The 72,089-nt window shown below is 46.5% G+C and overlaps 2 protein-coding genes across 2 annotated transcripts; one reads left to right on the top strand and one right to left on the bottom strand.

Annotated features, from left to right (window-relative positions):
- Positions 1–33,268: 33,268 nt before the first annotated feature.
- sec61b (SEC61 translocon subunit beta) lies at positions 33,269–42,711 on the bottom strand. Its single transcript, XM_065027696.1, has 4 exons — positions 42,585–42,711; positions 40,403–40,500; positions 38,174–38,281; positions 33,269–33,819 (listed from the first exon to the last, which is right to left on the bottom strand). Exons 1-4 carry the CDS (start codon positions 42,585–42,587, stop codon positions 33,732–33,734), a joined length of 297 nt encoding a protein of 98 aa, XP_064883768.1. The 5' UTR covers positions 42,588–42,711; the 3' UTR covers positions 33,269–33,731.
- Positions 42,712–42,979: 268 nt separating this feature from the next.
- Positions 42,980–48,940, top strand: alg2 (ALG2 alpha-1,3/1,6-mannosyltransferase). Its single transcript, XM_029644389.2, has 5 exons — positions 42,980–43,166; positions 43,566–43,737; positions 43,834–43,971; positions 46,354–46,521; positions 46,719–48,940. The coding sequence occupies exons 2-5, from the start codon at positions 43,567–43,569 to the stop codon at positions 47,463–47,465; spliced, it is 1,224 nt and encodes a 407-aa protein (XP_029500249.1). The 5' UTR covers positions 42,980–43,166; position 43,566; the 3' UTR covers positions 47,466–48,940.
- Positions 48,941–72,089: the final 23,149 nt, after the last annotated feature.

The raw sequence follows: 72,089 nt of genomic DNA, 5'->3' as shown, positions 1-72,089 counted from the left end.
TCTCCCAAGCTGTCCCCATCCCTGGCATCTCAACGCTCCTGTTTCAACATTCCCATCTCACTTTCTCTCCCTCTCTCCCAAGCTGTCCCCATCCCTGGCATCTCAACGCTCCTGTTTCAACATTCCCATCAGTCTTCACCAGCTACTTGCCTCTGTGAAAGTTCCAGAACATTTGTTAGGTCGCTACAAATGTTCTAATAACACAAAAACTATCCAGTCATGCTGAAGATTGTAGAATGTTTGTATAAAACATTCACCTGATGTTACAAGAACTATTCCAGACACATTTCATCTGTTCCTTAAAGGCTCCCAGAATGTTTCTTTAGGTTCGGGGAACATTATGGTGATGTGCCAGGAGATTCCCAAAACACTAAACCTGTCCAGTTGTGCTGACATTTAGAAAACATTTGTATCAGGGAGCACAAAGCATTCCTTTGATGTTGCAAGAATGTTGACAGAACATACTTTTTTGAGGACTTTAAAAGGTTCCCAGAACATTTAATTAGGTTGTGGGAACAGTGTGGGTACATTACAAGACATAGGTTCCCAAAACACAAAATATGCTCAGTTGTGATGACATTCATACAATGTTTAAGTTAGGTTGCACAGGACATTCCTATAATGTTGTAATAATGTTGGCAAAACACCTGGTCTAAGTTCTTTAAAGGTTTCCAGAACTTTTCATTAAGTTATGGGAGTTGTAAGAATATTCTTACGACATTCACATAGGTTGCAGAGAGCATTCCCACAATGTTGCACATTTTCCAAATAAGTCTGTTTTTAGGACGTTCATAGCAAATTTGTTTAGGTTCAACATAATATTCCATTGATGTTCACACAATATACATTTTACCTTGTCTTGGAAGTCCACAGAAGACTTCAAGAACATTTCGATTTAAGTTTGACCTAATATTACCACAACAGTCTCAGCATGAACATTTGTAGCTCCTTAATTACCGCAGTGGGCTAAATCAGGGTCACACAGAGTGTTTCTTGTTAGTCTTAAACAAATATGCTTTGAAACAAAAGTATACACCTCACACACATGGTTATGGGCTTAAAAAAAGAAGACACCTGTACCATGTCAGATATAGAGTTGAAATGTATTACATTTTGAGTTTTCATCCCAATATTACACTTTATATACATCACAGAAGACCGAAATATAACAAACAAAAAATTGACAGAAACACAGGTGTCACGGCTTTCTTCTGTTGAAGGAGAGGCGGACCAAAACGCAGCGTTGTTATTTAAATACATCTTTAATAAAGATGAAAATAGAACAATATACAAAACCAAGAAACGTGAAAAACCAAAAACAGCCCTATCTGGTGTAACAAACACAAAGACAGGAACAATCACCCACCAAAACCCAACACCAAACAGGCTACCTGAATATGGTTCCCAATCAGAGACAATGACTAACACCTGCCTCTGATTGAGAACCATATCAGGCCAAACACAGAAATAGACAAACTAGACACACAACATAGAATACCCACTCAGATCACACCCTGACCAAACAAAACATAGAAACATACAAAGCAAACTATGGTCAGGATGTGACAACAGGATTTTCATCTGGATTTTTCTGTAATATGTGTGATTGAATGTGTAGTTTCCAGCTCTGCAGCCAGATCAGTAACCCTCTGTGACAACAGGTGATAGCTGTGCTATTGTGTTTTGTTCTTCTAATATAGTTCATCAGAACACAGAACACAATTTCACAGTTATTCAAATGTTTCCATCCTATTCTTATGCTGTGTACTTGTAACACGGTGTTTGATCCTTTTCTTTCTACATCACGTGTTCAGTGAGCATCTTAAATACAGACTCAGAACCTTCAAACTAAATAAGAAAACATTTGTACATTTTCTCAATTTCAATCAAAACATACAAATAAATGCATGCAATATCCATTCTGAAAAATGAAGATAGTAGTAAATGTAGTAAATAGTAAATGTACAAAAACAATTTCTGGTTCAATGCAATAATCTTGAAATTATTTGATATTGCAGTTTTTGGTTCAATATCAAATAATTTATGTGTAACAATTGAGTACCTTACTGTTATGTTTTTCAATTAAAATGGTCACACAAGACAGAAGGAAAGAGGAAAAGGATAAAACCCAGTGTTACAAAGAGCATATGAAGAGGATGGGAACATTTGAATCACTCTGAAATTGTGTTCGGTGTCCTGATTGACCGTATTAGACTGAGAAAAAACCACAAGGCCACAGTTATCTCCTGGTAGCACAGAGAGTTACTGATCTGGATGCAGAGCTGAAGGTGTCAGGTTCAATTCCACATATTCTTTAACCATGTGTCTTTTAAATACACTGTGCAATTGAGGCTCAGCTAACCTTTAAAGAACAGACTAAATGTTTGGTGATTGTTTTATACAAACATTGTATAATCATCAGCACGACTGGACAGTTTTTGTGTTATGAGAAAATTGGCTGCAACCTAACGAATGTTCTGGGAACTTTCACAGAACCAATTTTGGTTTGCTGGGAAAACATTACTGGGACATTATTATTGTTATTACACTGCCTGGAAACCTAATGAGAACTTTTGGGGAATGTTCTGTGGTGGTTGTTACAATGTGAGAACCACATTCCAAGGATATTTCAGAAAAAAAAGATGTTATGAAATACATTCTTTGACTGTTTTTGGAATGTTATCCTAATGTTCGATAAAACCCTATCTAAACAGGAATGGGAATCTTAGCTACTGTTCTGGGAATGTTATCCTAATGTTCGATAAAACCCTATCTAAACAGGAATGGGAATCTTAGCTACTGTTCTGGGAATGTTATCCTAATGTTCGATAAAACCCTATCTAAACAGGAATGGGAATCTTAGCTACTGTTCTGGGAATGTTATCCTAATGTTCGATAAAACCCTATCTAAACAGGAATGGGAATCTTAGCTACTGTTCTGGGAATGTTATCCTAATGTTCGATAAAACCCTATCTAAACAGGAATGGGAATCTTAGCTACTGTTCTGGGAATGTTATCCTAATGTTCGATAAAACCCTATCTAAACAGGAATGGGAATCTTAGCTACTGTTCTGGGAATGTTATCCTAATGTTCGATAAAACCCTATCTAAACAGGAATGGGAATCTTAGCTACTGTTCTGGGAATGTTATCCTAATGTTCGATAAAACCCTATCTAAACAGGAATGGGAATCTTAGCTACTGTTCTGGGAATGTTATCCTAATGTTCGATAAAACCCTATCTAAACAGGAATGGGAATCTTAGCTACTGTTCTGGGAATGTTATCCTAATGTTCGATAAAACCCTATCTAAACAGGAATGGGAATCTTAGCTACTGTTCTGGGAATGTTCCCGGTTTGCTGGGTATGTTTCACACTGAATTAATGTTACTGCTACACTATAAACACTGCCATCAATAAAACTCATGTCAGTGATGTTTAACTGCCACCAGACACAGTGTCTGTCCTCCTAACCTCGTCCCCAGGCCAACCTGCTGGATCTCATCCAACTGTTATCAACTACAAAGAGCTTACACTAAGAAACAGAGAGTACATTCTGTAGTAAACAGATACGGAGTTCCATTGGAATTTCAAAAGAGACCGTGCAAGTTCTGTGAAAAACAAAGAGTGAGTTAAGTGCTCACTGTCTCAGTGTAAGGTCTTTGTAGTTGATAATAAAAATGTGGTCCAGCAGGTTGGCCTCATAAAATGGCAACAAGTTCATCAGTCTTCCAAAAATGACAGTAATAATATCCTGTAGAACATGACAATCATCATACAACCAGCCTGGACCAACTCTGTCTAACCCAGTCTAACAGTAGTGGAATAGCACTTTACTGGACCAACCTGAAGGGATGGATGGATGGATGGAGGGAGGGAGGGATGGATGGAGGGATGGATGGATGAAGGGATGGAGGGATGGATGAAGGGATGGAGGGATAGATGGAGGGATAGATGGATGGAGGGATGGATGGGGGATGGATGGATGGAGGGATGGATGGATGGGGGATGGATGGATGGATGGATGGAGGGATAGATGGATGGAGGGATGGAGGGATAGATGGATGGAGGGATGGATGGATGGAGGGATGAAGGGAGGGAGGGAAGGATGGAGGGATGAAGGGAGGGAGGGATAGATGGAGGGATGGAGGGATAGATGGAGGGATGGATGGAGGGATGGAGGGATGGATGGATGGAGGGATGGATGAAGGGATGGAGGGATGGATGAAGGGAGGGATGGATAGATGGAGGATAGAAACACAGTGCCAGAGGAGGACAGGTTATATCAGGGCTGGTTGAATCTCAGCATTGATCTCATGAATAATAGAGTCTCAGTCGTGTTGTGATGTTATGAGAAGTGACATCTACCCCGTACTACCCATCCCCAACACACACACACACTTAAATGCATGAGTGCATGCATGTGTGTTCCTAACTTCAGGCAACTTAACTCAAACCTACACACACACAAACACACACACACAAACTTCCTGGTTCGTTAAAGTAAACATGCTGTTTAAAAATCAAAGCATTTAAAAGACGATCCTATGCTCTGTGTTCCTGTTTAGTCAAAACAAAGTTATTTCTGTTCGACAGCAAATCACAGAGAAGCACAGCAACTAACTTATGAATATGCAACAGGGTCATTCATTTATAATGAGCTGCCTGCTAAACAGAAGAGTTCCTCTGTTTCCCTCTGTTTCATAGCCTCTCAATAATACATTCACAGAGACAAGAGTGTGTGTGTGTGTGTGTGTGTGTGTACTGTGTGTCCACTACTCACAGAATCACGGTGTCTCTTCTCTCTCTCTCTCTCTCTCTCTCTCTCTCTCTCTCTCTCTCTCTCTCTCTCTCTCTCTCTCTCTCTCTCTCTCTCTCTCTCTCTCTCTCTCTCTCTCTCTCTCTCTCTCTCTTTCTCTGTCTCTCTCTCACTCACACATCTCATGTCTCTCCCCATTCATCAATCATTCACTGAGACAAATCTCAGAGAGAGAAATCTGCAAGTCAGCACTTTTCTCCCCCTGCAGTCACTCTCTCACTTGTTTGTTTTACTCCTTTATTTATTCATGTCTGAGTGTGTAAGGAGCAGCGAGAGAAAACAGATGACGAGAAAACAGGTGAGGCTTCTCCTCCTATTCACTTTTCCTCACCTCACTCCCAAAATAATGATCAGATTTGAGGGTCAGCTAGTTCATTGTCAGTGTTGGTGTTTGAGGTAGGGCAGGATGCCTTGCATGGGGGAGAACATGTATGTCCTAAAAGCTATTTGAGTAGAAGCACAAGGCTTCAGGCCAGAGGACAAAGATTCCTGGAGAACCAAGACGTCATTACAACATCACGCACGTGCGTGCGTGCGCACACACACACACACACACACACACACACACACACACACACACACACACACACACACACTGCGCACACATCTGCAAACCAGACCTGAGTACTTTTTTTGTTGTTGAGTATTTGAATGCTTGAATACTATTTTCTGTGTATTTTTGTATTTTCAAATAATGTGGCTCGAAACAACTACTTATAATTGTATTTAGTATTTTAAAATAATTTCCTAATACTTACTTTGAAATGTATATCAAATTAATTTATATATTTGTTTAAAGTATTTGAACCCAGGCCTGGTGCACACACACACACAGAGACATGAACCCACATACACAGGTACGCGCAACACACATTTACAATACACATATTTGCACTTATACGACAACATGCATGGATTCAAGCCCCTCTCGTCACACACATCGGCTTAGAACAGATCTTTACCACTACAAAGGCCTCCGTCAAAGTACTCAAATCAGCCCAATATAGGCAAATCTGCTGCTAGCTGTTTGTCTGGGAGAGGAGGTTCTGAAATACCACTGGAGGATGTGTGAACTGTATGGTAGTGTGTTATCTGTTATCTGTTGGTCACACACAGCTAAACACTGCTGCTGCAGGCTGAAACACTGGTTGGAGCCATACCCTCTTAGAAAAAAGGGTTCCAAAAGGGTTCTTTGGCTGTTTCCATAGGAGAACCCATTTGGTTCCAGGTAGAACCCTTTTGTGTTCTATATAGAACCCTCTGTGAAACGGGTTCTATATAGAACCAAAAAGGGTTCTCCAAAGGATTCTCCTATGTGGACAGTCAAATAACCCTTTTAGGTTCTAGACAGCACCTTTTTTTCTCAGAGTGTATGAAGTACCCTACACGTGACCTAGAGCCAAGTGGCTTTTTGACTAGGCACCATGTCAGTGCTGCAATAGCTAATGCTCAAGTCTTCTAATGGGTCAAATCACAAGTGTTTTACACAGGGGTTTAAAGTGATAGTTTACTCAAATGAACCTATTGTTGTTTTCCTACCTTGGAAATGTTTATAAGCATTCCAGGAGCGTTTACAACAGTTACTGTAAGGGATTTCCTCCTCTTCTTCCGAAGAGGAGAGGCGAAAAGGATCAGAGGACCAATGTGCGGCGTGGTTCATGGTTCTTTTAATACGTAAATGTACACATGAACAACTGAATACAAAAACAAGAAACATGAAAACCCCAAACAGTCCTATCTGGTGCAAACACAGAGACAGGAACAATCACCCACAAACACACAGTGAAACCCAGGCTACCTAAGTATGATTCTCAATCAGAGACAACTAATGACACCTGCCTCTGATTGAGAACCATACTAGGCCGAAACATAGAAATACCCAAATCATAGAAAAACAAACATAGACTGCCCACCCCAACTCACGCCCTGACCATACTAAATAATGACAAAACAAAGGAAATAAACGTGACAGTTACAGTAATGTATAAAGAATGTATAAGCATTTATATAGCCTTATTCATGAATGTTATTATAATATTAATTTTTTTGCATTGGGCATAAAAAATGGGGTTCAGTAGAATCATCTGTTTTGCGTGCCTCATGGTTTGTATGCTCAAAGTATCTTTACACCAAGTCTAACACATGCATGCATGCATACAGACCCACTCACAGATCATACCTGCCTTCGTGCCCCACCTCCAGTGGACTGCAATATGCAAATCAGCTCCAAAATTCAAATCTACAGTTGTGGTGGGTGATGTAACACTTAAAGAGCTCAGCCAATCACTAGGCAGCCAGACAAAATTGAAATATTCAGTCACGGCACATACATGTATGCGTATGCTTCTTTGTCCAGGGGCGTAACTTTGGTTTTAGAAGTGGGGGGGACATAATTATTATCATTTATTTTTTATCCAGTCGGATAAACTCTCCAAACAGCTTACACCACCGCTTGGAGGCAACCACATGGCCCTAAAGCACAACGTTGTCTCGTTTTGTATCACATTCCAATGAAAAACTGAGGGGGGAATACAATTTCAGAATGTGTGTGTCACGATACATGGCCCCATAATTTCATAAGAAACCAACCTGCTGGATCTCGTCCAACTATTGTTAACTACAAAGACCTTACATGACCTTCCTACAACATCCTGGCACCCGATTAAAGACGCTCCTCTAACTGGTTCTGTGAGAATGCAGAGAAAGAGAGAGAGATGCAGTAATATAAAGAGAATGAGAGAAAGGGGGAGTAGAAAATAGAGAGTGAGGCCTAGAATTGACCCGTATCGTGAAAGATCTGCCCTATATCGGATTGAAATTTAAAGGCAATGTTCCCGCATTCACTAAGACTGCATTCACGGTAAACACTATATGTCGGCTCAAGCAGAAATTACCTTTAAATTTCGAACGTGGCTTCCGAGTGGCGCAGCGTTCTAAGGCACTGCATCTCAGTGCAAGAGGCGTCACTACAGTCCCTGATTCGAATCCAGGCGCACAATTGGCCCAGCGTTGTCTGGGTTTGGCTGGGGTAGGCTGTCTTGTAAATAAGAATTTGTTCTTAACTGACTTGCCTAGTTAAATTTAAAAAATATATGTATATATTTATTCGATATGGTTGAATCAAGCGTTCTTTGGAAACAGCGATTGAATTACGAGCTCTGTTTCATTGACAGAAAATGGTTTGGTAACCTTCCTAAAACGACAGTTATGATATGCTGCAGGACATGACAATCAACCAGCCTGGATAAACCCTGTGTAACCCAGTCCAACCCTGGATAAACCAAGTCTAACTCTGGACAATCCCTGTCTAACCCTGGATAAACCAAGTCTAACCCTGGATAAACCCTGTGTAACCCAGTCCAACCCTGGATAAACCCTGTGTAACCCAGTCCAACCCTGGATAAACCCTGTGTAACCCAGTCCAACCCTGGATAAACCCTGTGTAACCCAGTCCAACCCTGGATAAACCCTGTGTAACCCAGTCCAACCCTGGATAAACCCTGTGTAACCCAGTCCAACCCTGGATAAACCCTGTGTAACCCAGTCCAACCCTGGATAAACCCTGTGTAACCCAGTCCAACCCTGGATAAACCCTGTGTAACCCAGTCCAACCCTGGATAAACCCTGTGTAACCCTGTGTAACCCAGTCCAACCCTGGATAAACCCTGTCTAACCCAGTCTAACCCTGGATAAACCCTGTGTAACCCAGTCCAACCCTGGATAAACCAAGTCTAACTCTGGACAATCCCTGTCTAATCCAGTCTAACCCTGTATAAACCAAGTCTAACCCAGTCTAATCTGGGATAATCTCTGGCTAACCTAGTCTAACCCTGGATAAACCCTGTCTAACCCTGGATGAACCCTGTCTAACCCTGGATGAACCCTGTCTAACCCAGTCTAACCTTGGATAAACCCAGTCTAACTCTGGATAAAGCCTGTCTAACACAGTCTAACCTTGGATAAACCCAGTCTAACCCTGGATAAATCCTGTCTAACCCTGAATAAACACGGTCTAACCCAGTCTAACCCTGTCTAACCCAGTCTAACCCTGAATAAATCCTGTCTAACCCAGTCTAATCCAGTCTGACCCTGGATAAACCCAGTCTGATCCTGGATAAACCCTGTCTAACCCAGTCTAACCCTGGATAAACCTGTCTAACCCTGGATAAACTCTGTCTAACACTGTCTAACCCAGTCTAACCTTGGATAAACCCTGTCTAACCCTGGATAAACCCTGTCTAACAGCAGTGGAATAGCACTGGGTGTGAGAATCACATTAAATGTAAGACAGACCTGGATATAGAACAGGTGTTGTTGTCCTTGATTAAAGGTCAAGTTTGCACCTCCCATGTGTGTGTGTTTGTGTGTGTATGGACACAAGTGTACAAAACATTAAGGACACCTTCCTAATATTGAGTTGCACCCCCCTTTGCCCTCAGAACAGCCAACATTTGTTGGCGAATGGACTCTACTGGGTGTCGAAAATGTTTCACAGGGATGCTGGCCCATGTTGACTCCAATGCTTTCCACAACTGTCAATTTGGCTAGATGGTCTTTAAATCAGTTTATTCATTCGACCATTTAAAAAAGACAAGCACACATAAAACTTGAAAAAGCCATACATGCACATGTGTAAAATCATGGAGGATAACACACAATAAAGTCTGGGACTTATTTCCATTGTGGTCCAAGATGACAAGATGGAACACAGTTAAACACTGTATGGCAGTGAAATAATAAAACAAAAACAAAGAAGAACATCTATCTCATCATTCCAGTTACATCATAGTTATTCATATGGGCACAGAAGATATCAAACACATTTTTACTTTATGTTTAAAGCTGCCCAGAGAGGACGTTGTTTTTATAGACAGAGGCAACTCATTCCATTCTGAGGCTCCAGTATACAAGACAGTACCTTTCCCAGCATTACTCCTGAACCTGTATAAGCACACATCAGCAACACCTGATCGATCTGGTGCTGTGATTGTGTGCATCCCTAACACGAGGAAAGTAATCACTTAGATATCTGGGCACAGGACTATAAATACTCCTGTAAACCAAACCTAGTCTAATCTGGGACACGCTAGCCTCAACAGGCAGCCAGTTTAGTACCTGAAAGCAGCTCCTGCCTATGTGAGTACGTGGACTCACCCTCAATACTACAATGATCAGCTTATTCTGGGCTATCTAGAGCTTCCCCTTCATAAGTTTAGATAGCATAGTCAAAATGGCATTGAATGAGGGCAGTGGCTAGCACTTTGGGTGGTGCACCATTTTTTATGCACACAGGAAACAGTTGAGCATGAAAAACCCAGCAGCGTTGCAGTTGTTGACACAAACCGTTGCGCCTGGCATCTACTACCATTCTCCGGTCAAAGGCTATTCACCCTCTGAATGGCACACAAACACAATCCATGTCTCAATTGTCTCAAGGCTTAAAAATCATTCTTTAACCTGTATCTTCACCTTCATCTACACCGATTGAATTGGATTTACCAGGTGACATAAACAAGGGATCATAGCTTTCACTTGGATTCACCTGGTCAGTCTATGCCATGGACAGAGCAGGTGTCCTTAATGTTTTGTCCACTCAATGTGTGTGTGTGCACTACGTACCTGCCCACTATATCATAGCAGCACGAGAGGGACACCCTCAACCCCTTCCCTCCCCCTTCTCTGTGTAAAGAGCCACTGTTGGCTCTCACTCTGAGGCAATCCACTGTACTTCCCTCCCCCTCCTCCCTCTCCTGTCCTCATCGTCAGTCCGCTCACAAGGAGTGGAAAATAAAATCCCTAAATATATCCCTCTCTCATACACACACACAGACTCACACAGGCCTGGTCAACTGCTTTAATATTACAAAGCACAAGACTGACACCTGAGCCACTCAGCGGAGAGCGATGTCACCCTCCTCCCCCTCCTCCCACCGCCCTGCCAGGGGGATCTAACTTGGGACCCAGGGCCGGGTGTCCCAGAGGGTCTGACCAGCCTACCGGGGGAGAGAAGGAGGAGGAGATATGTACACACGCCTGTGACATCACAGTCCAGTTGGTGTGCATGCCAGCCGCAGTCACACGGGGTATCAAGGGGAGAGGCATGTTACCATACTACTACTGGGAGAGACATGTTACATACTACTGTTGGGAGAGACATGTTACCATACTACTACTGGGAGAGACATGTTACATACTACTGCTGGGAGAGACATGTTACCATACTACTGCTGGGAGGGACATGTTACCATACTACTGCTGGGAGAGACATGTTACATACTACTGCTGGGAGGGACATGTTACCATACTACTGTTGGGAGAGACATGTTACCATACTACTACTGGGAGAGACATGTTACATACTACTGTTGGGAGAGACATGTTACCATACTACTACTGGGAGAGACATGTTACATACTACTGTTGGGAGAGACATGTTACCATACTACTACTGGGAGAGACATGTTACATACTACTACTGGGAGGGACATGTTACATACTACTACTGGGAGGGACATGTTACCATACTACTGTTGGGAGAGACATGTTACCATACTACTACTGGGAGAGACATGTTACATACTACTACTGGGAGGGACATGTTACATACTACTACTGGGAGAGACATGTTACCATACTACTGCTGGGAGAGACATGTTACCATACTACTGTTGGGAGAGACATGTTACCATACTACTACTGGGAGAGACATGTTACATACTACTGCTGGGAGGGACATGTTACCATACTACTGCTGGGAGAGACATGTTACCATACTACTGCTGGGAGGGACATGTTACCATACTACTACTGGGAGAGACATGTTACATACTACTGCTGGGAGGGACATGTTACCATACTACTGTTGGGAGAGACATGTTACCATACTACTACTGGGAGAGACATGTTACATACTACTGCTGGGAGAGACATGTTACCATACTACTGCTGGGAGAGACATGTTACCATACTACTGCTGGGAGGGACATGTTACCATACTACTGCTGGGAGAGACATGTTACATACTACTGTTGGGAGAGACATGTTACCATACTACTACTGGGAGAGACATGTTACATACTACTGCTGGGAGGGACATGTTACATACTACTGTTGGGAGAGACATGTTACCATACTACTACTGGGAGGGACATGTTACATACTACTACTGGGAGGGACATGTTACCATACTACTGTTGGGAGAGACATGTTACCATACTACTACTGGGAGAGACATGTTACATACTACTACTGGGAGGGACATGTTACATACTACTACTGGGAGAGACATGTTACCATACTACTGCTGGGAGAGACATGTTACCATACTACTGTTGGGAGAGACATGTTACCATACTACTACTGGGAGAGACATGTTACATACTACTGCTGGGAGGGACATGTTACATACTACTGTTGGGAGAGACATGTTACCATACTACTACTGGGAGAGACATGTTACATACTACTACTGGGAGGGACATGTTACATACTACTGCTGGGAGGGACATGTTACCATACTACTGCTGGGAGGGACATGTTACATACTACTGTTGGGAGAGACATGTTACATACTACTGCTGGGAGAGACATGTTTACATACCACTGCTGGGAGAGACATGTTACATACTACTGCTGGGAGAGACATGTTACCATACCACTGCTGGGAGAGACATGTTACCATACTACTACTGCTGGGAGAGACATGTTACCATACTACTGCTGGGAGGGACATGTTACATACTACTGCTGGGAGGGACATGTTACATACTACTGCTGGGAGGGACATGTTACATACTACTGTTGGGAGAGACATGTTACCATACTACTGCTGGGAGAGACATGTTACCATACTACTACTGGGAGAGACATGTTACATACTACTGCTGGGAGAGACATGTTACCATACTACTGTTGGGAGAGACATGTTACCATACTACTACTGGGAGAGACATGTTACATACTACTGCTGGGAGAGACATGTTACCATACTACTGTTGGGAGAGACATGTTACCATACTACTGCTGGGAGAGACATGTTACCATACTACTACTGGGAGAGACATGTTACATACTACTGCTGGGAGAGACATGTTACATACTACTACTGGGAGAGACATGTTACATACTACTGTTGGGAGAGACATGTTACATACTACTGCTGGGAGGACATGTTACATACTACTGCTGGGAGGACATGTTACCATACTACTGCTGGGAGGGACATGTTACATACTACTGTTGGGAGAGACATGTTACATACTACTGCTGGGAGAGACATGTTTACATACCACTGCTGGGAGAGACATGTTACATACTACTGCTGGGAGGGACATGTTACATACTACTGCTGGGAGGGACATGTTACCATACTACTGTTGGGAGAGACATGTTACCATACTACTACTGGGAGAGACATGTTACATACTACTGTTGGGAGAGACATGTTACATACTACTGCTGGGAGAGACATGTTACATACTACTGCTGGGAGAGACATGTTACCATACTACTACTGGGAGAGACATGTTACATACTACTACTGGGAGGGACATGTTACATACTACTGCTGGGAGGGACATGTTACATACTACTGTTGGGAGAGACATGTTACATACTACTACTGGGAGGGACATGTTACATACTACTACTGGGAGGGACATGTTACCATACTACTGTTGGGAGAGACATGTTACCATACTACTGCTGGGAGAGACATGTTACCATACTACTACTGGGAGAGACATGTTACATACTACTGCTGGGAGGGACATGTTACATACTACTGTTGGGAGAGACATGTTACCATACTACTACTGGGAGAGACATGTTACATACTACTACTGGGAGGGACATGTTACATACTACTGCTGGGAGGGACATGTTACATACTACTGTTGGGAGAGACATGTTACATACTACTGTTGGGAGGACATGTTACATACTACTACTGGGAGGGACATGTTACATACTACTGCTGGGAGAGACATGTTACCATACTACTACTGGGAGGGACATGTTACATACTACTGCTGGGAGGACATGTTACATACTACTGCTGGGAGAGACATGTTACCATACTACTGCTGGGAGAGACATGTTACCATACTACTGCTGGGAGAGACATGTTACCATACTACTGCTGGGAGAGACATGTTACCATACTACTGCTGGGAGGGACATGTTACATACTACTGCTGGGAGAGACATGTTACCATACTACTGCTGGGAGAGACATGTTTACATACTACTGCTGGGAGAGACATGTTACATACTACTGCTGGGAGAGACATGTTACCATACTACTGCTGGGAGAGACATGTTACCATACTACTGTTGGGAGAGACATGTTACATACTACTGCTGGGAGAGACATGTTACATACTACTGCTGGGAGAGACATGTTACCATACTACTGCTGGGAGACATGTTACCATACTACTGCTGGGAGAGACATGTTACCATACTACTACTGGGAGAGACATGTTACCATACTACTGCTGGGAGGACATGTTACATACTACTGCTGGGAGGACATGTTACCATACTACTGCTGGGAGAGACATGTTACCATACTACTGTTGGGAGAGACATGTTACCATACTACTGCTGGGAGAGACATGTTACCATACTACTGCTGGGAGAGACATGTTACATACTACTGCTGGGAGAGACATGTTACCATACTACTGCTGGGAGAGACATGTTACCATACTACTGCTGGGAGAGACATGTTACATACTACTGCTGGGAGAGACATGTTACCATACTACTGTTGGGAGAGACATGTTACCATACTACTGCTGGGAGAGACATGTTACCATACTACTGCTGGGAGAGACATGTTACATACTACTGGGAGAGACATGTGGGAGAGACATGTTACATACTACTGTTGGGAGAGACATGTTACCATACTACTGTTGGGAGAGACATGTTACATACTACTGCTGGGAGAGACATGTTACCATACTACTAGAGACATGTTACCATACTACTGTTGGGAGAGACATGTTACCATACTACTACTGGGGAGAGACATGTTACCATACTACTGTTGGGAGAGACATGTTACCATACTACTGCTGGGAGAGACATGTTACATACTACTGGGGAGAGACATGTTACCATACTACTGTTGGGAGAGACATGTTACCATACTACTGTTGGGAGAGACATGTTACCATACTACTGTTGGGAGAGACATGTTACATACTACTGCTGGGAGAGTTACATACTACTGTTGGGAGAGACATGTTACCATACTACTGCTGGGAGAGACATGTTACATACTACTGCTGGGAGAGACATGTTACCATACTACTACTGGGAGAGACATGTTACATACTACTGCTGGGAGGGACATGTTACATACTACTGTTGGGAGAGACATGTTACATACTACTACTGGGAGAGACATGTTACATACTACTACTGGGAGGGACATGTTACCATACTACTGCTGGGAGGACATGTTACATACTACTGCTGGGAGGGACATGTTACATACTACTGCTGGGAGGGACATGTTACATACTACTGCTGGGAGGACATGTTACCATACTACTGTTGGGAGAGACATGTTACCATACTACTGCTGGGAGAGACATGTTACCTACTACTGGGAGGGACATACTGGGAGAGACATGTTACCATACTACTGCTGGGAGAGACATGTTACCATACTACTGTTGGGAGAGACATGTTACCATACTACTACTGGGAGAGACATGTTACATACTACTGCTGGGAGAGACATGTTACCATACCACTGCTGGGAGAGACATGTTACCATACTACTACTGGGAGAGACATGTTACCATACTACTGCTGGGAGGGACATGTTACATACTACTGCTGGGAGGGACATGTTACATACTACTGCTGGGAGGGACATGTTACATACTACTGTTGGGAGAGACATGTTACCATACTACTGCTGGGAGAGACATGTTACCATACTACTACTGGGAGAGACATGTTACATACTACTGCTGGGAGAGACATGTTACCATACTACTGCTGGGAGAGACATGTTACATACTACTGTTGGGAGAGACATGTTACCATACTACTGCTGGGAGAGACATGTTACCATACTACTACTGGGAGAGACATGTTACATACTACTGCTGGGAGAGACATGTTACCATACTACTGTTGGGAGAGACATGTTACCATACTACTGCTGGGAGAGACATGTTACCATACTACTACTGGGAGAGACATGTTACATACTACTGCTGGGAGAGACATGTTACATACTACTACTGGGAGAGACATGTTACATACTACTGTTGGGAGAGACATGTTACATACTACTGCTGGGAGGGACATGTTACCATACTACTACTGGGAGAGACATGTTACATACTACTGCTGGGAGGGACATGTTACCATACTACTACTGGGAGAGACATGTTACATACTACTGTTGGGAGAGACATGTTACCATACTACTGTTGGGAGAGACATGTTACATACTACTGTTGGGAGAGACATGTTACATACTACTGCTGGGAGGGACATGTTACATACTACTGTTGGGAGAGACATGTTACCATACTACTGTTGGGAGAGACATGTTACCATACTACTGTTGGGAGAGACATGTTACCATACTACTGTTGGGAGAGACATGTTACATACTACTGTTGGGAGAGACATGTTACCATACTACTGCTGGGAGAGACATGTTACCATACTACTACTGGGAGAGACATGTTACATACTACTACTGGGAGAGACATGTTACCATACTACTACTGGGAGAGACATGTTACATACTACTGCTGGGAGAGACATGTTACATACTACTACTGGGAGAGACATGTTACATACTACTGCTGGGAGGGACATGTTACCATACTACTACTGGGAGAGACATGTTACATACTACTGCTGGGAGGGACATGTTACATACTACTACTGGGAGGGACATGTTACCATACTACTGCTGGGAGGGACATGTTACCATACTACTGCTGGGAGAGACATGTTACCATACTACTGCTGGGAGGGACATGTTACATACTACTACTGTTGGGAGGGACATGTTACATACTACTGCTGGGAGGGACATGTTACCATACTACTGTTGGGAGGGACATGTTACATACTACTGTTGGGAGAGACATGTTACATACTACTGCTGGGAGGGACATGTTACATACTACTGCTGGGAGGGACATGTTACATACTACTGCTGGGAGAGACATGTTACATACTACTGCTGGGAGAGACATGTTACCATACTACTGCTGGGAGGGACATGTTACCATACTACTACTGGGAGAGACATGTTACCATACTACTACTGGGAGAGACATGTTACATACTACTGCTGGGAGAGACATGTTACCATACTACTGCTGGGAGGGACATGTTACCATACTACTGCTGGGAGAGACATGTTACATACTACTGCTGGGAGGGACATGTTACATACTACTACTGCTGGGAGGGACATGTTACCATACTACTGCTGGGAGGGACATGTTACCATACTACTGCTGGGAGAGACATGTTACCATACTACTGCTGGGAGGGACATGTTACATACTACTGCTGGGAGAGACATGTTACATACTACTGCTGGGAGAGACATGTTACCATACTACTGCTGGGAGAGACATGTTACATACTACTGCTGGGAGGGACATGTTACATACTACTGCTGGGAGAGACATGTTACCATACTACTGCTGGGAGAGACATGTTACCATACTACTGCTGGGAGGGACATGTTACATACTACTGCTGGGAGAGACATGTTACCATACTACTACTGGGAGAGGCATGTTACCATACTACTGCTGGGAGAGACATGTTACATACTACTGCTGGGAGAGACATGTTACCATACTACTGCTGGGAGAGACATGTTACCATACTACTACTGGGAGGGACATGTTACCATACTACTGCTGGGAGAGACATGTTACCATACTACTACTGGGAGGGACATGTTACCATACTACTGCTGGGAGGGACATGTTACCATACTACTGCTGGGAGGGACATGTTACATACTACTGCTGGGAGAGACATGTTACCATACTACTACTGGGAGAGACATGTTACCATACTACTGCTGGGAGAGACATGTTACCATACTACTGCTGGGAGAGACATGTTACATACTACTGCTGGGAGGGACATGTTACCATACTACTGCTGGGAGGGACATGTTACATACTACTGCTGGGAGGGACATGTTACATACTACTGCTGGGAGGGACATGTTACCATACTACTGCTGGGAGGGACATGTTACCATACTACTGCTGGGAGAGACATGTTACCATACTACTGCTGGGAGGGGTGTGACATCGTGTGTATTACAGGAGTTTAGAACAGGAGTCACTTAAAAACTATTTAAACTTGATAACTTGACTATAAATCTATTTAAAATTGATATAAAAAATGTAATATAGAACATCCATTTGCAATACAAAGTGTGATCTAATCGGAGGACTCCTACTGTACAGACAGATTTACATTCTGTAGATGTTTCTCTTGAACAGGTAAAACCCTACTGAGGCTTAGATACAATCTGTAGCACCCAGTGATGTAGTGGTAAAACAAATTGGTTGGTAAACTCTGACAGCCGGTCGCGGTGATAAAAGTGATGCTCCCTATGCTTTCAAAGCCTTTTTCTGCAAAAGGTGGGTAAACTGCCTTGCAAAAAGAAAAAGTGCAGGTAAACTGTGTTGACTTGTGTTTACCCTCCACTACACCACTGGTAGCCCTGAAAATCAGCATTGTAGAGTGATTGAAATTTAAAGGCAATGGTTAAGCTTTCTCAGAGAATGCATTAACGGCAAACGCTGCATATGTTGGCGCCAGCTGTGCCATCAGAGACTCTGGGTTCGCGCCCAGGCTCTGTCGTAACCGGCCGCGACCGGGAGGTCCGTGGGGCGACGTACAATTGGCCTAGCTTCGTCCGGGTTAGGGAGGGCTTGGTCGGTAGGGTTGTCCTTGTCTCATCGCGCACCAGCGACTCCCGTGGCGGGCCGGGCGCAGTGCGAGCTAACCAAGGTTGGCAGGTGCACGGTGTTTCCTCCGACACATTGCTGCTGCTGGCTTCCGGGTTGGATGCGCTGTGTTAAGAAGCAGTGCGGTGAGACAAGATAGTAGGTACTAAAAAACTATTGGATACCACGAAATAATTCCCTTTAAATTTACACCGCGCTACAATGCTGATCTTTGGTGCTACGGATTAAATCCAGCCCTGAGTCTGCCATGAGACAGCACATCAACCCATGAGAACACCGGAAGGAATAACAAGTAGTAATAGTTGGCTATAATATAGTAATTGGCAATCACCGGAGTGGATCAGGTGCCTGTCTTGTGGTGTCTGATATTTAAGCAGTTATATAAAGAAGAAATAACAGTGTGGACTCCTACCAGTGTGCTGATCTGGTCTGGTATCATTCTCAGAAATCTGAGTGTGTTTGTGCTCTCAGAAAGCTAAGTGTGTGTATGCGTGTGTTTTTTGCCAGCTGGACACTCCTCATACTGCTGGTGTTTTCTGGACCCTCCAGCAGACAGGAATAGCACAAACACACTCTGAGAGTAGAGAGGGACAAAGCTGAGTCTGCATCTCACACCGCTCCCTGAGAACAGGAGGGGACCGGATCAGAAGGATGTGGGGTTCTCACACACACACTCTGCACCCCCACTGACCATATCTACGTGACTGTGACCCCAGGGCCAGGGCCAGCCTATTATTTTACAGTAAACAAACTCAAACAGGCCAAATACCAGACACATATTCTCTCTGGATACAGTACACACACTAGGAGAGGAGACCTGACACCTGTTTGAGAGAGACTACTAAGAGACTACTGACTGACTGACTGACTGACTGACTGACTGACTGGTTGACTAAGTGATTGGCTGACTACTGACTGACTGAGTCACTGACAGATTGACTGACTGATTGACTAAGTGAATGACTGACTGATTGACTGACTAATTGACTGACTGACTGATTGACTGACAAACCGCCTGAATGAACAACCCAGTCTTCTACAACACTTGAACTATCACACACTCTGGTCTCTTTGTCTCTCTCTCTCTCTCTCTATATATATATATATATATATATCGCTCTCTCTATATATATATATATCTCTCTGTCTCTCTCTCATGTCCCTGAGGAGTTTCTTGATCAGAGAGCTGAATCAATAGCAGCCGGCCAGCCGCCTCGTCATTCCACGCTTTACCAACCATATGATCCCTTAATACGCACAAGGATTAGTGGCACAAACACACACACACAGGGTTAGTGGCACACACACACACAGGGTTAGTGACACACACACACACACACACACACACACACACACACACACACACACACACACACACACACACACAGGGTTAGTGGCACACACACACACACAGGGTTAGTGGCACACAAACACACACACACAGGGTTAGTGGCACACACACACACACAGGGTTAGTGGCACACACACACACACACACAGGGTTAGTGGCACACACACAGGGTTAGTGGCACAAACACACACAGGGTTAGTGACACACACACACACACACACACACACACACAGGGTTAGTGGCACACACACACACACACAGGGTTAGTGGCACACAAACACACACACACAGGGTTAGTGGCACACACACACAGGGTTAGTGGCACACACACACACACACACAGGGTTAGTGGCACACACACAGGGTTAGTGGCACAAACACACACAGGGTTAGTGGCACACACACACACACACACACACACACACACAGGGTTAGTGGCACACACACAGGGTTAGTGGCACAAACACACACAGGATTAGTGGCACAAACACACACACACAGGGTTAGTGGCACACACACACACAGGGTTAGTGGCACACACACACACACACACACACACACACACACACACACAACACACACACACACACACACACACACACACACAAAACCTACACACACACACACACAGGGTTAGTGGCACACACACAGGGTTAGTGGCACACACACACACAAGTGGTGAAATACTGTCTCAGGTTTTCCTGCTCCTGTCTGATGGAATAACTGGTACAGATCCCCCTCATCTCCACTGTGTCTGTTTTTCTATTGGTGTGTTGGGAATCCCCAGGGCTGGGGGAGGGTGCGTCTGCGTGTATGCCCTGTGGAACAGCTCTGGGCAGGGATGCGTATGTGTGTGTGTGTGTGTGTGTGTGTGTGTGTGTGTGTGTGTGTGTGTGTGTGTGTGTGTGTGTGTGTGTGTGTGTGTGTGTGTGTGTGTGTGTGTGTGTGTGTGTGTGTGTGCCACTAACCCTGTGTGTGTGTGTTTGTGCCACTAACCCTGTGTGTGTGTGTGTGTGTGCCACTAACCCTGTGTGTGTGTGTGCCACTAACCCTGTGTGTGTGTGTGCCACTAACCCTGTGTGTGTGTGTGTGTGTGTGTGTGTGTGTGTGTGTGTGTGTGTGTGTGTGTGTGTGTGTGTGTGTGTGTGTGTGTGTGTGTGTGTGTGTGTGTGTGTGTGTGTGTGTGTGTGTGTGTGTGTGTGTGTGCCACTAACCCTGTGTGTGTGTGTGTGTGTTAGGGTAGAAACGGCAAGTCTTCGACAGCATGTATTCCCCATGTGGAGACCACAGAAGCAGTGTGTGTCACACAGGATAGAAAACCCATCTGACCTATTTACAACTTACCTCCATCGTGTGTCTTGTGTGTATGTTGTGTGTGTTTCTTAGGGACGGTCCCCTATCACAGACAGCGAGAAATAACAAGAAAGGAAGAGGAAACCTGCCCTCTCTCTCTATATTTTTTGTTTAACTCAATCATATTCAGACAATTTAATAATCTCAGCTAGAGTAAAACAATTATATAAAAATGTACATTGGAGTCTACCTGAATACCTGACTACAAATACCTTTAGGATAGAGTCTTCTTGAATACTCGACTACAAATACCTTTAGGTATAGAGTCTTCCTATATACTTGACTACAAACACCTTTAGGTATAGAGTCTTCCTGAATACTCGACTACAAACACCTTTAGGTATAGAGTCTACCTGAATACCTGACTACAAACACCTTTAGGTATAGAGTCTTCCTGAATACTCGACTACAAATACCTTTAGGTATAGAGTCTACCTGAATACTCGACTACAAACACCTTTAGGTATAGAGTCTTCCTGAATACCTGATAACAAACACCTTTAGGTATAGAGTCTTCCTGAATACTCGACTACAAACACCTTTAGGTGTAGAGTCTACCTGAATACCTGACTACAAACACCTTTAGGTATAGAGTCTTCCTGAATACCTGATAACAAATACCTTTAGGTATAGAGTCTTCCTGAATACTCGACTACAAACACCTTTAGGTATAGAGTCTTCCTGAATACCTGATAACAAACACCTTTAGGTATAGAGTCTTCCTGAATACTCGACTACAAATACCTTTAGGTATAGAGTCTTCCTATATACTTGACTACAAACACCTTTAGGTATAGAGTCTTCCTGAATACCTGATAACAAATACCTTTAGGTATAGAGTCTTCCTGAATACCTGATAACAAACACCTTTAGGTATAGAGTCTTCCTGAATACCTGATAACAAACACCTTTAGGTATAGAGTCTTCCTGAATATTCGACTACAAACACCTTTAGGTATAGAGTCTTCCTGAATACCTGATAACAAACACCTTTAGGTATAGAGTCTTCCTGAATACCTGATAACAAACACCTTTAGGTATAGAGTCTTCCTGAATACTCGACTACAAATACCTTTAGCTATGGAGTTGGGTTCAACCAACCAACAATAAACCTTGGCTCTCAGTCCTACTTTGTGACATGGGTCCCCATGGATACGCACACGCGTGTGGGTGCATGCACACCAACACGTGCGCACACAATGAAAGAGGTCCACAATGAAAGAGGTCTATACAGACGCACAGAGAGTTCTGAGCTCCACATGTTGACGGCCGTGTTTGGGTGTTGTAACGCTGTGGGAGCGTCGGTGTGTGTTCCATATTTAATCGCTCTGTTGAGTAGTTCTGTGTTGGGCCACAGTGTGTTGGGCCAGTGTGCGGTGTGCGTGCGTGTGTGTGTGCGTGCGTGCGTGTGCGTGTGTGTGTAAGGCCGGTGCCGGGATTTGCCACGAACTCTGGGAGCTCATGTGAAACTGGAGTTGGTTGACAGGATGAATTAATGAACAGCATTCAGATGCTACACTAAACACAAGGAACCAGCATTCAGGCTGGCAGAAACACACACACATCAGTGTCATCTTCAGTGGCAGCTACAAGAGGACTGCAGGCTGGACAACTAGTGTGTACATGACAACTGTTTTCATATTTTGAATTATTGGCACGTGTGAGAATTCCGATCAATCGATCGTCAAGTGCCGAATTGTCACACGTGCCAACAATTCCAAATATGAAAACACTCAAAAGTGAAACATGTGCATAGTTAAACCACATGATAAACAGGTTTGTAGCACCACTCTACACTATTACTGACACGTTTGTCCTTTTCTCCCATGGTCATCCAGGGAATGCTTTTCTACCATGGTCATCCAGGGAATGCTTTTCTACCATGGTCATCCAGGGAATGCTTTTCTACCATGGTCATCCAGGGAATGCTTTTCTCCCATGGTCATCCAGGGAATGCTTCTCTACCATGGTCATCCAGGGAATGCTTTTCTCCCATGGTCATCCAGGGAATGCTTTTCTACCATGGTCATCCAGGGAATGCTTTTCTACCATGGTCATCCAGGGAATGCTTTTCTACCATGGTCATCCAGGGAATGCTTTTCTCCCATGGTCATCCAGGGAATGCTTCTCTACCATGATCATCCAGGGAATGCTTTTCTACCATGGTCATCCAGGGAATGCTTTTCTCCCATGGTCATCCAGGGAATGCTTTTCTACCATGATCATCCAGGGAATGCTTTTCTCCCATGGTCATCCAGGGAATGCTTTTCTACCATGATCATCCAGGGAATGCTTTTCTACCATGGTCATCCAGGGAATGCTTTTCTCCCATGGTCATCCAGGGAATGCTTTTCTACCATGATCATCCAGGGAATGCTTTTCTACCATGGTCATCCAGGGAATGCTTTTCTACCATGGTCATCCAGGGAATGCTTTTCTCCCATGGTCATCCAGGGAATGCTTTTCTACCATGGTCATCCAGGGAATGCTTTTCTACCATGATCATCCAGGGAATGCTTTTCTACCGTGGTCATCCAGGGAATGCTTTTTTTTTTATTTCACCTTTATTTAACCAGGTAGGCTAGTTGAGAACAAGTTCTCATTTGCAACTGCGACCTGGCCAAGATAAAGCATAGCAGTGTGAACAGACAACACAGAGTTACACATGGAGTAAACAATTAACAAGTCAATAACACAGTAGAAAAAAAGGGGAGTCTATATACAATGTGTGCAAAAGGCATGAGGTAGGCGAATAATTACAATATTGCAGATTAACACTGGAGTGATAAATGATCAGATGATCATGTACAGGTAGAGATATTGGTGTGCAAAAGAGCAGAAAAGTAAATAAATAAAAACTGTGGGGATGAGGTAGGTGAAAATGGGTGGGCTGTTTACCAATAGATTATGTACAGCTGCAGCGATCGGTTAGCTGCTCAGATAGCAGATGTTTGAAGTTGGTGAGGGAGATAAAAGTCTCCAACTTCAGCGATTTTTGCAATTCGTTCCAGTCACAGGCAGCAGAGTACTGGAACGAAAGGCGGCCGAATGAGGTGTTGGCTTTAGGGATGATCAGTGAGATACACCTGCTGGAGCGCGTGCTACGGATGGGTGTTGCCATCGTGACCAGTGAACTGAGATAAGGCGGAGCTTTACCTAGCATGGCCTTGTAGATGACCTGGAGCCAGTGGGTCTGGCGACGAATATGTAGCGAGGGCCAGCCGACTAGAGCATACAAGTCACAGTGGTGGGTAGTATAAGGTGCTTTAGTGACAAAACGGATGGCACTGTGATAAACTGCATCCAGTTTGCTGAGTAGAGTGTTGGAAGCAATTTTGTAGATGACATCGCCGAAGTCGAGGATCGGTAGGATAGTCAGTTTTACTAGGGTAAGCTTGGCAGCGTGAGTGAAGGAGGCTTTGTTGCGGAATAGAAAGCCGACTCTTGATTTGATTTTCGATTGGAGATGTTTGATATGGGTCTGGAAGGAGAGTTTGCAGTCTAGCCAGACACCTAGGTACTTATAGGTGTCCACATAGGCAAGGCAGTCATCCGAAAAACCGAGGTTACTGAGTCTGCCGATAAGAATATGGTGATTGACAGAGTCGAAAGCCTTGGCAAGGTCGATGAAGACGGCTGCACGGTACTGTCTTTTATCGATGGCGGTTATGATGTCGTTTAGTACCTTGAGTGTGGCTGAGGTGCACCCGTGACCGGCTCGGAAACCAGATTGCATAGCGGAGAAGGTACGGTGGGATTCGAGATGGTCAGTGACCTGTTTGTTGACTTGGCTTTCGAAGACCTTAGATAGGCAGGGCAGAATGGATATAGGTCTGTAACAGTTTGGGCCCAGGGTGTCTCCCCCTTTGAAGAGGGGGATGACTGCGGCAGCTTTCCAATCCTTGGGGATCTCAGATGATATGAAAGAGAGGTTGAACAGGCTGGTAATAGGGGTTGCGACAATGGCGGCGGATAGTTTCAGAAATAGAGGGTCCAGATTGTCAAGCCCAGCTGATTTATACGGGTCCAGGTTTTGCAGCTCTTTCAGAACATCTGCTATCTGGATTTGGGTAAAGGAGAACCTGGAGAGGCTTGGGCGAGGAGCTGCGGGGGCCGGAGCTGTTGGCCGAGGTAGGAGTAGCCAGGCGGAAGGCATGGCCAGCCGTTGAGAAATGCTTGTTGAAGTTTTCGATAATCATGGATTTGTCGGTGGTGACCGTGTTCCCTAGCCTCAGTGCAGTGGGCAGCTGGGAGGAGGTGCTCTTGTTCTCCATGGACTTCACAGTGTCCCAGAACTTTTTGGAGTTGGAGCTACAGGATGCAAACTTCTGCCTGAAGAAGCTGGCCTTAGCTTTCCTGACTGACTGCGTGTATTGGTTCCTGACTTCCCTGAACAGTTGCATATCGCGGGGACTGTTCGATGCTATTGCAGTCCGCCACAGGATGTTTTTGTGCTGGTCGAGGGCAGTCAGGTCTGGAGTGAACCAAGGGCTGTATCTGTTCTTAGTTCTGCATTTTTTGAACGGAGCATGCTTATCTAAAATGGTGAGGAAGTTACTCTTAAAGAATGACCAGGCATCCTCAACTGACGGGATGAGGTCAATGTCCTTCCAGGATACCCGGGCCAGGTCGATTAGAAAGGCCTGCTCACAGAAGTGTTTTAGGGAGCGTTTGAAAGTGATGAGGGGTGGTCGTTTGACTGCGGCACCGTAGCGGATACAGGCAATGAGGCAGTGGTTGCTGAGATCCTGGTTGAAGACAGCGGAGGTGTATTTGGAGGGCCAGTTGGTCAGGATGACGTCTATGAGGGTGCCCTTGCTTACAGAGTTAGGGTTGTACCTGGTGGGTTCCTTGATGATTTGTGTGAGATTGAGGGCATCTAGCTTAGATTGTAGGACTGCCGGGGTGTTAAGCATATCCCAGTTTAGGTCACCTAACAGAACAAACTCTGAAGCTAGATGGGGGCAATCAGTTCACAAATGGTGTCCAGGGCACAGCTGGGAGCTGAGGGGGGTCGGTAGCAGGCGGCAACAGTGAGAGACTTATTTCTAGAGAGAGTAATTTTCAGAATTAGTAGTTCGAACTGTTTGGGTATGGACCTGGAAAGTATGACATTACTTTGCAGGCTATCTCTGCAGTAGACTGCAACTCCTCCCCCTTTGGCAGTTCTATCTTGACGGAAGATGTTATAGTTGGGTATGGAAATCTCTGAATTTTTGGTGGCCTTCCTGAGCCAGGATTCAGACACGGCAAGGACATCAGGGTTAGCAGAGTGTGCTTCTGATGTTGACATGCATGAAACCAAGGCTTTTTCGATCACAGAAGTCAACAAATGAGGGTGCCTGGGGACATGCAGGGCCTGGGTTTACCTCCACATCACCCGCGGAACAGAGAAGGAGTAGTATGAGGGTGCGGCTAAAGGCTATCAAAACTGGTCGCCTAGAGCGTTGGGGACAGAGAATAAGAGGAGCAGGTTTCTGGGCATGGTAGAATATATTCAGGGCATAATGCGCAGGCAGGGGTATGGTGGGGTGCGGGTATGGCGGAGGTAAGCCCAGGCACTGGGTGATGATGAGAGAGGTTTTATCTCTGGACATGCTGGTTGTAAATGGGTGAGGTCACCGCATATGTGGGAGGTGGGACAAAGGAGGTATCAGGGGTATGAGGAGTGGGACTAGGGGCTCCATTGTGAACTAAAACAATGATAACTAACCTGAGCAACAGTATACAAGGCATATTGACATTTGAGAGAGACATACAGCGAGACATACAGTAATCACAGGTGTTGAATTCGGAAAGCTAGCTAAAACAGTGGATGAGACAACAGCTAATCAGCTAGCATAACAACAGCAGGTAAAATGGCATTGACTAGGCAACGGGCCGACAGATAAAACAAACAAGCAGAATGGAGTACCGTGATTAATGGACAGTCCAGCGTGCATCAGCTATGTAGCCAAGTGATCAGAGTCCAGGGGCACAGGTGTTAAATTCGGAAAGCTAGCTAAAACAGTGGGTGAGACAACAGCTAATCAGCTAGCATAACAACAGCAGGTAAAATGGCATTGACTAGGCAACGGGGCCGACAGATAAAACAAACAAGCAGAATGGAGTACCGTGATTAATGGACAGTCCAGCGTGCATCAGCTATGTAGCCAAGTGATCAGAGTCCAGGGGCAGCGGTGGATGGGACAGGGGGGCTGGACTGGCGAGTGTTATCCAGGTTAAGAAACTAACAATGACTAAATAGCTTGTAGCTAGTTAGCTGGTTAGCTTCTGGAGGTTCTTGAGTGTGTTCTAAGAATTAAAAATAATAGCGATTCCGTATCACATTGGGTGAGGCAGGTTTCCGGAAGGTATAAACAATTTTTTTTAAATCGGGAAGAGATAGAAAGTACATATGGGCCACTGCGTGTTTGGGACGCGGCGATGCAGACGGTTAGCAGGCCTGTGCTAACAAGCTAACAGATTAGCAGGCCAGGGTAAACAAGGTAGTAGTTAGCGGACCTGGGTTAAACAAGCTAGCAGTTAGCATGCCGAATTAGCAAGCAAGGAGATAGCGAGGGCTAGAGAGTTAGCCTTTGGAGGACGTCGCGGTGGGGTGAGTCTGTTTATTCCTCTTAATGCAGTGACATCGATAGACCGGTCGTGAGTCCGGGTATTGTAGCCCAGGAGTATGCTAGGAGCACAGGAGGTCTGGCCGGGTTAGCTTCAAGCTACGTGGGTGGAAACGCTAGCCAGGAGTAATCAACCATGGTTGCTGTTTAGCTCGATAGCTAGTTGTGAAGATCCAGCTGAAAAATGTTCCGTGTACGGTGGGAATCCGGGGATAAAAAATAAATAGGTCCGTTATGCTCTGGTTAGCATCGCGTTGTTCGAACTGGCGAGAGCTTTCCGAGCTAAAGGTTAGCTGATGACCGGTTAGCTGAAGACCGCTAGCATAGCTGGTGGTTAGCTTCAGTTGAGGGGTTCCGGTTCCGAAGTAAATATAAATACTTTAGGAAAAGTAGCTACATTGGGTGAGGCGGGTTGCAGGAAAGTATTTGGAAGCTTAGGTTTAGCAAAATGTTTTTAAAGGTATGCGAAGAAAAATATCTAAAACGAAACGAAAAAGAGACGATATTTACAGAGAGACGATACGACAGGACAACTTAGTGCTACGCCATCTTGGATCTAGCCATGATCATCCAGGGAATGCTTTTCTACCATGATCATCCAGGGAATGCTTTTCTCCCATGGTCATCCAGGGAATGCTTTTCTACCATGATCATCCAGGGAATGCTTTTCTCCCATGGTCATCCAGGGAATGCTTTTCTACCATGGTCATCCAGGGAATGCTTTTCTACCATGGTCATCCAGGGAATGCTTTTCTACCATGGTCATCCAGGGAATGCTTTTCTACCATGGTGATCCAGGGAATGCTTTTCTACCATGATCATCCAGGGAATGCTTTTCTACCATGGTCATCCAGGGAATGCTTTTCTACCATGATCATCCAGGGAATGCTTTTCTACCATGGTCATCCAGGGAATGCTTTTCTACCATGGTCATCCAGGGAATGCTTTTCTACCATGGTCATCCAGGGAATGCTTTTCTACCATGGTCATACAGGGAATGCTTCTCTACCATGGTCATCCAGGGAATGCTTTTCTACCATGGTCATCCAGGGAATGCTTTTCTACCATGGTCATCCAGGGAATGCTTTTCTACCATGGTCATCCAGGGAATGCTTTTCTACCATGGTCATCCAGGGAATGCTTCTCTACCATGGTCATCCAGGGAATGCTTTTCTACCATGGTCATCCAGGGAATGCTTTTCTACCATGGTCATCCAGGGAATGCTTTTCTACCATGATCATCCAGGGAATGCTTTTCTACCATGGTCATCCAGGGAATGCTTTTCTACCATTGTCATCCAGGGAATGCTGTGCTCAGAACTCCAGAAGTGTAACTGAACAGAGAGGTCGACACAGAGAAACAGCCATACAGTGTCACTTCATCTTGTTCGTATGTATCATAAGCTGTAGTCAAATGCAGTCAGTTACTAGTGGCAATTACAGGGAGGATGCAATGAGAGACAGAATAAACTGGCAAAAGTCCTTCAGACGAGTGAGAAGCTTGTTTATGAGAAGTTAATAGCAGGAATGCAATATGGGATGTTTGACTCTAAATAGACTCAATTGAATGTTGATTACATGTTGGTTCAACGTGTAAACAATGTTGATTCAACCAGTGTGTGCCCAGTGGCAAGACTTCTACAGTAGTAGAGCTCTGTGAGGAGCAGAGAGATGGCTTCTTGTCTCCCTCCACAGTGACTGAGGTTCACACAGTAGTCTGGAGCACCCCCTTCAGGCTGATAATGTCACTGCAGCAGGCAGAGCAAGACCTAGCCTAGCTGAGAATGAGAATAAAGAAACAGAGACCGACTGGACACCTGGCTAACCAAGACCTATCTCTCTAACAAGAGAAGACAATCACCAGACTCACAGGTACAGACATGACAGATATGACTAACTAGGTAGGACTCAGAGGAGGCTGGTGGGAGGAGCTATAGGAGGAAGGGCTCATTGTAATGGCTGAAATGGAATCAACGGAACGGCATTAAACACAAACATATGGTTTGTTTATTCCCACTGCAGCCATTACAATGAACCCGTCCTCCTATAGCTCCTCCCACCAGCTTCCTCTGGTAGGACTACATTCATAACACAGGTCCAATGTACCATCTGTCTTGCACACAACAAATAGTACTACGACTGGTTTCAGCGATCCTAGTGGTAAGTGGTCTATGTGTGAGGCAGTGAGCTGTCTTTTTGTGTGAGTGCATGGTCTTGGCGTGCCTGGAGAGTTGAGTGGTCTTTGTTCTAGGAGTGAGTGGTCCTCACGGTCTTTCTGTTCAGTTAGTATTAGTGTCTCGAGCAAAGAGCAACAGATCTCACAGCTTTGAGTTGGTAGACAGCATCCTATTCAGTGTGAATATATACCGTGTGTATGAAGCCACCACAGGAGGTTGGTGGAACTTAATTGGGGACAAGGAGCTCTTGATAATGGCTAAAGCAGAATAGGTGGAATGGTATCAAATACAAAGAGGAGAGAAGGGGAGAGGAACCAAAGAGAAGAGATGGGAGATGAGGAGGCAAAGAGAAGAGAGAGGAGATGAGAGGAAGCAAAGAGAAGAGAGAGGAGATGAGAGGAACCAAAGAGAAGAGAGGATGACAGGAACTAAAGAGAAGAGAGGATGACAGGAACCAAAGAGAAGAGAGGAGAGGATGACAGGAAGCAAAGAGAAGAGAGGATGACAGGAACCAAAGAGAAGAGAGGAGAGGATGACAGGAAGCAAAGAGGAGAGAGGAGAGGTGACAGGAACCAAAGAGAAGAGAGAGGAGAGGATGACAGGAATCAAAGAGAAGAGAGGAGAGGATGACAGGAATCAAAGAGAAGAGGAGAGGTGACAGGAACCAAAGAGAAGAGAGGAGAGGATGACAGGAACCAAAGAGAAGAGAGGAGAGGATGACAGGAAGCAAAGAGGAGAGAGGAGAGGTGACAGGAACCAAAGAGAAGAGAGAGGAGAGGATGACAGGAATCAAAGAGAAGAGAGGAGAGGATGACAGGAATCAAAGAGAAGAGAGGAGAGGTGACAGGAACCAAAGAGAAGAGAGGAGAGGATGACAGGAACCAAAGAGAAGAGAGGAGAGGATGACAGGAACCAAAGAGAAGAGAGGAGAGGATGACAGGAACCAAATAGAAGAGAGGAGAGGATGACAGGAACCAAAGAAAAGAGAGGAGAGGATGACAGGAACCAAAGAGAAGAGAGGAGAGGATGACAGGAAGCAAAGAGAAGAGAGAGGAGAGGATGACAGGAAGCAAAGAGGAGAGGAGAGGATGACAGGAAGCAAAGAGAAGAGAGGAGAGGATGACAGGAACCAAAGAGGAGAGAGGAGAGGTGACAGGAACCAAAGAGGAGAGAGGAGAGGATGACAGGAACCAAAGAGAAGAGAGGAGAGGATGACAGGAACCAAAGAGAAGAGAGGATGACAGGAACCAAATAGAAGAGAGGATGACAGGAAGCAAAGAGAGAGGAGAGGATGACAGAAACCAGAGGAGAGAGGAGAGGTGACAGGAACCAAAGAGAGAGGAGAGGTGACAGGAACCAAAGAGAAGAGAGAGGAGAGGATGACAGGAACCAAAGAGAAGATGACAGGAACCAAAGAGAAGAGAGGATGACAGGCACCAAAGAGAAGAGAGGATGACAGGAACCAAAGAGAAGAGAGAGAGGATAACAGGAATCAAAGAGAGGAGAGGATGACAGGAACCAAAGAGAAGAGGATGACAGGAACCAAAGAGAGGAGAGGATGACAGGAACCAAAGAGAAGAGAGGATATATTTCACTTTATATTTCTCTCTCCTGTGTAGTCCTCTGCAGATCATTTGGTAGAGCAAGGCACTTCCAAAGCCAGGATAGTGGGTTTGATAACCGGGTCCATCCGTATGTAAAATAAACTAATTAAATGCACATCTTTGGAGAACAACGTCTTCTAAATAGCATATTATGTTTATTCTCCTCTCCACAGGAGGCTGGTGAGGGGAGGACGGCTCATAAGAATGACTGAAATTAAGTGAACGAAATGGTATCAAATACAAATGTGTCAATACCATTCCATGTATTAGTATGAGCCTGTCCTCCCAGAGAAATAGAGGTAGAGGAGGATGAAGGGTTCTTCACCACTGTAATAAAGTCAGTTGTAATGGAACGTACTGTACAGCGCTTTGAATTTATCACATCATTTATGGTCAGCCATAGAAGTCATAGCTTATGGCTATTATATTGTTACTATACAGTGACCTACAGTATATCCTCTTTTCCTGTGTGTGAGAGAGTGATTCCTTTGCTCTCCCCTTAGGATGATGCTATTCTAATGCGGTCGAGGAAAGGTTTCCCAAACTAGGTCCTGGGGGCCCCTGGGGGCATGTGTTATTTATTTTTTGACCTAGCACTACACAGCAGATTCAAATAATCAAAGCTTGATGAGTTGGTTATTTGAGTCAGCTGTGTAGTGCCTGGGAAAAAACTGAAACATTCACCCAGGGGACACCCCAGGACCGAGTTTGGGAAGCCCTGGTGTAAGACAAGCCTTGTCAAACTCCTCCTCAGGGACCCCCAGGCCTTTCCATACCTTGAACTGTTCCAGAGCTAGCACAGCGGAGTCAACTAATCATCAAGCCCTTGACTAACTGAATGAGGTGTGCGAGTTCAGGGCTACAACAAAATGGTGAAATGTCTGGGGGTCCCTGAGGAGCGGTTTGAAGAAGGCTGGTGCTCTCCTGAACATACCTGATACAGCCTGTACCTGGCAGGAAACCTACACACCTGTCACATACACATACCGTGCCATGGGTAACGCTTGAATTAGTAGCTCATTTCAATAGAAATCTAACATTAAAGAGGTCTATAAAACCTAACCGCTCCCTTGGTCCATACAGTATATACACAAAAGGTATACGGTGGCATGTAATTGTCCAGTACGGACATTGATTGATCCACAGTAAATTAGCTACACTTTGCCAAAGGCAGTGTACAGTACATGGGCTCTGGGACATGGTCTAATACAGTGCAATGGGAAACACACATACAGACACTAAAGACCATGATTGGCAGCAGACAAGGTGTCCTGAGAGGCACTCAAGGATCATGAATTTGCATGAAGCAGTTTTACAGAGTGTAAATGCTAATATGGACATCCAACACACAACACATTCTGTTTGAGTTCATTTATTGTACAATATCACAATAAAAATGTTGTCCAAATGATGTTAACAAAACATCTACAGGTTCCAATTCAGGCTGAAATATATAGATGCTTACTGACGTCCTGATGAGGGGACTAGGTGCCTGATCCTTACTGGAGAGGAATCACCCATTGTCATCAACAGGACCTACAGCAGCCAGTAGGAGATGAGTCTCATGTCAGGATTCAGTCCTAGATGATCTGTGTTCAAGGTCAACACACTGGTGGTCTGCAGTTCAGTTTGAGTTGGACACTAGACTGCTGCCCTGCTCTAAGAGAACACCAGACAGATTGGGTCTGTACCGCCCGCCGGGACAGGCGAGTAGTGTTGTTGGGGATTCAGGTTGGTTGGTTGTTTGGTCCAGGTCTGATGTGTTAAGAAGCTGCGCCGCAGGGTCAGGGGTTGAGGGTGAAGGGTCATGAGGCGGGGTTTAGGAGCGGGTGTACTTCCCCCAGATGTGCAGCATGAAGACCGACGCGATGAACAGCAAACTCATCACCAGCACTGGTACTGGACCTCTGAGGAGAGACCACACACACACAGGTTACCACCTGGATCTCTGAGGAGAGACCACACACACACACACACACACACAGGTTACCACCCGGACCTCTGAGGAGAGACCACACATACACAGGTTACCACCTGGACCTCGGAGGAGAGACCACACACAGGTTACCACTCATACGTTACCACCCATACACACACAGACCCATACACAGAGGAGAGACACATGCAGGTTATCACCCATACACTGAGGAGAGACAACACAGGTTACCACCCATACACTGAGGAGAGACATAGGTTACTATGCATACACACACAAAAAACAGTGGCACAATCCCAAACTGGCCCAATCCCCTACAGCAGTGGTATTCAACTCACCCTAGGAGGTACAGAGTCTGCTGCTTCTGTTCTACCTGATCATTAATTACACACACCTGGTGTGCCAGGTCTAAATCAGTCCCTGACTATTTTATTTTATTTTTTATTGCACCTTTATTTAACCAGGTAGGCAAGTTGAGAACAAGTTCTCATTTACAATTGCGACCTGGCCAAGATAAAGCAAAGCAGTTCGACAGATACAACGACACAGAGTTACACATGGAGTAAAACAAACATACAGTCAATAATACAGTATAAACAAGTCTATATACAATGTGAGCAAGTGAGGTGAGAAGGGAGGTAAAGGCAAAAAAGGCCATGGTGGCAAAGTAAATACAATATAGCAAGTAAAACACTGGAATGGTAGTTTTGCAATGGAAGAATGTGCAAAGTAGAAATAAAAATAATGGGGTGCAAAGGAGCAAAATAAATAAATAAATAAAATACAGTTGGGAAAGAGGTAGTTGTTTGGGCTAAATTATAGGTGGGCTATGTACAGGTGCAGTAATCTGTGAGCTGCTCTGACAGTTGGTGCTTAAAGCTAGTGAGGGAGATAAGTGTTTCCAGTTTCAGAGATTTTTGTAGTTCGTTCCAGTCATTGGCAGCAGAGAACTGGAAGGAGAGGCGGCCAAAGAAAGAATTGGTTTTGGGGGTGACTAGAGAGATATACCTGCTGGAGCGTGTGCTACAGGTGGGAGATGCTATGGTGACCAGCGAGCTGAGATAAGGGGGACTTTACCTAGCAGGGTCTTGTAGATGACATGGAGCCAGTGGGTTTGGCGACAAGTATGAAGCGAGGGCCAGCCAACGAGAGCGTACAGGTCGCAATGGTGGGTAGTATATGGGGCTTTGGTGACAAAACGGATTGCACTGTGATAGACTGCATCCAATTTGTTGAGTAGGATATTGGAGGCTATTTTGTAAATGACATCGCCAAAGTCGAGGATTGGTAGGATGGTCGGTTTTACAAGGGTATGTTTGGCAGCATGAGTGAAGGATGCTTTGTTGTGAAATAGGAAGCCAATTCTAGATTTAACTTTGGATTGGAGATGTTTGATTAGGGTCTGGAAGGAGAGTTTACAGTCTAACCAGACACCTAAGTATTTGTAGTTGTCCACGTATTCTAAGTCAGAGCCGTCCAGAGTAGTGATGTTGGACAGGCGGGTAGGTGCAGGTAGCGATCGGTTGAAGAGCATGCATTTAGTTTTACTTGTATTTAAGAGCAATTGGAGGACACGGAAGGAGAGTTGTATGGCATTGAAGCTTGCCTGGAGGGTTGTTAACACAGTGACTAGAGGGGAACAATGACACAAAGCAGTGGAACTGGCTTCCAGGTCCAGAGTTGAGTTTGAGGGCCCTCCAGTATGCACTTGTGGAGCTATACACTACATTACCAAAAGTATGTGGACACCTTTTCATCAAACATCTCATTCTAGTATCATGAAAATTAAGAGTTGGTCGCTTCCTTCGATGCTATAACAGCCTCCACTCTACATGGGTTGATAATATGACTAGGATTGTGTCTTTGCCTACTGGACAATGAAAGAAAGTTGATATAAAGGAATTGCCTCCACAGATATGGTCTGATGTTGACTAGGCTACTTTGAAGCAAGGTAAAACATACCTCATATGTATTAAAACGTTCAGGTTTCAAACCATGAAGTAAATGTTTTCAAAATGCTTACTGTCTCCAGCTCATTGCAAAGTGGTGTGTGACGTGCTGATGAAGCCTTCCGTTGACTACGCATTTACTGTTTGAGATGCTGCAGCAGCTCTCACTGACAGATTTGACCCTCAAAGGCTGTCAGTATACTGTAAGGCTACACGCGTGATAAAGGCTGTCAGTATACTGTAAGCCTACACGCGTGATAAAGGCCGTCAGTATACTGTAAGGCTACACGCGTGATAAAGGCCGTCAGTATACTGTAAGCCTGCACGCGTGATAAAGGCCGTCAGTATACTGTAAGCCTACACGCGTGATAAAGGCCGTCAGTATACTGTAAGCCTACACCCGTGATAAAGGCCGTCAGTATACTGTAAGCCTACACGCGTGATAAAGGCCGTCAGTATACTGTAAGCCTGCACCCGTGATAAAGGCCGTCAGTATACTGTAAGCCGTGATGCGTGATAAAGGCCGTCAGTATACTGTAAGGCTACACGTGTGATAAAGGCCGTCAGTATACTGTAAGCCTACACACGTGATAAGGACAATGAATATACATACTGTACACGCAAGCTCCAATTTTATTCCACTAAATTATGCAAATGAACCTATAGACATAAGCATAACGAGTCAAATGTATTTCCATCGACTGGTTTTACATCAATAAATAGACTAAAAAGCATTATTTCGTAATGGGATTGTTTTCTTATCCTGGACAATTGGCCGGCGGCAATTTTATTTATTGACTTAAAGTAGCCAAAAGTCAGATAGGTGGTTCATATGGAGCTCTTTTTGAGCTCCAACCAGCCTTATAAACTGGGTGGTTCGAGCCCTGAACGCTGATTGGCTGACAGCCGTGGTGTATCAGACCGGGGCGGCAGGGTAGCCTAGTGGTTAGAGCGTTGGACTAGTAACCGAAAGGTTGCAAGTTCAAATCCCCGAGCTGACAAGGTACAAATCTGTTGTTCTTCCCCTGAACAGGCAGTCATTGAAAATAAAAATGTGTTCTTAACTGACTTGCTTAGTTAAATAAAGTTTCAAAAAAATACCACAGGTTTGACAAAACTTCTATTTTTACTGCTTTAATGACAATGGTAACCAGTTTATAATAGCAATAAGGCACCCCGGGGTTTGTGGTATATGGGCAATATATCATGGCTAAGGGCGGTGTCCAGGCACTCAGCGTTGTGGATAAGAACAGCCCTTAGGCGCGGTATATTGGCCATGATCCACACCCCCTCGTGGCTTATTGCTTAATTACCACCATTGAACTGGGACCAGTGTTTCTCCTAGCATTATGCCTTCATTGAAAATCTCCATTCTGGCAGATGTGGGTGCCTCTACACCCCATCTAGATCAATTCTAGGGGAAACATTGCCTGGGAGGCAGTAGAGATGTGGTCCTATTGTGTTTCTGCATTCATTGACGAGGATTTGATGAGAAGGCGGTGCGCCATCCCTGAAGTGGAAGGGTGGGGGGAGAGTGTTACCATACCAACCCCACCCCCCTCCTCTCTGAAGGCTGTAATTGACTTGACCTTTCTGAGTAGATCTTAATGAAGCTCTGAGACCAGCGTTCACACACACACACACACACACACACACACAACCATCTGTCCTGGACTACAGGAGCAACACCCTCAGTAACTACAGCAGGACAACTGGAACTGTGTGGAGTAGAGGAGATCTCTAACCGTTGTCAGTAGTGGTCTCAGTCTAGAACCATGACCAGGAGGCATAGAACAGCGGTCCGAGCGTCAGACAGCAGAACAACTGGAACTGTGTGGAGTAGAGGAGATCTCTAACCGTTGTCAGTAGTGGTCTCAGTCTAGAACCATGACCAGGAGGCATAGAACAGCGGCCCGAGCGTCAGACTCAAGCTGGAGTGTTCAGTGTTAAGGAACAGTATGGAGCTGAACTCACGGTGTCTGTAAGGGGACAGGGGGGCAGCTCCAGGAACATACACACCCTGGGGTCTGATCAGCATTTAGCCTCAGTCCCCCAAGTCTCATTTACTGCCATTAAACATTCATGCTCTTCCCCATAAACACTGTACATACCTACTCTGTGTGTGAGATATATGTGTGTGTGTGTGTGTGTGCGGATTTGAAGGAATACTAGAGCCTTTGTGAGTGTGTATGGTTGTGTGTGTGAGATACATATATATGCGTGCGCATTTAAAGGAATCCTAGAGCTTTTGTGTGTGGTGTGTGTGTGAGATACATATGTGTGTGTGTGCGCATTTGAAGGAATCCTAGAGCCTGTGTGTGTGTGTGCGCATTTGAAGGAATCCTAGAGCCTGTGTGTGTATGTATATACACTCACACTTTGAGTCCTGGTGAGTCCTCAGTGTAGAAGCGCCACATGCCCCCTGTGCCGCCCGCTGACGCTGTGGTCCTGCCTGCACTGCGTGTGCCACTGCTCGTTGCTTTCCTGTGACATCACACATACGAGACACAACATAGGAGCTATAACATCATATACAAGAGACAACAAGCTATTTACATGAGCATGTCAGTCACACCTTTACAGAGTTGTCTGCACACTGAAACAATTAACCTTCATTTGCTCCAGTTTTGACCATTTGAGTCTCAGATGGTTAGATGTAAAAACACAGAGGCTGTAGGAAATACTGCCTCTGCAGAGACTGTGCAGTTCTAAGCCATATCTGAACCCATAACATTATTGTGTGAAATGACAAATCACAGACACTGTCCAGTGTTTCCCGCAGGATTTCCCCCCCAGCAGTGGTGGCAAGGGTAGCGGGGGGGTGCATTGCTACTAGCAGTAACGCAATGACATGCTAGCTGTTCCCATAGACTTCCAGTCATTGAGGCAATTACCATCGATTTAAAAGTGCGTCTCAGCAGAGATATCATGGGTCGCGCTAACGGAGGATTCTGGGGGGGTGGGGGGGTTTACCACAGAAAAATATATAAATTGCAGAAAAAATATTTCTTGTAGCATTTTGTAAATGCAGATCTTAAATGCTTATTGTAAATTCTGCCCTGCTTCAGTCAGGGTTCGCTCCTAATCAGTAATGTAAAAGGTAATTTGTGCTTCAGTTGCACTCCACTAATGTGTAGGATACTTTTCTCTGGTGTTTCTCTCCGGCAGCCAGTTAAATGCAAAACAAAGCATTAGAAAGAATCCAGCTACATTTCCTATAAACATCAGAAATATGGCCATGCATAGTTTTTGCAAGAAATACCTTGCTTTTTCATTGTAAGCCAATTTACATGTGGCTGCTAGCCAAATAGTGTTGCACTTCTGTTGACATTTGATGAAAACCATTTTCTGCCGAATGTGTTGAACCAATGCATTTTGTGTGAAGTAAAACTAGTTGCACGCCCCTAATCCAAAGAACACCGGTTTCGTATTGAAAGTCGAGTTAAGTGGTTTAAAGAAACGCTGATTCTTTGTTCTTCCGCTTTTTGAAAATGCAGATTTCTAAAAGCTAATGTGACCCCTGGATATACACATTAAAAAAAAGCATTGGGCCACCGCTGCTAAATGAATGTAGGGGAAACACTGCCGTTTGAGGTAGAAGTACTATAGTACCCAACTCCCTCTACTACAGCAGTCTGTGTTCAGACGCCTGTAGTTAATGTCCTGATGTAGTGATTCATAACTGCTGTACACATCCACTGAGATTAAAGGGGGCTAAATGAGGTAATGAGTGAATGAGGGATAAGGTAGTAATGGGTAATGATGATGATGACAGCGAGGCTCTGATTACATACTGATTAAGCCTAAAGCACCAACATCTATCTCATGGTATCTACTCAGAGGGATATCTAAACACCATCACTCTACCTACAGTATTGTGTCAGAGAGACAGGAGAGGGTCCCAAATCATTTTACATCCTCTAGTCTACCTAAAATGTAGTTGATTTTAGTAATGTACTCGTGTTATAGGTTGGAGCTAGGTGGTAATGTTGATGCTTGAGAGTGGTTAAGGGTACCAGTATGTAATGTCTTGAGTCTGACTGGAGTCTTGGTGTTTGTTTGTTGTAGATCCTTCTGCATTGGGTGAGGTTGTATGTGGCTCTTGCTGCCATGTACCATGATGATGTTTGTTGTAGATCCTTCTGCATTGGGTGAGGTTGTATGTGGCTCTTGCTGCCATGTACCATGATGATGTTTGTTGTAGATCCTTCTGCATTGGGTGAGGTTGTGTGTGGCTCTTGCTGCCATGTACCATGATGATGTTTGTTGTAGATCCTTCTGCATTGGGTGAGGTTGTATGTGGCTCTTGCTGCCATGTACCATGATGATGTTTGTTGTAGATCCTTCTGCATTGGGTGAGGTTGTGTGTGGCTCTTGCTGCCATGTACCATGATGATGTTTGTTGTAGATCCTTCTGCATTGGGTGAGGTTGTATGTGGCTCTTGCTGCCATGTACCATGATGATGTTTGTTGTAGATCCTTCTGCATTGGGTGAGGTTGTATGTGGCTCTTGCTGCCATGTACCATGATGATGTAATGGTATTTTGTTTTTGAAGCGCTTTGAGATTATGAAAGCGCTATAGAAATGTAATAAATGATTATTACCTCTGTCGGACTGTGGATCCTGCTGCGCGGGGGGCCACTGTCTTGCTGGGGGATCGGCTCCCTGCACCGACATTAGTTGCACTTGATGCTGGTCCAGGCTGAGGAAGAGACAGTTACTTTAAAAACACACAAAATACTAAGATTACAGAATAAAACAGAAATGTAACCATTGGATTTGACCCACTTTGGATGTGGGGTTCTCTGAAATGATAATCACAAATAACTTCCTCATAATACACTGCTCAAAAAAATAAAGGGAACACTAAAATAACACGTCCTAGATCTGAATGAATTAAATATTCTTATTAAATACTTTTTTCTTTACATAGTTGAATGTGCTGACAACAAAATCACACAAAAATTATCAATGGAAATCAAATTTACCAACCCATGGAGGTCTGGATTTGGAGTCACACTCAACATTAAAGTGGAAAACTACACTACAGGCTGATCCAAATTTGATGTAATGTCCTTAAAACAAGTCAAAATGAGGCTCAGTAGTGTGTGGCCTCCACGTGCCTGTATGACCTCCCTACAACGCCTGGGCATGCTCCTGGACAGTCTGTGGTGCAACGTGGCGTTGGTGGATGGAGCGAGACATGATGTCCCAGATGTGCTCAATTGGATTCAGGTCTGGGGAACAGGCGGGCCAGTCCATAGCATCAATGCCTTCCTCTTGCAGGAACTGCTGACACACTCCAGCCACATGAGGTCTAGCATTGTCTTGCATTAGGAGGAACCCAGGGCCAACCGCACCAGCATATGGTCTCACAAGGGGTCTGAGGATCTCATCTCGGTACCTAATGGCAGTCATGCTACCTCTGGCGAGCACATGGAGGGCTGTGCGGCCCCACAAAGAAATGCCACCCCACACCATGAATGACCCACCGCCAAACCGGTCATGCTGGAGGATGTTGCAGGCAGCAGAACGTTCTCCACGGCGTCTCCAGACTGTCACATGTGCTCAGTGTGAACCTGCTTTCATCTGTGAAGAGCACAGGGCGCCAGTGGCGAATTTGCCAATCTTGGTGTTCTCTGGCAAATGAAAAACGTCCTGCACGGTGTTGGGCTGTATGCACAACCCCCACCTGTGGACGTCGGGCCCTCATACCACTCTCATGGAGTCTGTTTCTGACCGTTTGAGCAGACACATGCACATTTATGGCCTGCTGGAGGTCATTTTGCAGGGATCTGGCAGTGCTCCTCCTGCTCCTCCTTGCACAAAGGCAGAGGTAGCGGTCCTGCTGCTGGGTTGTTGCCCTCCTACGGCCTCCTCCACATCTGATGTACTGGCCTGTCTCCTGGTAGCGCCTCCATGCTCTGGACACTACGCTGACACAGCAAACCTTCTTGCCACAGCTCGCATTGATGTTGTAGACTCCGTCTCATGCTACCAATAGAGTGAAAGCACCGCCGGCATTCAAAAGTGACCAAAGCCAGGAAGCATAGGAACTGAGAAGTGGTCTGTGGTCCCCACCTGCAGAACCACTCCTTTAATGGGGGTGTCTTGCTAATTGCCTATAATTTCCACCTGTTGTCTATTCCATTTGCACAACAGCATGTGAAATGTATTGTCAATCAGTGTTGCTTCCTAAGTGGACAGTTTGATTTCACAGAAGTGTGATTGACTTGGAGTTACATTGTGTTGTTTAAGTGTTCCCTTTATTTTTTTGAGCAGTGTATATAGGAGCTCACTAGCTACTACTAGAGGCCCTCTTTACCAGCGATGAGTACCCTAAAGCGTCATGAACAGCGTAGTCAAATGTCATTTCTAAATGTTCATGTCATTGCAATGATTGTTTGTGATAGTCTGGCTGTCTTACATATAACAGAATAAAGATTCGCTGATTCGAAAAATGGCCACGTATACAAATAGATCATGGATCATCATACTAACTAACTTTAACTAGCTGGCTACCTTAGATGGCTTCTAAACCTGACAGTTACCTCGGCGGTAAAGAATGATTATAATATAAAACACCAATGTTAAATAAGACTAATCTATAACATCATGCCTGCAATTGTAATAGGTTAGCTTGCTAACAGAGGCTAATTGAATGTCTCTGTTATGCCTAGCTAAATTGAAAGAGAGCTAACGTAAGGTAACGTAAGTCAGTTGACTAAAGCCAAGTTAGAGGTGTACAACAATATAAATTATTTGGAAAAATTATAGAATTCTTACCATTTTAAGTTGCACTTTGGATTTCAGCTAAAGAAGAAAACTTCAACTGTTCTTCGAACTGAAGTCCACGTCAAAAGGGCAGCAGTGCTGTACACAAATCGCTACAAATTCAGAAGGAATCCAAGAAAGATGACGCTTGTCTAAAAAGGACACGATTACAGAACGAAGGACCATTTTAGGTGCCCTATGTCAAGCCTGAACCAAGAAGCTCATAATTGACATCTAACGGATTAAATTTATTACAAATGGTAGATTAATATATAACCTCATGGTAAAAATTATTTATTAAAAAAAGTGTACTTTAATTTCTAATTTGTTTAATCTAATTTTGGAGTTTGAACGAAAGGCAAATGAAAAGTGTGCGTGCCGAGAGAGGTGACGTGTCTCATAGGAAGCGACGTGCTCCAGAGGGTGGCATCTGACGCTATTTTGGTTCAACACAGGGGGATTTTGCCGTTGTAAATTAAATGAACATTTGAGCCATCATGTCGATTAGTAGGCTCAGTGGCATATTAGTGTTCGTAAGTTGACCACTGTTTCCTGGACACAAGTTGGACAGACTGCATTATCAAGGAGCGAAAGGTAAAGTTTATGACAGACAACGTCCACACTGAATTAGTAACGAATGCATACTAGCTGGTCTCTGTGATACTAGCTACTCTCAGGTTGATATAAGCTCTATGTTCACTGTGTTTAGTGTAGCTTTCGGCTAGAGATATCTATTGACTTTTTCAACAACATCACGGTTAGCTGATGTTATGGAGCTTAGCCAATTCAACCGGGAGAACGTTATATGGGTTGTGGCATTGTAGACTAAACAATCCACCTCTCTGCCATGTCAATAATGTCCTCCATTCTGTAACGTTGTATTGAATGTATTAATACTGTCTGACCCTTCTGAACAAGCCCCATGTTGATGACGCACCTGTCAACCTGTCAGTGTCATCAGGCTTCTTTAAACATGTTGTATGTCTCCTCCAGGATGGTGCGGGTGGTGTTTCTCCACCCAGACCTGGGTATAGGTGGTGCAGAGAGGCTGGTGGTGGATGCAGCTGTAGCTCTACGCTCTCGCGGCTGCAGTGTTCAGATCTGGACGGCCCACCATGATCCCACACACTGCTTCTCAGAGACACTGGACCCAGACCTGAACGTGGTGGGTGTCGATAACAGTGTAATCTAATAACAGTGTTATAACACACACAAACACACTCGCACTGTTTTCCTATCTGACCCTGTTGGTCATCTCCAGGTGTGTGTGGGTGACTGGTTGCCCACCAGTGTGTTTGGGTACCTGCATGCCCTGTGTGCCTACCTCAGGATGATCTACGTAGCTCTCTACCTGGTCTTCCTCAGCGGAGTAGAGTACGACGTGGTCTTCTGTGATCAGGTTTGTGACACACCATCAACATATTTTTTTTCTCTTCACTTCAGCATAAATCAAATCAAATGTATTTATATAGCCCTTCTTACATCAGCTGATATCTCAAAGTGCTGTACAGAAACCCAGCCTAAAACCCCAAACAACAAGCAATGCAGGTGTAAAAGCACGGTGGCTAGGAAAAACTCCCTAGGAAGGCCAAAACCTAGGAAGAAACCTAGAGAGGAACCAGACTATGAGGGGTGGCCAGTCCTCTTCTGGCTGTGTCGGGTGGAGATTATAACAGAACATGGCCAAGATGACCAGGATGGTCAAATAATAATAATCACAGTAGTTGTTGAGGGTGCAGCAAGTCAGCACCTCAGGAGTAAATGTCAGTTGGCTTTTCATAGCCGATCATTAATAGTATCTCTAACGCTCCTGCTGTCTCTAGAGAGTTGAAAACAGCAGGTCTGGGACAGGTAGCATGTCCAGTGAACAGGTCAGGGTTCCATAGCAACAGGCAGAACAGTTGAAACTGGAGCAACAGCACGGCCAGGTGGACTTGGGACAGCAAGGAGTCATCATGCCAGGTAGTCCTGAGGCATGGTCCTAGGGCTTAGGTCCTCCGAGAGAGAGAAAGAAAGAGAGAATTAGAGAGAGCATACTTAAATTCACACAGGACACCGTATAAGACAGGAGAAGTACTCCAGATATAACAAACTGACCCTACCCCCCCGACACATAAACTACTGCAGCATAAATACTGGAGGCTGAGACAGGAGGTGTCAGGAGACACTGTGGCCCCATCCGATGATACCCCCGGACAGGGCCAAACAGGAAGGATATAATCCCACCCAATTTGCCAAAGCACAGCCCCCACACCACTAGAGGATATCTTCAACCACCAACTTACCATCCTGAGACAAGGCCGATTATAGCCCACACAGATCTCCGCCACGGCACAACCCAAGGGGGGGCGCCAACCCAGACAGGAAGATCACGTCAGTGACGCACCCCTCCCAGGGACGGCATGAAAGAGCACCAGTAAGCCAGTGACTCAGCCTCTGTAAAAGGGTTAGAGGCAGAGAATCCCAGTGGAGAAAGGGGAACCGGCCAGGCAGAGACCGCAAGGGCGGTTCGTTGCTCCAGAGCCTTTCCGTTCACCTTCACACTCCTGGGCCAGACTACACTCAATCATATGACCCACTGAAGAGATGAGTCTTCAGTAAAGACTTAAAGGTTGAGACCGAGTCTGCGTCTCTCACATGGGTAGGCAGACCATTCCATAAAAATGGAGCTCTATAGGAGAAAGCCCTGCCTCCAGCTGTTTGCTTAGAAATTCTAGGGACAATTAGGAGGCCTGCGTCTTGTGACCGTAGTGTACGTGTAGGTATGTATGGCAGGACCAAATCGGAAAGATGGGTATGAGCAAGCCCATGTAATGCTTTGTAGGTTAGCAGTAAAACCTTGAAATCAGCCCATGCCTTAACAGGAAGCCAGTGTAGGGAGGCTAGCACTGGAGTAATATGATCATTTTTTTGGTTCTAGTCAGGATTCTAGCAGCCGTATTTAGCACTAACTGAAGTTTATTTAGTGCTTTATCCGGATAGCCAGAAAGTAGAGCATTGCAGTAGTTTAACCTAGAAGTAACAAAAGCATGGATTAATTTTTCTGCATCATTTTTGGCAGAAAGTTTCAGATTTTTGCAATGTTACGTAGATGGAAAAAAGCTGTCCTTGAAACAGTCTTGATATGTTCATCAAAAGAGATCAGGGTCCAGAGTAACACCGAGGTCCTTCACAGTTTTATTTGAGATGACTGTACAACCATCAATATTAATTGTCAAATTCAACAGAAGATCTCTTTGTTTCTTGGGACCTAGAACAAGCATCTCTGTTTTGTCCGAGTTTAAAAGTAGAAAGTTTGCAGCCATCCACTTCCTTATGTCTGAAACACAGGCTTCTAGCGAGGGCAATTTTGGGGCTTCACCATGTTTCATTGAAATGTACAGCTGTGTGTCATCCGCATAACAGTGAAAGTTAACATGTTTTTGAATGACATCCCCAAGAGGTAAAATATATAGTGAAAACAATAGTGGTCCTAAAACGGAACCTTGAGGAACACCGAACTTTACAGTTGATTTGTCAGAGGACAAACCATTCACAGAGACAAACTGATATCTTTCCGACAGATAAGATCTAAACCAGGCCAGAAGTTGTCCGTGTAGACCAATTTGGGTTTCCAATCTCTCCAAAAGAAAGAATGTGGTGATCGATGGAATCAAAGCAGCACTAAGGTCTAGGTTACCTTTTCATTTTGACTCTCACCTTCACACTCGTCTTTTTTGCTTTCACTTTTTCTGTAGTTGTGATTGTAGTAGATACAACCCTACTCTCTCTCCTATTACAGGTGTCGGTGTGTATCCCAGTCCTGAGGTTGTCTCGTCAGAGGAAAAAGGTTCTGTTCTACTGTCATTTCCCAGACCAGCTCCTGACCCAGAGAGGCTCAGCTCTGAAAAAGCTCTACCGTGCCCCCATAGACAGACTGGAGGAACTCACCACTGGCATGGCTGATATGGTGAGTATAGAACCAGAGAAATAAGGATTAGAGTATAGAACCAGAGAAACAAGGATTAGATTTTAAGAGTAGAAAATACCAACAGTTTCATTCATTTATTTTCAATGGAAACTAGTTTTGATTTTCGCAATTGAGCTCTCTCCTCTGACCTTGTTGATGAGATATCACTGACTGATCCTTCTTGTTTCTTGTCCCAGGTGCTGGTGAATAGTTGTTTCACCGCAGTGGTCTTTAGGGAGACCTTCCGTTCCCTGGATGGGGTCCAGACTGACGTCCTCTATCCCTCCCTCAACACACACAGCTTTGACAGGCCCCCTGAGGAGCAGCTAGAGCAGGGTCTGGGGGGCTTAATCCCTGAAGGTGTGTCCTGCCTCTTCCTGTCTCTGAACCGCTATGAGAGGAAGAAGAGCCTGGGTCTGGCCCTGGAGGGCCTCTCTTCCCTGAAGACCCGCCTCGCCACAGGGGACCAGGCAGGAATCCACCTGGTGGTGGCAGGGGGGTACGACGGCCGTGTTGCTGAGAATGTCCAGCACTACGCTGAGCTGAAGGAGCTAGCAGCACGGCTGGGATTGGAGGACTCTGTCACCTTCCTGCGCTCTCCCTCAGACAGCCAGAAGGTGGCGCTGTTGCGGGGCAGTGCATGCGTTCTCTACACGCCCAGCAGAGAGCACTTTGGGATAGTGCCAGTGGAGGCCATGTACTGCTGCTGTCCCGTCATTGCTGTGAGGTCTGGAGGGCCTCTGGAGAGTGTAGGTGACGGGGAGACGGGCTTCCTGTGTGAGCCCACGGCTGAGGCCTTCTCCCTGGCCATGGAGAAGCTGTTCAGAGACCCCCAGCTCCGCAAGGACATGGGCCAGGCCGGCAGGAGGCGGGTTCAGGAGAAGTTCTCCCTGGAGGCCTTCTCAGACCAACTGCACGGGTACATCCTTAGACTGACCCAGTGACACCTCTGCTGGAGCAGTAACTGGGCTGGGGTGCGTTAGCGGAGCAGCTTTCGGTAGAAGTCACCCTTAGACACATCTAGATCAGTTTACCTTCTCTCAATCCCTGCCTAAATCCTAACCAAAGAATGGAGAACTGACCTGAGATCAGCATCTCATTGGTGCATTTTCATCCTACTGCAACTATAGCCAGGTAGAGGTGGATGGGCTAAATATGTAGGGATAAAATACGGTTACTGAGGACTGGAGGACAGACTGGGGAGGGAGGGGAGGGGGGTAATGTAGAGGGACGCTGACTGAGGAGGACTCTAGACAATTAGTCATTGTTCCTCCAGGAGGGGTTGCTGAGGACTGGAGGACAGACTGGGGAGGAGGAGGGGGGGGTAATGTAGAGGGACGCTGACTGAGGAGGACTCTAGACAATTAGTCATTGTTCCTCAGGAGGGGTTGCTGAGGACTGGAGGACAGACTGGGGAGGGGGGTAATGTAGAGGGATGCTGACTGAGGAGGACTCTAGACAATTAGTCATTGTTCCTCCAGGAGGGGTTACTGAGGACTGGAGGACAGACTGGGGAGGGGTTAATGTAGAGGGACGCTGACTGAGGAGGACTCTAGACAATTAGTCATTGTTCCTCCAGGAGGGGTTACTGAGGACTGGAGGACAGACTGGGGAGGGGGGGTTAATGTAGAGGTACGCTGACTGAGGAGGACTCTAGACAATTAGTCATTGTTCCCTCAGGAGGGGTTGCTGAGGACTGGAGGACAGACTGGGGAGGGGGGGGGGGGTAATGTAGAGGGACGCTGACTGAGGAGGACTCTAGACAATTAGTCATTGTTCCCCCAGGAGGGGTTGCTGAGGACTGGAGGACAGACTGGGGAGGGGGGGTTATGTAGAGGGACGCTGACTGAGGAGGACTCTAGACAATTAGTCATTGTTCCTCCAGGAGGGGTTGCTGAGGGAATGGAGGGATGGAATCTCAGCTCCAATTAACAAAAGAGTAAGGACTTTACCCATACTGCCCCGGGGCCTCTCGTAACAATACCAGCATCGGCCCTTGGTTCCAGAAGTGTGTGTGTGAGGGGGTGACCAAGGGCTTAATGAACAAGAGCTACAAAACCACTAGGATGGATCTGTAGTGTGATAGACGTGCTGCTGTGTGTTTGCGCATGCCACCGAGCGCCATTAGCCAGTTGGCAGCCACAGATCGATAAGCAGGATGTTTGCCACTTCCTCTGCCCTTTCAGACCTTGGTTACTTTTCACAATGAGGGAATGTTTGGCCTGTACATTGCTGTTGCTGTCGGTCTCTGGGTTATTAGGAGATGATGCTGTGTGTTGGTCATTATGTGTGTGTGTGTGTAGTATAGAAGGTCATGTTGTCTGCTGGTCAGTCTGTGTTACTAATCTCTAGAAGAGCTCTTATTGACATTCCTCAAGTCTTAATAAAACAGTCAGAGGACACATATCTGGTTTACCAACTCTGCTTGTTTTGTTGTCAAGTTCTTTCTTTTTCTCTTTTGTACCAGACTGTTGTGTATCAGGCAGGTGTCCAACACACGCACACACACTCCAAATCCACCTGTCATCTACCCGCTGCAAATGCAATGCCACCGAGAGAGAAGAGGAGTGGAAAAGTATAGGGCCGTGTTTGTGAATGTGTGTGTTCAGTCAATGTTTCAGTGAGCAGAGGAATTAGCAGGAGATGAGGAGGGCTGTTACCACGGTGATTTAGAGACCCTGCTAGGAGGGGAAGATAAAGCGGCCCTCTGGAACCACCAGGGAGAGAACACACACACACTGGAGCCACGGGGAGAGGAGTGTGGGAGAGGGTGGGCTGAGGAGGTGGGAGACTGAGTGTGGTGAACAGACCCCCCCCCAATCACCACCTGGGCTCTCAGCAGCTCATAAACACAGTGATTTAAACAGGAGACTATCAGGCTTCTGGACACACAGGAGGACTGTTCTTCTGTCTCCCCATCTGTCTGATTCTCTGTCTGTATGACTGTCTGTCCCTCAAAGCCGTCAAGTCAGTCCCCCCTCATCCCTTCCCACCTCCTCCTCTGAGCCCTGTGGTGGGGTAGTGTAATTCTGTTATTGAGACACCATGTGTCCTGAGCTGCAGTGATAACCACCGACCGGGAGCCACCGGCACTCAGGCTTAATTCATTAATGAGACCGCGGGGTTGGTTTTAAATAGGCTCTAATTCCACACACACAGACACCAGGAGAGATTGGGAAGTTGGTGGAGAGATGTATAGGTGTGTGTGTGTATGTGTGCTGGGTTTTTATCGATGTGAATGTGTGCTGGGGGGAGGGGGAGGTGAGATGTATCGGTGTGTGTGTGTGTTTATCTGTTTTGTTGGCAGTTTGGGAGCGTGTACCCTTATTATTACAACATTAAAGATGAACTCTGTTTTTTTAAACCAGCTCTCTGATTGGATGTTAATCATGCTCTCTGATTGTTAATCATGGGCTAAATGGAGATGAGGGAATAACAAACAAGTTAATCACTACAAGCCTTCACCTGGTCACAGACCGCTGGGCTAGAGCCCCGAGAGAACACACACACACACACATATACATCTCGCCATCACCTCCAACCCAGAGGGATGAGAAGTCATGAGGATTGCTCCAACTCAGAGAGGGATTGTGCACTTATCAAAAGTCAACTGAATTTGTCTATTGTCTAGGACAGTGGTTCCCAACCAGGGGTACTAGGAAAGACGTTAGGAGCCACTGGTCTAGGATGTTGGTAGTTCTGGTAACTCTGTCCTCCAGACGTCCCTTGTTGGGATGAGTAATGTCATCGTCAGTGTAAAGGGTTAATGCAGAGAAGAGAGAACGCTGTAGGCCTGTAGAGTGTCATTGATAGATTGTTTAAACAAAGCAAATCTGCATTGATATTCATGGGACGTCTTTCAGCGCTGTTTTACATGGAACACGTTAGCAAATGATGTATTTCAGATTTTACTGCTTCTATAAAGTATTCAAATATATTAGCATATACTGTACCTCGTAACTGTTAACTCTGCAGAGCCTTCGGAGTGATACACGCATAAACACACATGTGCACCTGCATGCACACACACACAAACTTTGTGTAAAAGTGATTTAGTCCAGTGACATAAAATAACCATCTCTCGGAGGTTTTAATAAAGCTATCAACAATGTCTGATAGTGGCGTGTTATAGATAGCCTCAATAAAACTCTATGTTTATGGATCTGCAAGGAGAGACATTATAGGACTAACTACCCAGTCTACAGTAGGCTGTAGGGGCTGCTGCTGGAAAGATGGCGTAGACAGAGAGACACAGATCTAATGCTGTATTGTAGAATAGGAGTTATCTTTACTGTGAATAGAACTGGTCATATTTATCTAGTCTTGAATCTTGATATGTTCTGGGTGTCACACTGGTGGTCTCCACTCACAGGCTGTCTCCTTGAGTGTCAGGCAGAACAGAGGAGAGAGGTCACAGGCTGTCTCCCAGAGTGGCAGGCAGAACAGGGGAGAGAGGTCACAGGCTGTCTCCCAGAGTGTCAGGCAGAACAGAGGAGAGAGGTCACAGGCTGTCTCCCAGAGTGGCAGGCAGAACAGGGGAGAGAGGTCACAGGCTGTCTCCCAGAGTGGCAGGCAGAACAGGGGAGAGAGGTCACAGGCTGTCTCCCAGAGTGGCAGGCAGAACAGGGGAGAGAGGTCACAGGCTGTCTCCCAGAGTGTCAGGCAGAACAGAGGAGAGAGGTCACAGGCTGTCTCCCAGAGTGTCAGGCAGAACAGGGGAGAGAGGTCACAGGCTGTCTCCCAGAGTGGCAGGCAGAACAGAGGAGAGAGGTCACAATCTGTCTCCCAGAGTGGCAGGCAGAACAGGGGAGAGAGGTCACAGGCTGTCTCCCAGAGTGGCAGGCAGAACAGGGGAGAGAGGTCACAGGCTGTCTCCCAGAGTGTCAGGCAGAACAGAGGAGAGAGGTCACAGGCTGTCTCCCAGAGTGTCAGGCAGAACAGGGGAGAGAGGTCACAGGCTGTCTCCCAGAGTGGCAGGCAGAACAGAGGAGAGAGGTCACAATCTGTCTCCCAGAGTGGCAGGCAGAACAGGGGAGAGAGGTCACAGGCTGTCTCCCAGAGTGGCAGGCAGAACAGGGGAGAGAGGTCACAGGCTGTCTCCCAGAGTGGCAGGCAGAACAGAGGAGAGAGGTCACAATCTGTCTCCCAGAGTGGCAGGCAGAACAGAGGAGAGAGGTCACAGGCTGTCTCCCAGAGTGGCAGGCAGAACAGGGGAGAGAGGTCACAGGCTGTCTCCCAGAGTGGCAGGCAGAACAGGGGAGAGAGGTCACAGGCTGTCTCCCAGAGTGGCAGGCAGAACAGGGGATGGAGGGTAGGGATGGAAGGTAGGGATGGAGGGAGGAGGGTAGGGATGGAAGGAGGAGGGTAGGGATGGAGGGAGGAGGTTAGGGGTGGAAGGAGGAGGGTAGGGATGGAGGGATAGAAGGTAGGGATGGAGGGAGGTGGGTAGGGGTGGAGGGAGGAGGGTAGGGATGGAGGGAGGAGGGTAGGGGTGGAGGGAGGAGGGTAGGGATGGAGGGTAGAAGGGTAGGGATGGAGGAAGTAGAGTATGGATTGAAGGTAGGGATGGAGGGTAGAAGGGTAGGGATGGAGGGAGTAGAGTATGGATTGAAGGTAGGGATGGAGGGAGCAGGGTAGGGATGGAGGGTAGAGATGGAGAGAGGAGGGTAGGAATAGAGGGTAGGGATGGAGGGAGGAGGGTAGGGATGGAGGGTAGGAATAGAGGGTAAGGATGGAGGGAGGGAGGAGGGTAGGGTTGGAGGGGGTAGGGATAGAGTGAGGGAGGAGGGTAGGGATGGAGGGGGGATGAGGAGGAGGAGGGTAGGGATGGAGGGGTAGGGATGAGTAGGAGGAGGGTAGGGATGGAGGGGGTAGGGATGAGGGGGAGGGTAGGGATGGAGGGGGTAGGGATGAGGAGGAGGAGGGTAAGGATGGAGGGGTAGGGATGAGGAGGAGGGTAGGGATGGAGGGGGTAGGGATGGAGGGGGTAGGGAGGAGAAGGGGAAGGGATGGATGGGGTTAGGGATGGAGGGATGGAGGAGGGTAGGGAGGGAGGAGGGTAGGGATGGAGGGTAGGAGGGTAGGGATGGAGGGAGGAGGGCAGGGATGGAGGGAGGAGGGTAGGGATGGAGGGTAGGAGGGTAGGGATGGAGGGGGTAGGGATGAGGAGGAGGAGGGTAGGGATGGAGGGGGTAGGGATGAGTAGGAGGAGGGTAGGGATGGAGGGGGTAGGGATGAGGGGGAGGGTAGGGATGGAGGGGAGGGTAGGGATGAGGAGGAGGGAGGATAGGATATGGAGGGGGTAGGGATGAGGAGGAGGGTAGGGATGGAGGGGGTAGGGATGGAGGGGGTAGGGAGGAGAAGGGGAAGGGATGGATGGGGTTAGGGATGGAGAGATGGAGGAGGGTAGGGAGGGAGGAGGGTAGGGATGGAGGGTAGGAGGGTAGGGATGGAGGGAGGAGGGCAGGGATGGAGGGAGGAGGGTAGGGATGGAGGGTAGGGATGGAGGGTAGGAGGGTAGGGATGGAGGGAGGAGGGTAGGGATGGAGGGGGTAGGGATGAGGAGGAGGAGGGGGGGTAGGGATGGAGGGGGTTAGTAGATGGAGCGGGGTAGGGATGAGGAGGAGAAGCAGAAGGGATGGATGGGGATAGGGATGAGGAGGAGAAGGGATGGATGGGGGGGGATGAGGATGAGGAGGAGGAGAAGGGATGGATGGGGGTAGGGATGAAGAGGACAAGAGGGGGAGGGTGGCGGGAGAAGGGTAGGGATGGAGGGGTAGGGATGAGGAGGAGGAGGGTAGGGATGGAGGGGGTAGGGATGAGGAGGAGGGGGTAGGGATGGAGGGGGTAGGGATGGAGCGGGGTAGGGATGAGGAGGAGAAGGAGAAGGGATGGGTGGGGATAGGGATGAGGAGGAGGAGGAGAAGGGATGGATGGGGGTAGGGATGAGGAGGAGGAGAAGGGATGGATGGGGGTAGGGATGAGGAGGAGGAGGAGGAGGAGGAGAAGGGATGGATTGGGGTAGGGATGAGGAGGAGGAGGAGGGGGTAGGGATGGAGGGGGTAGGGATGGAGGGGGGTAGGGATGATGAGGAGGAGGAGTGGTAGGGATGAGGAGGAGAAGAGGAAGGGATGGATGGGGGTAGGGATGAGGAGGAGGAGGAGAAGGGATGGATGGGGGTAGGGATGAGGAGGAGGAGGAGAAGGGATGGATTGGGGTAGGGATGAGGAGGAGGAGGAGAAGGGATGGATTGGGGTAGGGATGAGGAGGAGGAGAAGGGATGGATTGGGGTAGGGATGATGAAGGGTAGAAGGGTAGGGATGGAGGGAGTAGAGTATGGATTGAAGGTAGGGATGGAGGGAGCAGGGTAGGGAGGGAGGGTAGAGATGGAGAGAGGAGGGTAGGAATAGAGGGTAGGGATGGAGGGAGGAGGGTAGGGATGGAGGGTAGGAATAGAGTGAGGGAGGAGGGTAGGGATGGAGGGGGTAGGGATGAGGAGGAGGAGGGTAGGGATGGAGGGGGTAGGGATGAGGAGGAGGAGGGTAGGGATGGAGGGGTAGGGATGAGTAGGAGGAGGGTAGGGATGGAGGGGTAGGGATGAGGGGGAGGGTAGGGATGGAGGGGGTAGGGATGAGGAGGAGGAGGGTAAGGATGGAGGGGGTAGGGATGAGGAGGAGGGTAGGGATGGAGGGGTAGGGATGGAGGGGTAGGGAGGAGAAGGGGAAGGGATGGATGGGGTTAGGGATGGAGAGATGGAGGAGGGTAGGGAGGGAGGAGGGTAGGGATGGAGGGTAGGAGGGTAGGGATGGAGGGAGGAGGGCAGTGATGGAGGGAGGAGGGTAGGGATGGAGGGTAGGAGGGTAGGGATGGAGGGGTAGGGATGAGGAGGAGGAGGGTAGGGATGGAGGGGGTAGGGATGAGTAGGAGGAGGGTAGGGATGGAGGGGTAGGGATGAGGGGGAGGGTAGGGATGAGGGGGAGGGTAGGGATGGAGGGGGTAGGGATGAGGAGGAGGAGGATAAGGATGGAGGGGTAGGGATGAGGAGGAGGGTAGGGATGGAGGGGGTAGGGATGGAGGGGGTAGGGAGGAGAAGGGAAGGGATGGATGGGGTTAGGGATGGAGAGATGGAGGAGGGTAGGGAGGGAGGAGGGTAGGGATGGAGGGTAGGAGGGTAGGGATGGAGGGAGGAGGGCAGGGATGGAGGGAGGAGGGTAGGGATGGAGGGTATGGATGGAGGGTAGGGATGGAGGGTAGGAGGGTAGGGATGGAGGGAGGAGGGCAGGGATGGAGGGAGGAGGGGAGGGTAGGGATGGAGGGTATGGATGGAGGGTAGGGATGGAGGGTAGGAGGGTAGGGATGGAGGGAGGAGGGTAGGGATGGAGGGGGTAGGGATGAGGAGGAGGAGGGGGTAGGGATGGAGGGGGTTAGTAGATGGAGCGGGGTAGGGATGAGGAGGAGAAGCAGAAGGGATGGATGGGGATAGGGATGAGGAGGAGAAGGGATGGATGGGGGTAGGGATGAGGATGAGGGAGGAGGAGAAGGGATGGATGGGGGTAGGGATGAAGAGGACAAGAGGGGGAGGGTGGCGGGAGAAGGGTAGGGATGGAGGGGGTAGGGATGAGGAGGAGGAGGGTAGGGATGGAGGGGGTAGGGATGAGGAGAGGGGGTAGGGATGGAGGGGGTAGGGATGGAGCGGGGTAGGGATGAGGAGGAGAAGGAGAAGGGATGGGTGGGGATAGGGATGAGGAGGAGGAGGAGAAGGGATGGATGGGGGTAGGGATGAGGAGGAGGAGAAGGGATGGATGGGGGTAGGGATGAGGAGGAGGAGGAGAAGGGATGGATTGGGGTAGGGATGAGGAGGAGGAGGAGGGGGTAGGGATGGAGGGGTAGGGATGGAGGGTGGTAGGGATGAGGAGGAGAAGGGGAAGGGATGGATGGGGGTAGGGATGAGGAGGAGGAGGAGAAGGGATGGATTGGGGTAGGGATGAGGAGGAGGAGGAGAAGGGATGGATTGGGGTAGGGATGAGGAGGAGAAGGAGAAGGGATGGATGGGGGTAGGGATGAGGAGGAGGAGAAGGGATGGATGGGGGTAGGGATTAGGAGGAGGAGGAGAAGGGATGTATGGGGGTAGGGATGAGGAGGAGGAGGAGGAGAAGGGATGGATGGGGGTAGGGATGAAGAGGACAGGAGAGGGAGGGTGGAGGGAGGGAGGAGAAGCGGTGGAGGAAGCTAACCTCAGTCTTCCTCTACCTCATGTGTCTGCATACACACCTACTAACCTCTCTGTGCTAAGCTCACACCCGATGCTTAGTTATTTGTGGAGACTTGCCTTGGGCATGGGTACTGGGTTGGGATAGGGAGGGATGTGGTGCATGCGGGCATCAGGGGGGGGGGGGGGTTGAGGCTGATTGGGGGTGCAGTGGGCCCAGCCTGGTACAGAGGGACCATCAGCACGCCAACCGTGATGCCAGCGAGCCCTCGTCTCAGCTGGAGAGAACAACCTCACATGATTACACACACCGGGGTGAACGTCAATCACTGTGTTTGTGTGTAGCACAAAGACAATGCATGTCTTCTTGTGTATATGTTTGCGCGCGTGTGTGTGTGTGGATATGTGTGTGTTAGCTGCAGAAAGACAATGCCAGTCTGTTAGTCTGGTTTGTCAATGTGTTGAAGTCTGTGTTAAAGTTTCTGTGTGTGTGTTTATGTGTGTGTGTGTTAACTGCAGAAAGACAATGCCCGTTTTTTAGTCTGGTTTGTCAATGTGTTGAAGTCTGTGTGTTGAAGTCTGTGTGTGTGTGTGTTAGCCATTAGACAATGCCCTCCTCCTCAACATGAGAGAGTATGTGTGTGTGTGTGTGTGTGTGTGTGTGTGTGTGTGTGTGTGTGTGTGTGTGTGTGTGTGTGTGTGTGTGTGTGTGTGTGTGTGTGTGTGTGTGTGTGTGTGTGCCCAGTGATGGCCTGTTAGATTGAGCTGTCAGTTGCCAGGCATCAGATGATGATTAATGTTCCACGCAAACAATACGAGGCTGGCAATGATCATAAATATGCTAATGGCCATTATCAATACACACACTACCCTGACGGGAGAGGGGGAGGGGGAGGGAGGTTACACTTTAATTCAGGTCACTGAGATAAATAGAGAAATGAATCCCCCCTCAACACAAACACACACTGTTGAAGCTGATTGAGTGGAGAGGATGGTGTGTCGTGTGTTATTTTGGGGTGGGGCGCTCACTGAGATGAAGAGGAGATGATTGGTGTCACATTAAGGATGCGTGTTTGTTTAGTGTGTGCATGTGTGTTTGCTGTGCGTGCGCGGAGTGTGTTTGTGTGTGGGTATAGGAGATGATTGGGGCGCCGTAAGGGATGTTTCTGCCAAGGCTCTGATTAAGACTCTACAGGTTCATTCAGCTATGATCACTGCTACATGGCAGAGAGATGCGGAGAGAGGGAAGAATGGAGTGAGGGGAAAGGACCAGGAGGGAGGGACAGACAGATACTAGAAAGGACAGAAAATAGAGAGAGGGAGAGAGAGATAATGATGTTGTGGGCCACAGGTTATTATGTCTCAGGCCGTTCTAGTCCAGTAAGACTAACCTGACGACTTCTTACAAAGATTCTCACTGACTGGTCTGTCTTGTCTCTTTCCGGTCTCTCTGCGGTCTCTCTCTGGTCTTTCTGATCTATCTCTGGTCTCTCTTTCCGGTCTCTCTCTGGTCTCTCTCTAGTCTCTCTCTGGTCTCCCTCTGGTCTCTCTCTCTGGTCTCTCTCTGGTCTTTCTCTCTGGTCTCTCTCTGGTCTCTCTCTGGTCTCCCTCTGGTCTCTCTCTGGTCTCCCTCTGGCCTCTCTCTCTGGTCTCCCTCTGGTCTCTCTCCTGGTCTCTCTCTCTGGTCTCTCTCTGGTCTCTCTCGCTGGTCTCTCTCTGGTCTCCCTCCGGTCTCTCTCTGGTCTCTCTCTCTGGTCTCTCTCTGGTCTCCCTCTGGTCTCCCTCTGGTCTCTCTCTGGTCTCCCTCTGGTCTCTCTCTTGTCTCTCTCTGGTCTCTCTTTCTGGTCTCTCTCTGGTCTTTCTCTGGTCTCTCTCTGGTCTATCTCTGGTCTCTCTGGTCTCTCTCTGGTCTCCCTCTGGTCTCCCTCTGGTCTCTCTCTGGTCTCCCTCTGGTCTCTCTCTTGTCTCTCTCTCTGGTCTCTCTCGCTGGTCTCTCTCTGGTCTCCCTCCAGTCTCTCTCTCTGGTCTCTCTCTGGTCTCCCTCTGGTCTCCCTCTGGTCTCTCTCTTGTCTCTCTCTGGTCTCTCTCTCTGGTCTCTCTCTGGTCTCTCTCGCTGGTCTCTCTCTGGTCTCTCTCCGGTCTCTCTCTCTGGTCTCTCTCTGGTCTCCCTCTGGTCTCCCTCTGGTCTCTCTCTGGTCTCCCTCTGGTCTCTCTTTCTGGTCTCTCTCTGGTCTCCCTCTAGTCTCCCTCTGGTCTCTCTCTGGTCTCCCTCTGGTCTCTCTCTGGTCTCTCTCTTGTCTCTCTCTGGTCTCTCTTTCTGGTCTCTCTCTGGTCTTTCTCTAGTCTCTCTCTGGTCTCCCTCTGGTCTCTTTCTGGTCTATCTCTGGTCTCTCTCTGATTTATATCTGGTCTCTCTGGTCCCAGGTCACTCTTAGATACACAGAGTCATTAGGCGTATACTAATTTAGCACATTATTTCTCCACCCACCTGTCTCCTCCTTTTCAGCTCTTTTCCCTCCCCCTTCTGTCTCCGTCTACTGCAGAGGGCTGTGGGGGGAGACTGGAGGTACCCATGGGTCTCTCTGACCTTCATCGTCCTTTAACACTCATACACACGCACATAAACTGTTGATGGAGAGTGTAATGTGTGTGTAGGGTGAGGGGCGGGGGTTGCTGATTAGGGCTAATGAGCTCACAGGGGACTGTGGAATAGAGGAGGACCAGCCAATCGCTCACTAAGGGAGTCAGTGTTGGGGAATAGTGAACTATATGTAGTTCAACTAGTAATTTAACTACATTTTGCAGTAGCTTGGTGGTAGTTGAAATAAAATAAAATCTTGGTTGTGTTTCAGTTAATTACTTTTTGTCATGTAGTGGTATAGCTAACTACTGCAACTTTGCAAAAAGAAACGAAAATATGGGTGAAGTAGGAAATCATTTCCTTTATTTTTCGGTATCATAACTGCCTAATTCTCACATGAACCAGTGTTTTTGTGTTTAATAGGTTAAATTACACATTCTGTTAACATATGACTCCAAAGTGTAATGTTCTTGCAATTTCTAGTTGATGACATTCCAGATGTACATATGATCATTTGTCACAAAGTAGTTTGGATGTAGTGAACTACTTTTTCAAAGTAACTTTAGTTCAGGAAACTATAGCTCTAATGTAGCTTCACTTCTTGCAGTGTGAAGTAATTGGTATCTAGGTAAACTCTACTTTCAGAGTAGCTTCACCAACACTGGGAGTCACACTCCTCTCATTTCTGGGGACGCATCACGTCCCAAATGTGTCAATCACAGGAGGTTGGTGGCAACTTAATTGGGGAGCATGGGCTCGTGGTAATGACTGGAGCAGAATTAATGGAAAGGTATAAAACATATTGTTTCTATGTGTTTGATGCCATTCCATTGATGCCATTCCATTCCATTCTCTCAGTTCGGGCCATTATTATGAGCCGTCCTCCCCTCAGCAGCCTCCGCTGGTGTGAATGTGTATGAATGTGTCCCGGGCACAGGGAAAGACGGTACAGAGGAGGTCTGCTCTCGGTCCTGGGGGAGGGAGGGAGGGTCACAGCTAGAGGGTTCCTCTCACAACCCTTCATGGTCCTTCAGCGCCCCACAGCCATTAAGCTCTACACTCCACTCTGGGGTTGGTCATTAACCCTGGTCTGAGGTCAGGGCCTGGTCAATAAGGCTTCAGGTCAGTGGTTAACGGTTTAACTGCAGTGGGACAAGGTTGTTGTTTGGTTGAGATGTAGAGTGCTGGTGTGATGGTCTGGTTAGCCAAGTGGAGATAACTCATATTAGAAGCCAGACACTGATCTGGAAGCCTGTGTGTTTCTGTAAGTGTGTCTCTGTTAGTGTGTGTTTTTATGTGTCTGCATGTGTGTGTGTGTCTGCAGGTGTGTGTGTGTCTGCAGATGTGTGTGTGTCATTAGAATGCATAGCGTCTCTCTGTCCTGCAGGCAGAGCCTTAGCCCCGTGCTCCAGAGTGGAGTTATAGATTAGTGTCCGTGGCTGGAGCAGGCAGGGGGCCGGGGGAGCCGCCATAGCCCAGGCTGGGGCAACGTAGACTGGGCACGGCTCACAGCTCATCAGCCTGTCTCTGGAGGGTGGAGAGCTTCACGCGGAGCAGAGCTGTGATTAACCACACTAATGACAGACCAGCTCCCAGCTCCCACTGCTGCCCAACACCATAATCACTGCTTCAGGGTGTGTGTGTGTGTGTGTGTGTGTGTGTGTGTGTGTGTGTGTGTGTGTGTGTGTGTGTGTGTGTGTGTGTGTGTGTGTGTGTGTGTGTGTGTGTGTGTGTGTGTGTGTGTGTGTGTGTGTGTGTGTGTGTGTGTGAAGGTGCGTTGTATGTGCGTGCGTGTGTGTGTGAAGTGGCTTGGCCATCATTCACAGATTGAGTCACTCTCACTAACTCTGCCTCTCTCTCTCTCCTTCTTTCTCTCTTTCTCTCTCCCCCCTCTCTCTCCCCCTCTCTCTCCCCCTCTCCTTCTTTCTCTCTTTCTCTCTCCCCCCTCTATCTCTCCCTCTCTCTCCCTCCCCCTCTCCTTCTTTCTCTCTCTCCCATTCCTAGTCCTCTCTCTTTCTCTGAAGGAGATTAGATCTGATCCAGGCCTTTAGAGCTCCTTCCTACTTAAGAAGCCAGAAGCCTGTGTGTGTGTGTGTGTGTGTGTGTGTGTGTGTGTGTGTGTGTGTGTGTGTGTGTGTGTGTGTGTGTGTGTGTGTGTGTGTGTGTGTGTGTGTGTGTGTGTGTGTGTGTCAGTGCTCTGGGACATTGAATTAATGGTTGAGGGACGGCAGGTAGCCTTGTGATTAGAGTGTTGGGCCAGTAACCGAAAGGTTGCTAGATCGAATCCCTGAGCTGACAAGGTAAAAATCTGTCGTTCTGCCCCTGAACAGGCAGTTAACCCCCTGTTAGTAGGCCGTCATTGTACATAAGAATTTGTTCTTAACTGACTTGCCTAGTTAAATAAAGGTTCAATTAAAAATTTAAAACGTGATGGATGTCCTCTGTCCCTCTGCTGATAAGCCAATCCCCTCAGCCAACCTGTCATCAAAGCTGGAGCACTACCCTCTCAGCCACATCCACAAACAGCAAGACCAATCCTAGATGGTTCTATCTAGACCAATCCTAGATGGTTCTATCTAGACCTATCCTAGATGGTTCTATCTAGACCTATCCTAGATGGTTCTATCTAGACCTATCCTAGACGGTTCTATCTAGACCAATCCTAGACGGTTCTATCTAGACCAATCCTAGACGGTTCTGTCTAGACCAACCCTAGATGGTTCTATCTAGACCTATCCTAGACGGTTCTATCTAGACCAACCCTAGACGGTTCTATCTAGACCAATCCTAGACGGTTCTATCTAGACCAATCCTAGACGGTTCTGTCTAGACCAACCCTAGATGGTTCTATCTAGACCAATCCTAGATGGTTCTGTCTAGACCAATCCTAGATGGTTCTATCGAGACCAATCCTAGGTGGTTCTATCTAGACCAATCCTAGATGGTTCTATCTAGACCAATCCTAGATGGTTCTGTCTAGACCAATCCTAGATGGTTCTATCTAGACCTATCCTAGATGGTTCTATCTAGACCTATCCTAGACGGTTCTATCTACACCAATCCTAGACGGTTCTATCTAGACCAATCCTAGACGGTTCTATCTAGACCAATCCTAGATGGTTCTGTCTAGACCAATCCTAGATGGTTCTGTCTAGACCAATCCTAGATGGTTCTGCCTAGACCAATCCTAGATGGTTCTGTCTAGACCGAACCTAGATGGTTCTGCCTAGACCAATCCTAGATGGTTCTGTCTAGACCGAACCTAGATGGTTCTATCTAGACCAATCCTAGATGGTTCTGTCTAGACCAATCCTAGATGGTTCTGTCTAGACCTATCCTAGACGGTTCTATCTACACCAATCCTAGACGGTTCTATCTAGACCAATCCTAGACGGTTCTATCTAGACCAATCCTAGACGGTTCTGTCTAGACCAATCCTAGATGGTTCTATCTAGACCAATCCTAGATGGTTCTGTCTAGACCAATCCTAGATGGTTCTGTCTAGACCAATCCTAGATGGTTCTGCCTAGACCAATCCTAGATGGTTCTGTCTAGACCGAACCTAGATGGTTCTATCTAAGACCAATCCTAGATGGTTCTGTCTAGACCAATCCTAGATGGTTCTGTCTAGACCAATCCTAGATGGTTCTATCTAGACCAATCCTAGATGGTTCTATCTATAACAATCCTAGATGGTTCTGTCTAGACCAATCCTAGATGGTTCTGTCTAGACCAATCCTAGATGGTTATGTCTAGACCAATCCTAGATGGTTCTATCTAGACCAATCCTAGATGGTTCTGTCTAGACCAATCCTAGATGGTTCTATCGAGACCAATCCTAGGTGGTTCTATCTAGACCAATCCTAGATGGTTCTATCTAGACCAATCCTAGATGGTTCTATCTAGACCAATCCTAGATGGTTCTGTCTAGACCAATCCTAGACGGTTCTATCTAGACCTATCCTAGACGGTTCTATCTAGACCAATCCTAGACGGTTCTATCTAGACCAATCCTAGACGGTTCTATCTAGACCAATCCTAGACGGTTCTGTCTAGACCAACCCTAGACGGTTCTATCTAGACCAATCCTAGACGGTTCTATCTAGACCAATCCTAGATGGTTCTGTCTAGACCAATCCTAGACGGTTCTGTCTAGACCAATCCTAGATGGTTCTGTCTAGACCGAACCTAGATGGTTCTATCTAGACCAATCCTAGATGGTTCTGTCTAGACCAATCCTAGATGGTTCTGTCTAGACCAATCCTAGATGGTTCTATCTAGACCAATCCTAGATGGTTCTATCTAGACCAATCCTAGATGGTTCTGTCTAGACCAATCCTAGATGGTTCTGTCTAGACCAATCCTAGATGGTTCTATCTAGACCAATCCTAGATGGTTCTGTCTAGACCAATCCTAGATGGTTCTATCGAGACCAATCCTAGGTGGTTCTATCTAGACCAATCCTAGATGGTTCTATCTAGACCAATCCTAGATGGTTCTATCTAGACCAATCCTAGATGGTTCTGTCTAGACCAATCCTAGACGGTTCTATCTAGACCTATCCTAGACGGTTCTATCTAGACCAATCCTAGACGGTTCTATCTAGACCAATCCTAGACGGTTCTATCTAGACCAATCCTAGACGGTTCTGTCTAGACCAACCCTAGACGGTTCTATCTAGACCAATCCTAGACGGTTCTATCTAGACTAATCCTAGATGGTTCTGTCTAGACCAATCCTAGATGGTTCTGTCTAGACCAATCCTAGATGGTTCTGTCTAGACCAATCCTAGATGGTTCTATCTAGACCAATCCTAGATGGTTCTATCTAGACCAATCCTAGATGGTTCTGTCTAGACCAATCCTAGATGGTTCTGTCTAGACCAATCCTAGATGGTTCTATCTAGACCAATCCTAGATGGTTCTGTCTAGACCAATCCTAGATGGTTCTATCGAGACCAATCCTAGGTGGTTCTATCTAGACCAATCCTAGATGGTTCTATCTAGACCAATCCTAGATTGTTCTATCTAGACCAATCCTAGATGGTTCTATCTAGACCAATCCTAGATGGTTCTGTCTAGACCAATCCTAGATGGTTCAAGACCAATCCTAGATAGTTCTATCTAGACCAATCCTAGATGGTTCTACCTTAACTCTACCATTAATTCAATACAACAGTACCTTAACTCTACTATTAATTCAACACAACAGTACCTTATCTCTACCATTAATTCAATACAACAGTACCTTATCTCTACCATTACTTCAATACAACAGTACCTTATCTCTACCATTACTTCAATACAACAGTACCTTATCTCTACCATTAATTCAATACAACAGTACCTTATCTCTACCATTAATTCAATACAACAGTACCTTATCTCTACCATTAATTCAATACAACAGTACCTTATCTCTACCATTAATTCAATACAACAGTACCTTATCTCTACCATTAATTCAATACAACAGTACCTTATCTCTACCATTAATTCAATACAACAGTACCTTATCTCTACCATTAATTAAATACAACAGTACCTTATCTCTACCATTAATTCAATACAACAGTACCTTTTCTCTACCATTAATTCAATACAACCATATGGTTTTAGATTCTGCTCCACCTCACTCTGTGATATCAAATCTAACCGTTTGTTTTGTTGTGCGTCAGCGTTCAGTTCTCTGTACTTGGTAATGGGTCCCCAGGGAAGCACAGATCATTTGAGGTCAGGTGGATCTGTGGGTGCAGAGTGACCACATTGCGGCCACATCACATCAATGCTGGAGAGATAGAGAGACTACAGCTGCTAACAGCAACAGCCTATTGATCCCTAACTAAAGGAATGTGTGTGTGTGTGTGTGTGTGTGTGTGTGTGTGTGTGTGTGTGTGTGTGTGTGTGTGTGTGTGTGTGTGTGTGTGTGTGTGTGTGTGTGTGTGTGTGTGTGTGTGTGTGTGTGTGTGTGTGCACCTGTGTAATGGCCCAGCCAGCTGTACTTACCCTCCTCTCTTGAGTGGAGTGATTCCTGACGGCTGCTAAATGACGTCTCACGGCTGAAGACCCTACAGTTAGAGCACTGACCACAGAACATCACAGCGCTTTGTGTGTGAAGCAAGGAAGACCAGAAGGTAAGAGGGTAGGAGAGGACGAGAGAGAGAGAAAGAGAGAGAGAGAGGGGGTGAGATAGATGGAGAGAGAGAGAGAGAGGGGGGTGAGATAGATGGAGAGAGAGAGGGGATGAGATAGATGGAGAGATGGAGAGAGAGAGGGGTGAGATAGATGGAAAGAGAGAGAGAGAGGGGGGTGAGATAGATGGAGAGATGGAGAGAAAGAGAGGGGGTGAGATAGATGGAGAGAGAGAGGGTGAGAGAGAGAGTGAGAGAGAGAGAGAGTGTGAGAGAGATGGAGAGAGAGAGGGTGAGAGAGATGGAGAGAGAGAGGGTGAGAGAGATGGAGAGAGATGGAGAGGGTGAGAGAGAGAGGAGAGAGAGAGAGGGGGTGAGATAGATGGAGAGAGATGGAGAGAGAGTGAGAGAGATGGAGAGAGAAAGAGAGAGAGAGGGGGTGCGATAGATGGAGAGAGAGAGAGGGAGAGAGAGATGGAGAGAGAGGGGGTGAGATAGATGGAGAGAGAGAGGGTGAGATAGATGGAGAGAGAGAGAGGGTGAGAGAGATGGAGAGAGAGAGGGGGTGAGATAGATGGAGAGAGAGAGAGGGTGAGAGAGAGGGTGAGAGAGATGGAGAGAGAGAGAGGGAGAGAGAGATGGAGAGAGAGAGAGGGAGAGAGAGATGGAGAGAGAGAGAGGGGGTGAGATAGATGGAGAGAGAGAGAGGGTGAGAGAGAGGGTGAGAGAGATGGAGAGGGAGAGAGAGATGGAGAGAGAGAGAGGGGGTGAGAGATGGAGAGAGAGAGAGAGGGGTGAGAGAGATGGAGAGAGAGAGAGGGAGAGAGAGATGGAGAGAGAGAGAGGGAGAGAGAGATGGAGAGAGAGAGAGAGAGAGATGGAGAGAGAGAGAGGGGGTGAGATAGATGGAGAGAGAGAGGGTGAGAGAGATGGAGAGAGAGAGGGGGGTGAGATAGATGGAGAGAGAGAGGGGGTGAGATAGATGGAGAGAGATGGAGAGAGAGAGGGGGGTGAGATAGATGGAGAGAGAGAGAGGGGGTGAGATAGTTGGAGAGAGATGGAGAGAGAGAGAGAGAGAGAGGGTGAGAGAGATGGAGAGAGATGGAGAGAGAGAGAGAGGGTGAGAGAGATGGAGAGAGATGAGAGAGAGAGAGAGGGTGAGAGAGATGGAGAGAGATGGAGAGAGAGAGAGAGAGAGAGAGAGAGAGAGAGAGAGAGGGTGAGAGAGATGGAGAGAGAGAGAGAGGGTGAGAGAGATGGAGAGAGATGGAGAGAGAGAGAGAGAGAGGGTGAGAGAGATGGAGAGAGAGAGAGAGAGAGGGTGAGAGAGACCAGATGTGAGTAGTCTGTCTGTGTTCAATAGGCCAGTATTCTCTGGAGACCAGTATTGATTGACAGCTCTGACTAAGCCATCCACATCACTGCTGATCCCTCTCAACATCCACATCTTACCGTGTGTGTGAGGAGATAGACCTGTACACACACAGACACAGGTATACTGACACAGATGCAGACACACAGTGCACACACAGACATACACACATAGTCGCAAATACAGACACACACAGACATACAAACATAGATGCAGACACACACACACACACACAGTGGCAGTGTTTCTGAATTGGGCTGGCGGCTGTTGTTCTCTTGTCACTCACTCGTCTCTCAGACCCAGGAGACACACCGCTGACATTTAGCAGATTCTCTCCCTCCATCCATCCTCTCTCTCTCTCCCTGTGTGTGTGAGTGTCTAGGGTGTCTATGTGGTAATGAACGGGCCTTTGACTTTACTAAGATAAGTCAGGAGTCCCTCATTACCCACCATGCACTGCTCCCCCATGTAGAGTGGTAATTGAGAGGGAGAAAGGGAGAGAGAGAGATTGAGAGGGGGAAGGAAGAGAAACAGAGAGAGGAGAGACAGAGAGAGACAGAGAGAGAAGAGACAGAAGAGAGAGAGAGAGAGGGAGAGAGAGGAGAGAGAAGAGAGAGAGAGAAGAGAGAGAGAGGGAGAGAGAGAGAAGAGAGAGTGAGAGAGAGAGATAATAATAGTTGGATAAACAGAGGATAATTGGGAGGATCGGGAGTGAGCGGAGCGATTGATCAGGGTCATTACAGAGCTCAGACAGAGAGAAGAGGGGTGAAAGGTCATCAGTGCAGCAAGGACACACTCTCACACACTCACTAACACAAGCATACACACATGCATACACACACACGCACACACACACACACACACACACACACACACACACACACACACACACACATGGTGGATTTAGCAGCTGCAGAGACAGAGACAATTTGAACCTGTTCACGTGTTGCACTAGCAACACCTACAGGTGGGTTATGATTTTACCCCAGTCTTCCCCAGTCTCACTCAGTCACTAGCAACACCTACAGGTGGGTTATGATTTTACCCCAGTCTTCCCCAGTCTCACTCAGTCACTAGCAACACCTACAGGTGGGTTATGATTTTACCCCAGTCTTCCCCAGTCTCACTCAGTCACTCAGCAACACCTACAGGTGGGTTATGATTTTACCCCAGTCTTCCCCAGTCTCACTCAGTCACTAGCAACACCTACAGGTGGGTTATGATTTTACCCCAGTCTTCCCCAGTCTCACTCAGTCACTAGCAACACCTACAGGTGGGTTATGATTTTACCCCAGTCTTCCCCAGTCTCACTCAGTCACTAGCAACACCTACAGGTGGGTTATGATTTTACCCCAGTCTTCCCCAGTCTCACTCAGTCACTAGCAACACCTACAGGTGGGTTATGATTTTACCCCAGTCTTCCCCAGTTCCCCAGTCTCACACCTCAGGTGGGTTATGAGTCACTCACTCAACACCTACAGGTGGGTTATGATTTTACCCCAGTCTTCCCCAGTCTCACTCAGTCACTAGCAACACCTACAGGTGGGTTATGATTTTACCCCAGTCTTCCCCAGTCTCACTCAGTCTCTAGCAACACCTACAGGTGGGTTATGATTTCACCCCAGTCTTCCCCAGTCTCACTCAGTCACTAGCAACACCTACAGGTGGGTTCTCACTGATTTTTATGATTTTACCCCAGTCTTCCCCAGTCTCACTCAGTCACTAGCAACACCTACAGGTGGGTTATGATTTTACCCCAGTCTTCCCCAGTCTCACTCAGTCACTAGCAACACCTACAGGTGGGTTATGATATTACCCCAGTCTTCCCCAGTCTCACTCAGTCACTAGCAACACCTACAGGTGGGTTATGATTTTACCCCAGTCTTCCCCAGTCTCACTCAGTCACTAGCAACACCTACAGGTGGGTTATGATTTCACCCCAGTCTTCCCCAGTCTCACTCAGTCAAGTCCCTCTCCGTCTGCCCAGCTAGAAATGTATGAAATGAAACAAAGTCTGTTATCATAAAGGTTGGTTTTCATATCTAATTCTTCTGTTGGTTATTTAATTAACATAACAGTGTTGTACTTTAGCACACAATCATTGTGATTACTATGGCTAAACCAATTGCACAGTACCGACTGTGCCAGACATTAGAACAGTGGACCTATACTGCCATCTAGAGGCAGGGATAAGCACAACCAGTGAAGAAAGTGAGAATGTTGTGTGTGTGCCACTGTGCGGACAGCTGTTCAGGTAAAGACTCGTTCACACAAAGACTGGTGTTGGTAAAGGAATCATGACAATTGAACATACTGTATGTCTCTGACGGGAATGTAAAATAAAATACAAATAAAAAACACCGACACCACCTCATTGAATCCGTAAACATGGGCACCCACATAGATATTATCCTGCCAAACTTGCCCTCCAAATACACCTCTGCTGTTTTCAATCAGGATCTCAGCGATCACTGACTCATTGCCTGCATCCGCTATGGGTCCGCGGTCAAACGACCACCCCTCATCACTGTCAAACGCTCCTTAAAACACTTCTGTGAGCAGGCCTTTCTAATCGACCTGGCCCGGGTATCCTGGAAGGATATTGACCCGTACAAATCAGCTGGTCTAGACAATCTGGACCATCTCTTTCTAAAATTATCCGCCGCCATTGTTGCTACCCCTATTACCAGTCTGTTCAACCTCTCTTTCATATCGTCCGAGATCCCTAAAGATTGGAAAGCTGCCGCGGCCAAGGCTTTCGACTCTGTCACCGTATTCTTATCGGCAGACTCAACAGCCTTGGTTTCTCTAATGACTGCCTCGCCTGGTTCACCAACTACTTCTCAGACAGAGTTCAGTGTGTCAAATCGGAGGGCCTGTTGTCCGTACCTCTGGCAGTCTCTATGGGGGTACCACAGGGTTCAATTCTCAGGCCGACTGTTTTCTCTGTATATATCAACGATGTCGCTCTTGCTGCGGATGATTCCCTGATCCACCTGTACGCAGACGACACCATTCTGTATATATCTGGCCCTTCTTTGGACACTGTGTTAACTAACCTCCAAACGAGCTTCAATGCCATAAAACACTCCTTCCGTGGCCTCTAACTGCTCTTAAATGCTAGTAAAACCAAATGCATGCTTTTCAACCGTTCGCTGCCCGCACCCACCCGCCCGACAAGCATCACTACTCTGTACGGTTCTGACTTAGAATATGTGGACAACTACAAATACCTATGTGTCTGGCTAGACTGTAAACTCTCCTTCCAGACTCATATTAAACATCTCCAATCCAAAATTAAATCTAGAATCGGCTTCCTATTTCGCAACAAAGCCTCCTTCACTCACGTCGCCAAACATACCCTCGTAAAATTGACTATCCTACCAATCCTCGACTTCGGCGATGTCATTTACAAAATAGCTTCCAACACTCTACTCAGCAAACTGGATGTAGTCTATCACAGTGCCATCCGTTTTGTCACCAAAGCCCCTTATACCAACCACCATTGCGACCTATATGCTCTAGTGGACAGGCCCTCGCTACACATTCGTCGCCAGACCCACTGGCTCCAGGTCATCTATAAGTCTATGCTAGGTAAAGCTCTGCCTTATCTCAGCTCACTGGTCACGACAACAACACCCACCCGTAACACGCGCTCCAGCAGGTATATCTCCCTGTTCATCCCCAAAGCCAACACCTCTTTTGGCCGCCTTTCCTTCCAGTTCTCTGCTGCCAATGACTGGAACGAATTGCAAACATCACTGAAGCTGGAGATTTATATTTCCCTCACTAACTTTTAACATCAGCTATCTGAGCAGCTAACTGATCGCTGCAGCTGTACATAGTCCATCTGTAAATAGCCCACCCAATCTACCTACCTCATCCCCATATTGTTTTTATTTACTTTTCTGCTCTTTTACACACCAGTATCTCTACTTGCACATCATCATCTGCTCATCTATCACTCCAGTGTTAACTTGCTAAAATGTAATTACTTCGCCACTGTGGCCTGTGTATTGCCTTACCTCCTCACGCCATTTACACACACTGTATATAGACTTTTTTCTCCATTTTTTTGTTCTATTGTGTTATTGACTGTGCGCTTGTTTATTCCATGGGTAACTCTGTGTTGTTGTTTGTGTCGCACTGCTTTGCTTTATCTTGGCCAGGTCGCAGTTGTAAATGAGAACTTGTTCTCAGATAGCTTACTTGGCTAAATAAAGGTGAAATAAAAAATCATTGAAAATCATTGAAATGCGACTCTGTATGAGATGATGGGAGAACTGAACCTGTCACTGGGTTGAAGAGCTCTCTTTATCCCTACATGTTATATACAGGATCTATATTATACAGACCTCCTTAAACCTCCAAGGACGGGCTCTTAGTAGAGTGCTTGGTGTGGTTCCAGTAACATCAGTGGACATAGAACATGTACAAACTGTGGAGATGAAGAGAGATTTTCAACCCAATAACAGGTTCAGTTCTCCCACCGCCTCATACAGAGTCACATTTCAATGAGGTCAGCTCACCCACTGTTTCACTTTATCTGTCCTTGGTGTTGCTTTTTTTCTTCTTTTTTTCCATCAGAGTCATATGTTCAATTGTCATTATTCCTTTACCAAGACCAGTGTGTATAAAGAAGAGGACTGAGCCCAGTAGACTACATTAGTTCTGAAGAGGTATTGTTTCAGAACGCGGGATGCTGGAGCTCTGCTGGTGTTGTTGTTCTGTCTGTCTGGGACATGGGCTCAGAGCCTGAGTGGAGGGGTTAGGGAGAATGACATCACTCTACAGGGTCACAGTGAACAGGGGGAGAGCAGGGTGAGGTTCAATTCAAGAATCAAAACGTAGAAGCTACAGAGACGAGCCACAAACAGACGAGCGACCAGATCACCACCACCCCTGACATCTGGGCTTAGCTGAGATCACTGAGAGACATGGTGGTGGAACAGAGAGTGGAGCTGAGGAACATGGTGGCCAGACTGAGGGACATGTCAATAGTCATTTTTTCACTAAATTTCCTCTGGAATCGCTGAGATTAGGATCTGTATTTATCCATTTCATAATTATAGATTTTTGATCAGATCAGATTATGCATTGTAACAACATTTTCACAAAATTCACATTACATAACAGTTGTCGAAGTCCAAAAAGGTCATAAACAAATCAATATTTCTAATATTTTTTTAATATTGCCCCCTAATGAAAATATGTGAGTTAAAAATAACACTGAAAATAAACATATTTCAAATTAAATTATACAATTATTATAAAATGTAATCAGACTTTTTCCCAATTTGTGCTCTTTAGCCGTTTTCGGGAATGAGAAGTAGGATAAAGGGGGGTGTAATGAGAATAAACATTTTTTTTATGAGAATTTTGGGTGAAAATGTAAAAAATTCAGGCGATTTTTAAAAATGTCTTTAAAGTAAGACACTTTCCCAAAAACTAGACATCTTAGTCCTCAGAATGATACTTGATTTTTTCACAATCATCATTGTTTTGTAACTCAATTTGCTACAGACATTTTAAAACTGGTTTCATGAGAATCACCCAGGTAGATGAGCTAAGGCTTGAAAATGCAGGTAATGGACCTCTACAGTACGTATGAATACTGAAGTTCATTTGGATAAGGTCTGTTAAGTGGAGAATCAACAGCTGTCAGTGACGGGGGGCCAGAGTGACAGCCAGTGAGAGACAGGAAGAGGAGCTGAAGACAGAGAATGCAGGTAATGGACCTCTACAGTACGTATGAATACTGAAGTTCATTTGGATAAGGTCTGTTAAGTGGAGAATCAACAGCTGTCAGTGACGGGGGGCCAGAGTGACAGCCAGTGAGAGACAGGAAGAGGAGCTGAAGACAGAGAATGCAGGTAATGGACCTCTACAGTACGTATGAATACTGAAGTTTATTTGGATAAGGTCTGTTAAGTGGAGAATCAACAGCTGTCAGTGACGGGGGGCCAGAGTGACAGCCAGTGAGAGACAGGAAGAGGAGCTGAAGACAGAGAATGCAGGTAATGGACCTCTATGAATACTGAAGTTTATTTGGATAAGGTCTGTTAAGTGGAGAATCAACAGCTGTCAGTGACGGGGGGCCAGAGTGACAGCCAGTGAGAGACAGGAAGAGGAGCTGAAGACAGAGAATGCAGGTAATGGACCTCTACAGTACGTATGAATACTGAAGTTCATTTGGATAAGGTCTGTTAAGTGGAGAATCAACAGCTGTCAGTGACGGGGGGCCAGAGTGACAGCCAGTGAGAGACAGGAAGAGGAG

This window comes from Oncorhynchus nerka, linkage group LG14, assembly GCF_034236695.1.
Source record: "Oncorhynchus nerka isolate Pitt River linkage group LG14, Oner_Uvic_2.0, whole genome shotgun sequence".
Classification (NCBI taxonomy): Eukaryota; Metazoa; Chordata; class Actinopteri; order Salmoniformes; family Salmonidae; genus Oncorhynchus; species Oncorhynchus nerka.
Note: the sequence above shows the minus strand (reverse complement) of the source record. Positions and strands in the feature narration are given on the sequence as shown.

Coding starts and splice junctions, on each gene's coding strand:
- alg2 (XM_029644389.2), top strand. CDS start 43,567: ATGGTGCGGGTGGTGTTTCTCCACCCAGACCTGGGTATAGGTGGTGCA. Junction 43,738..43,833: donor TGGACCCAGACCTGAACGTG/GTGGGTGTCGAT, acceptor GGTCATCTCCAG/GTGTGTGTGGGTGACTGGTT. Junction 46,522..46,718: donor CCACTGGCATGGCTGATATG/GTGAGTATAGAA, acceptor TTCTTGTCCCAG/GTGCTGGTGAATAGTTGTTT.
- sec61b (XM_065027696.1), bottom strand. Junction 38,282..40,402: donor GGATCCACAGTCCGACAGAG/GTAATAATCATT, acceptor GTGATGTCACAG/GAAAGCAACGAGCAGTGGCA. Junction 33,820..38,173: donor GACTCACCAGGACTCAAAGT/GTGAGTGTATAT, acceptor GTCTCTCCTCAG/AGGTCCAGTACCAGTGCTGG.